At 52.6% G+C, this 69,835-nt stretch overlaps 3 protein-coding genes across 4 annotated transcripts in view; 1 reads left to right on the top strand and 2 right to left on the bottom strand.

Moving 5' to 3' along the window:
- Positions 1-2,570: 2,570 nt before the first annotated feature.
- Positions 2,571-31,444, bottom strand: HIC2 (HIC ZBTB transcriptional repressor 2). 2 transcript variants are annotated; one of them, XM_039242890.1, is made up of 3 exons: positions 31,354-31,444; positions 10,981-11,078; positions 2,571-9,256 (listed from the first exon to the last, which is right to left on the bottom strand). In XM_039242890.1, the coding sequence occupies exons 2-3, from the start codon at positions 11,004-11,006 to the stop codon at positions 7,432-7,434; spliced, it is 1,851 nt and encodes a 616-aa protein (XP_039098821.1). In that variant the 5' UTR covers positions 11,007-11,078; positions 31,354-31,444; the 3' UTR covers positions 2,571-7,431. The 2 variants fall into 2 exon arrangements, with proteins under 2 accessions (XP_039098821.1, XP_039098822.1); XM_039242891.1 differs by lacking the exon at positions 31,354-31,444 and adding an exon at positions 26,298-26,680.
- Positions 31,445-45,034: 13,590 nt separating this feature from the next.
- On the bottom strand, positions 45,035-50,473 carry LOC120238831 (RIMS-binding protein 3A-like). Its single transcript, XM_039242862.1, has one exon. It carries the CDS (start codon positions 50,398-50,400, stop codon positions 45,439-45,441), a length of 4,962 nt encoding a protein of 1,653 aa, XP_039098793.1. The 5' UTR covers positions 50,401-50,473; the 3' UTR covers positions 45,035-45,438.
- A 9,643-nt stretch (positions 50,474-60,116) lies between these two features.
- UBE2L3 (ubiquitin conjugating enzyme E2 L3) overlaps positions 60,117-69,835 on the top strand; it is a 59,068-nt gene continuing 49,349 nt past the window's right edge. The window contains exon 1 of the mRNA XM_039242863.1: positions 60,117-60,217. Coding sequence (XP_039098794.1) covers positions 60,191-60,217 — 27 coding nt within the window. The 5' untranslated portion in view covers positions 60,117-60,190. The remainder of the gene's footprint in view (positions 60,218-69,835) is intronic.

Consider the following 69,835-nt stretch of genomic DNA (forward strand, 5'->3'; position numbering starts at 1 on the left):
CAACACCAGTTCTTTTAAATGAAGTTAAATGGAACTTAGTCATGCCCACCTGCTTATGTTGTTAGTGGGAGCTTTGCAGTGACAGCAGGGTTGAGAAGTCACTGTAGAAACTATATGGCCCACAAAGCCTAAAATAGTTACTATCTGGCTGTTTTACAGAAGTTTGCCAACCCCTAGATTAAACTTAACTATCGGGGGAATTTAAGGGCAAAGGAAGAGGGTATACATGCATTAAACTGAACTAGAATCCCCATCTATAAGTCCCAACTCTGAAAAGGATGAGTTAAGACAGCAGTATAAGCCTACTATTTAGAAATGTGGAGATAAATGCATAGGCAATGCTACAAATTAAAAGTAAGGGTCTGCATACATTGCGATAGCTTAAGGGAACAAAAGACTATTTTTTGTTTGTTTTAAGCCTTTTTCTTTTTTTTTAGTAATCTCTACACCCAACATGGGGCTCAAACTCACAAGTCTAAGATCATGAGTCACATACTCTTCCAACTGAGCCAGCCCAGGCACCCGTGTTAAGCCTCTTAAAGAACCTTTTGATCATCTCAACTATGTTCAGTTATTGATTCAATAAAACAAAAAAATTATTTTATTTATGGGGCACCTGGGTGGCTCAGCTGGCTAAGCATCCTACTTCAACTCAGGTCATGATCTTACCACTCGTGAGTTCAAGTCCCAAGTGGGTTCTGTGCTGACAGCTCAGAGCCTGGAGCCTGCTTCCGATTCTATCTTCCTCTCTCTCTGTTCCTCCCCAACTCGTACTCTCTGTCTCAAAAATAGAGATTAAAAAATTTTTTTTAATGTTTTTTTAAAATTTATTTCTGAGAGAGAGAGAGAGACAGCGTGAGCAGGGGAGGGTCAGAGAGAGAGGGAGATACAAAATCTGAAACAGGCCCCAGGCTCTGAGCTAGCTGTCAGTACAGAGCCCGATGCAGGGCTTGAACCCACGAACCGTAAGATCATGACCTGAACCGAAGTCAGACGCTTAACCAACTGAGCCACCCAAGCACCCCTAAAAAAATGTTTTTAATAAAGTTTATTTATTTAGAGAGAGAGCATGCACATGCACAAGCTAGGGAGGGGCAAGAGAAGACACAGAACTCAAGCAGGCTCTATGCCATCAGAGCAGAGTCGCATGCGGGGCTTGAACCCACAAACTACGAGATCATGACCTGAGCCGAGATCAAGAGTTGGCACTTGACCAACTGAGCTACCCAGGCACCCCATGAATTTTAAGAGAATTGAACAGTTGGTGCCTGGCTGGCTCAGTCGGTAGAACATTCAACTCTTGATCTCAGGATAAAATTCGAGCCCTACATTGGGTATAAACATCAAAAACAGGGGCGCCTGGGTGGCTTAGTCAGTTAAGCATCCGACTTTTGCTTAGGTCATGATCTCACAGTTCGTGGGTTCGGGCCCCGCGTCGGGCTCTGTGCTGACTGCCAGCTCAGAGCCTGGAGCCTGCTTCGTATTCTGTGACTCCCTCTCTCTCTGACCCTCCCCTGCTCACGCTGTCTCTCTCTCTCCTAGAAATAAATAAAACATTAAAAAAAAAAAAACCATCAAAAACAAATGTAAAAAACATTTTTTAATTTTTTAACATGTTTTATTTATTTCTAGGAGACAGAGAAAGAGAGAGAAACAGCATGAGCAGGGGAGGGTCAGAGAGAGAGGGAGACACAGAATACGAAGCAGGCTCCAGGCTCTGAGCTGGCAGTCAGCACAGAGCCCGACGCGGGGCTCGAACCCACGAACCGTGAGATCATGACCTAAGCGAAAGTCGGACGCTTAACCGACTAAGCCACCCAGGTGCCCCGTAAAAAACACATTTAAAAGAATAAGTAAAAATAATTCAACGGAGCTTTCTCTGGTTTAGAGCAGCAATGTCCATATTCTTTTGGAGTTCTGGGGTCCCAGGTCATCTGCTGTTGTCCTGGAGCCCCTTGGACATCTGAAGTCCACAGCAGGGGTCTAAGCTGGTTGACCACCTTCCTGGCCCCATCCCTGATCTTCCTACTGGATCTTCACTCATCCTGGAATTCCCCTCTGGTAGCTGGGAGGGATAATCCACCAGAGAACCGGAACTACTGTCCCTGCCCCTGGAAAATTAAGATTTCCCTTCCTCCCCACTTTACCCTAAGCAGGACGCAGGAGCAGTCCTCAGTAGAGAGCGCTTGTCTGGCCCCAGCCGGACTCTGCTGCTCCAACAGGGGGTCCTGAGCCGGAGCCAGACCTCCCCTCATCCAGGCCACCAGGTCCCTGTTCCTATCTACATACCCACTGTTTCCCAAACTGCCTTAGGCTAACTGGGGCCAACACTGCCCAAAAGGGTGTTGACCCTATAGGGTGGTGGTTTCCCGGCCCACAGCCCAAGCCCGGGATGTACACATATGGCTATTAGGTTCCAGCCCCTGGGGCCTTTTCACCTGAAACCAGTCCTTAGGACAATAATGGCAGATGGTCCATCCTAGCTCCTGGAAGTGCCGGACATAGAAAGGAAAGCAGTGTGTTATTTAGCAGGAGAGGATGGCCACAAAACACAGAGGCCCCACACAAGGTAGTTTTCAATCAAGCTTTTAATGAAAAGATCATAAAATAACAGTTTCTCATCACTGTACATTAAGACTGCACGCTTCTGAATGGAGAGATCAGTCGTCGGTGAATTGCTTTTTCTATGACACTTGTGGGCTGCGTACCTGCAGCTCTGACCTGAATTTATCCAAACTCTCAAAGGAAGTGAACTCAATGTGAAGACGGACAGCGGCGGTGGCCAGTACAGGAGTGCGATCACGGTGTCCCTCCCTCTTCTGGGAAGGGAATAGAGTAGGACGTGATCCCGCTTCCGATTAAACAAAACGGCTATAACCCCATCCCTCCCCCTCCCCCTCGAGGTATTTGCGAATGGGCAGGTGCCCAACCTGGGGTCCCCCAAGGGGGGAAGGGGGAAAACAAGTGATGGGTGGGATACAGAGAGGCTCCCCTCAGCACCTGGCCCCACGGGGCCCCACCAAGTGGAGGGGGGGGAGCCCTGGGGATCCTCCCTGCCCCAAGTGAGGTCTGTTATGCAGCATTTTTGAGGTCAATAAATTACAGCAATAAATAGCAAGGTGAGGTAGGGGGAGGGGTTCCCGGTAGAAAACTTAAAGTGGGTGACTGAAGCTGGCGGGGGAGAGGGGTCCTAGGAAGAGGGGCCTGGGCAGCCTCCATTCCCACAGCGCACCTCCACCCCCTGATCTGGAATGTCACACTGAGGCTCTGAGTAGTTCCCTCTCCATCCTAGCACTCCTGGAGTCAGTTCACAGGTTCAGTAACATCTGCCCCAACGTGACTCTGGCGAAGAGCAAGGGCCTTGGTCCCTTTGAGGGGTACAGCAGGGCTGAGATCCCTGGTATGTTCTCTGGAGGCCCGGTGCCTCTTTCGTCCCCCAAGCTAAGGGGGCGGACGGATGCAGCCCCCTCTTCCCTGAGCCCTGCCCTCCTGGCTGCCCAGGCCTCCCCCACTCAGGACGGCTGTGGGGAGGGCGGTAGGGTCTGCCTGCCCAGCCAGCTCGGCCCAGATCGCACTCCTGCACGCGGCCCAGTCCAGTGAATACTGACGGGGTGGGGGTGGGGGCATGACAGGGCAGCCCAGCGCCCCCGAGTGGTGACGAACGAGAAATACACACACACGGTTGCGTGAGGTTCCAAGTCAGTCTGGGTCCAAATTGTTCATTTCACAGGCTGAGGTGTATGGCTATGCTGCGAGTCTCTGAGATTCTTATTTGCTTAAAGGTTCATCTTTTCTTTTTTTACCTTTTTTGCAATCCTGGAGGAGCCCTTGCGATGGCTCGGTCTGGCGGGAGCGAGCGGTGGCGGAGCCAGCCGCTCGCTCGCCCCAAGTCTGAGAAATAAATACATTCATCACTGCACAAACATATTGATACAAAAACAACACTGTTCAGAGTGTTTGCACCGTCTGTGTTGGTAAGGACCAGCCCAGGAAGCACACCCCCACTGCCAGGGGTGGGGGTGTCCTCTGGGGGGTGGGGACCCACTGGAGTCAACAGAGCTGTGCAAAGGTCCCGGCTTTTTGGCTTGGGAGGGACCCTCACATCAACCCACCACAAGGGTCACGGGCAGAGTGGGGGGCCCTCCATCCCGGGGCCCAAGCCCAGACTCGGGTCCTGTGGCCATAGCTGATGGCTACCCCCTGCTGTGCCAGCTGACCAGGACCTCTGAGGTCTGGCCAGGAGGCCTGGGGGCCAGTCAGCACCGGCCCAAGCTCTTTGGTGCCAGCTGGGCTTTGAGAGGCCCCAGGGCTGGGGAGGAGGGCTCAGGTGAATCCAGGGGGGGCCTCCAGGCCTGCCCCTCTGCCCGTGAGTCAACTCAGAAGGGCCTCCAGTGGAAGGTGGGGATTCACTGGGACTGGCCTTACAGCTGCTGAGGTCTGAAACTGTAAAAGTTTATGTAAACAATGAGATAAATATATTAGTATCTTTTTTTCTGAGCCCATTGAGGTTCCATACTCATTCAAAATGTGCTTTGGTTTAAAAAATAGGTTTTGTGAATTTGGGTATGAGCTTTTTTTTTCTTTTTTTTTTTTTGTTTGTTTGTTTGTTTATCCTCTCTTTCCTACATGACATCTGCTATTTTCTGTTTCCTGTTTCTCCGAAACATTCAGGAATTAAGTGACTAAAGCAGAGAACTGTAAGCCGCCCTTGGCCTCCAACGGCCTAATTTCCTTGTGAGGCTCTTAACACATTTCCACGCACACAATCGCAAGCACACACTCCACATGAAATCAAAGGAAAAAGAAAACAAAACCAAGTGTTGTGTTAGTCCCACCCCGCCCCACAAACCCTTAAAATCTTAAATAGGAAACTAGTGTTTTGCTTTCTTGTTAAAATACAGAAAAGTCTCGATACAATACTCAGGTGGGTACAATACTATGTCGCACAAACGTCGTTGAGTGAGGGGCCTTTGCGCCCAGTCCCTGAAGCTCTGCAAATGAATTACCTACTCCCACGGGTCACCTCATGGATGTGGCTGCCCACGGCCCAAGAGGCCACACACAGGCCAGGCGCGTGTACAATTCCACGTACAACTCCCGTGTGGTACAGACTTTGTGTCGTGTGGCTTAAGTGCTGACGGAGTGGGGTGGGGTCGGGAAGGCAGAGGGGCCTGGAAAGGACCCTGCCTCCTCACCTGACTTGCAGCAACACGAGACCCTGGGTCCAGTGTTCTGTTTCCCACCCATAGGGAAGAAGATCCAGCTTGGGGCTGGGGGCACCATGAGATGGGCTCAGCCAGGAGCCCTCACTTGCAAAACACGCCCTTCACCATTTGGGTCCCTGAACTCAGGCTGTTTCAGCTGGAGGGTGAGGGTAAAGGATGACTCCGGAATTTTTTGGTCTGAACTTAAAAGTAGAAAGGAAAAAAAAGAAAAGCATGAAGCAAAATGAAGATAAAGCTGCTGGCCCAGCCCTGTGGCTCCAGTCAGCTGAGGACAGTGGGGCCAACCACAGCGACCTTGGTCTGGCCTTGTGAGCCTGACTCCCAGCCCATGGAAGGGTCCTGAGACTGGCAGAGAAACCCGAAGGTGAGGGGTGAGGGGTGGGACTCCAGACAGGGCTGAGCCAATGGGTGGCAGCCAGCCTCTTGCCAGAGCAAGACGGGACTGCTCAGAGAAGGTGCCAAAGAAGGGCAGGTCCCTTCTCTCTGTTCCCCAGGGTGGGGGTATACATCACTTTGTCCAGTGCCTCCTCACGCCTCTGCACTGGCTGGGCAGGGCTGCTGCTCTCCTAAGCCCCAGCTCTTGCAGGCCCAGGGGACAGGACGGGGGGGGCTCACTTCCACCTCATCCTGGCCCTGGCAGGGAGCGGCAGGGGGTTGGTTCCAGGCCCCGATCTCCTATGGGGCTGGAGCACTCACCCCCCTCACCCAGGCCCAGATCAGAAGCACACGAAGGCTCCCTGACGCTCACAACACACTCTGAACACCTGCAGGGTGGACACAGCCAGCGGTATGCTCTCGGGGGGAAAGACACATGTGAGCTGACTGTGCAGCTGCAGGAGCTCCCCTCTAAGAGCACTGGGGTGGGGGGCCCAGGAGGGCCACCCGGGCCAGGAAGAGCCTGGCTCACTCAAACGTGTGTCTTCCTGTGCGCACTAACAGGAGGAAAACAAGTGTCACGGCCTCAACTGCCAGTCACCAACGTACTGTTCTCGTGAATTCAAGAGGTAGCAAAAGGTCAGAAGTCTCTCCACCTTGATTGGGAAGGAAGGAAGGAAAGCGCAATATCGGTCCACACGCACTGCACCGAACACGCTACACACACACATGCACACGCAGGCACACAGACACACACACACACACACACACACACACACACACACAGAAAATGAAAAAGAAGAGTACCGACGGCTCTGGCATTGAGTCCAGCCTCCCCCCTCCCCCCACAAATCCCAGACCTTCCAGTTCAAACATTCACATAAACGTTACACTGGTTTTTCTCTTAATAAAAAAGAAGTACCTCTAAACAAAGAATATTCCTCAGAAACTATAGGAAAATCACTCTCTCTCCTGAGGCAGCCGAGGCGGGGCTCGGGGCCCAGGGAAGCCTTTGGCCAAGAAGGGCTTCTGGGGCCTGGAGGGGTGGGCGCCCCTCGGCCGGGGCGGGGGGCATGAGGGGCAGCTGCCCCTGTACATTCAGTCTGCAGACCCAGGCTCAGCCCCAAGGGGCCGGGAGGAAAATAAACTCTTGTTGGTTTTGGTTTAAAAAACAAAATTCAAAAAGAAAAAAGGAACAGATCAGTAGGAATAACAACCACCTAGGCCCAGAGGGCTCTTTAGCTGTGGAGAGGTAGGCGGTGGGGGGCCCCCTGACTGTCCCAGTGCCAGTGAGCAGTGGCCCCTGGCTCCAGGAAGGAGGGCTCTGTCTCCTCCCCTCCAGCACCGCTCCCCAAAGAGCCAGACAAGCACTCGTGCACGCACACAGACACCGCCCCTGGCCTCAGGGCAGCCCTGCTCCTCTCCCAGCAGGAGGCCCCCACCCCCAGGCCCCCTGCTCTGACCTGGCTTGCTGGAAAGGGGCCAGGTCCCAGCGAGACCCCCATGACCCACTCCCACAGGCCCTGTAGTGGCCCTCTCAGGGAGCCTGAGGCCTGGGCGGAATTGGGAGGTAGACTGCACACCAGCAATGCGCATGCGGAGCTTGGGCCCATCGGCTTCCCTCCTCTCTCTTCCCTTGGTACAGACTGTCCATTAAAGCTCTGGGTGTGGGGGGGCTGGCTGGAGGCGCACCAGGAGCCACCCCTTCGGGACCTGGGGGTCCTGGCCCCTCCCGCCCGGCCTCCGTGCTTCTTTCTTCCTTCCTTCCGTTGGCTCCCGAAGGCGAGTCTGCAGAGGGCACCCTCGGGCCGGGGAGAAGGGTCTTTGGCTTCTAGGAGGGGGAAGTGTGCATGCGCAAGTGGCTGATGAGGTTGCGCTGCTGGGTGAACTTGCCCCCGCAGAGCTGGCACTCATAGGGCTTCTCGCCCGAGTGCACGCGCATGTGCTCGGTGAGGCGGTACTGGCGGGTGAAGCGCATGCCACACTCGTCGCAGGCAAAGGGCTTCAGGCCCAGGTGGCTCCGCATGTGGCGTGTCATGGTGCCGCGCTGGGTGAACATTTTGCCGCAGATGTTGCAGGGGAAGGGCCGAGTCAGCCAGTGCGTCTTCTCGTGCTGTCGCAGCGTGGCCGGGTCCTTGTAGGTCTTCTCGCAGACGGAGCACTTGAAGGGCCGGGGCTCGGTCGCATAGGCCGCGCTGGGCGCCGACAGGTCCTCAGCCTCCTCCTCAGCACCCCCACTGCCCGTCTCATAAGCACCCTCTTCCTTGATGAACAGCTCCTCTTCCGTGTGCGTCTCCACGTGGGCGTTGAGCTGCTCAGAGCTGGGGAAGCCTTTGGCGCAGGGGATGCACACGTACAGGTTGTCCCCGTAGGACACCGTCTCGTAGCCCTCCTGCCGGTACATGTAGTGGGTGCTGGTGTGACCGCTGCCCCCCTCGCTCCCACTCTGCCCACTGTCTTCACTTCCATCCTTGCCATTCTCCTCCTCCTCCTTGCAGGGGTATGGGGGCTCCACGTAGGGCCCACTGGGGCCACCCCCCCCAACGCTGCTGGCCAGGATGCCATTGGGAACCCTGTCCGCTAGCCCCTCAGCCTCTTCCCCTGGGCAGGGGCCCTTGGGCCCTGCTTCCCTCCTCTCAAAGGGGGACCCCACCATAGGCTCCTTCTTGCTCCATTCCTTCTTGCGGGCTGAGTGCCGCAGGCTCTTCCGCGGCTGCCCGCCGGGCCCTTCCAGCAGACTCAGGTGGTTGTCCTCAGACCCCTCCAGATCCATGGGCTCATTGGGGGTGCCCCCCAGCTCAGCATAAGAGGCACTGTTGGCAACAGGAGGGGCAGAGGCTGAGAGGGGTGAGCCGTGCTGACTGTCGCTCAGCTGGGCCGGGTCATCGGGGGTGAGGGGGGGACCAGGAGTGGCAGGAGGCAGGGGAGGGCTCTTCTTGGACAGGTCTAGGCCCAGCTCCTGCTCGCAGCCCCCACTGCTCCCATTGGTGCTGCAGCTGCCCAGGCCAGCCTCCCCGCTAGCGGGACAGATGGCCCGGCTCAGGCCATGCACACCCTCCTGGCTGGAGCCTCCGAGGAAGAGCTCGTCATCTGAGCCTTTGGCCTGGGGTAGCTCCTGGGGGGTGTGGGCCCCCTTGCGTCCATCCACAATCCCCGGATATCGTGCCTGGATGACAGATGCTGTGGACAGCCGCTGGCTCCGGGGAGGCCTCCCCATGCCAGTGGCACCCACTCGTCCGGAGCCAAAGGGCTTGCCGGCTCGCTTGAGTTTACGGCGGCAGAGGGCTGCCAACTCGGGCAGCTGGAGGTAGCTGGCGGCAGTGAGGAGAGTGCTGAAGTTGGGCTCGGCCGGCTGGTCGCTGGGCAGCAGCTTGCCTGTGTAGATGAAGTCCAGGATCTGCTGGAACACCGTGGAGCTGACCATGTCCGTGTCCAGGTTGATGAGGTTATCATGCAAGACCAGAGACTTGAAGTAGATGCTGCTGGCAGCCAGGACATTCTTGTGGGCCCGGAAAATGGAGTTCTCCACCATGATGATGACATCACACAGAAAGCCCTTTGTCCTCTGCTGGTTCAACTGCAGCAAGAGCTGCTTGGAGTGGCTGGGCAGCTCCATGTCGGGCCCCATGTCCCCTCGCCCTGCCCACGCGTACCACCTATGGGCAAGAACACATGTGGGCATTAGCCACCTGGGAGGCTCATCCAAGGGCTCAGAAACAGGGTGGGACTGCAGTGGTGTTCAGGGGGCCTCATCGGGTGCAGGACCTGGGCAGGGGCTCACTCTACCCATGGGGGCTCACCCTGCCTGAAAAAGGACACTGGCATTGGCCCCATTGCACTGATGAGAAAACAGAAGCAGAAGACAATGAAGATCACGTGATGCTAAAGAGAGAAAATGGAATGTGAATTTGGTTCCACAACCCAGGGTACCGTCTTCACACTCAAGTCAACCACATGTCCACAGGGGACTCAAAAATGACCAGCAGGGGACCGCAAAGTACTGGGAAGCAGTAGGGAATGAGGTGAGCAGAAGCTCCAGGACAGGCTCACTTCCCACATAGGCATGTATGTAGCTTCCCAGTTTTTAGGACAAACTAGAAATTGAGATTTTCAGGTTAAATCTCCCAATTGTCAAATAAAGGTTCTCTTTCCTATGCAGCCTCCACCTGTGACCTCTGCTCTCCCCTGAGTGCCTCTCAAACCACCCTAGTGGATTCCCAAATTTTCTGGTTTGCCAACATCACATTCCTATCTTCAGCCACTGCAGCCCAGCCACAGTCCCTTGCCAGTGCCTGCTCCCATCCCAGGAGGGCCCTGAGCATCCTAGCCTGGGTCTCTAGACGCTGAGCAGAGAGGGTGGCCTGGCCAAGCCCCTGGCACCAATGGGGCCCTGGGAAAGGCAGGCAGCTGGCCTTGCCAGTCTGGCACAGACACTGATGTCCTTAAGTAATAAACACACAGAAACCTCTGACCTCCACGGGAACCCTGCAGTTGGGCTTTGCAAGAGCATATACATAGGTCTCTGGGAGCAGGGGTGCTCCAACCAGGCACCCACCCAAATGAGCAGCAGGACCCAAGGCACAAGGTGTGGCTCCATGCTCCCTCTGGCCCCTCACACAGCCAACTCTGTGCTAGGCAGCTGACAAGTGTGCTTTCATGTATCCAAAAGTAACTGACTGCTGGGAGCCTCACCCTACCCAGGACTGGACATCCTTGTTTCTACCAGTGTACCCAACCCAGTTGTCTCCCTTAGGGCAGAGCCTGGAGGGATCACACCCATGTTGCCTTTCTGTAACAACACAAACACTTTCCACTCCCAGTTACCCCACACCTGCTCTGACAGAGGCACAGCCCAAATGCGGCCTCGGAACTTACCCCTAACATACATTGGTAGACACTGCCACAAGCTAGCACCCAGGGCCCAATAGGAGGCAGGAAGCACTGGCTCAGGCAACCCAGCCGTTTAAGACTGTTCAGCTGGGGTTCAAAGGCTAGAGCCCAGGTCCCGAGGGAATCTACCCTCTGTCACTCCCTGCTCCTCGGCCAGTCAGGCAGGGACAAAGAGCTCAAAGCACACCTTCCACACTGGCAGGGACACCCAAGCTCAGGGAAATGTGGTCAGCCCCATCAGCACCCAGGATGCCTGGAGCAAGGGGCAGGCCAGTGGTAGGAGGCCCTGTCCTCCAAGAGCCCGTGAGCCACAGCAGCCCCTCCTCTGCAGGCTGAGAGCAGTGGGCCCCAACCTCCCCTCCAAGCTACCCAGCACTGCACACACACAAAGGACCAGGCTGGGAACTGCAGGGCTGTGTGGGCAGCCCAGAAAGCCTTCCCTCACGCCTCCCCCTCCCTCCATCCTGCCAATTCCCTGTCCCCAGCCTACCGGAGTGCCAGGGGCCCAGAAACCATGTGAGCAGCAGCCAGTGGGGGTGGCCTCCTTGAGCGCGTGGCCTCCCTGGGGGTGCATCAATGCCTGGTCACCTAGGGAAGAGAAGATGGACAGGGTCACCCAGATACAAATCAGCAAGGGAGGGAAGGAGGGACAGCGAAGGAGAAGGCACGTGGTGGCCCTGGAGCCCTCACTCCCAGGAAGGTCTGGGGTCTCTCTGGGTGGGACACGAGGAGTAATCAGGCAGGGGACAGTGGCCATAGTGCCTGACTGTCAGGCCCGGTGGCAGGGAAGGTCACAGGTCTGAAGACCAGGGCTCCACCCTCCTCCCACTCAAGAGATTTAGGGTACTCCAAGAGGCCACCAAGGCCTGTCAGGGAGCTGGTGGCAGGCGCAGAATTCCATAATTCCTGGCAGGCAGGCTTGGTGGCAGAAGGTCTGGGCAAGGCCCTTCCCAGGCTGGCCACATTTACATAACAAAAGGTCAAAATTGGAGGCCCTAGTGCAATGGGCTATTTATAAGAACCAGTCTCAACCGCTTCTGGCTCTCCTGCCTCCTTCCCTTCCTGAGCTGCCCTCGCAGCCACCCCCCCTCCCTGCCCAGAGGGCCCAGCCCCCTCCTGCCCAGCCCAGCCGGACCACATGGCCTCCCCTTGCAGGAGTTTCTGCAGGCCAGGCCTTTCAATACCAGCCCGCCAAAGCAGCTGGTAGCAGCAGCCAGATGTGGAGGGGCTCCTGCTGCCCACCCCACCCCCCAGAACTGCAGGTCCCGAGGGAGGGGGAATCCTGAGATTCTAGCTTTTTGCACCCAACTCAGGCAGGTCTGGGCTCCCTTGGAATGGAGCCAGGGGTGGGGGTGGAGGCCTGCAGCAGCCCTAGGCCCATCCCTGCCTGCCCTTCCCCCACCCCCAGGGCCAGGGAGGCTCAGCAGGTCCCTCAGGAATGTGACCAGACCCGGGGTGCGGGGTGGCTGGGAGGCCTCAGCTCCAGCCTGCCAGCTGTCTCTCTCTGGCCCTTAGCACAGCTCCCCTCTCATGGGGTGGCTCAGGGGTGTGGGGGAAGTGGAGAGGGGGGAATGATTGGTCCAGGATCCCACCCATGGCCCAGAGGGCAGCAGAACCAGCTCCGTCGGTCCAGAGACCTGAGAGCATCTACATTTAATGAAGGCAGCCCAGGCCCCTTGCCTGTGTAAAGAGTTCAGGCTCCCCTGCCAGGTGTTACCAGAGATGGCCAGCACAGAGTAGAGTGCCTGGCTGTCAGGCCCTTGGGAAGGGAGCGGAGACCACCTGGGCGCTGGTGAGAGCAGGTGGGACAGGGAGCCACAGCAATGTGTTCAAGCCAACCAGACACCCACCATACAACCAGCCAGTGCCTGCTCCCCACCAGATCTCAGGGCAACCCAAGGCCTGCTGGGGCATCCACACAGTGGCCTCCGCTTCACCGTGTGCCAGGCCCTGCAACTAGAGACTACTTGCCCTTGTCGGAGATCAGTCGAACTACAGAAATCCAGGCAGAGAGCAGGCAACAGAACAGAACTTGGGGGCCTCCACAGGTACCCTCTGCTCCAGCCCTGCCAGCCACTTCACAGCCCCTAGAAGGCACAGTGACTGACCAAGGCCTCCCAGGCTGGGTCAAACAGGCCTCCTCTTGAGCCCAAACTGCCCACAGTACTGAGCAGACTTCGCTGCACCCTCCACCGGGTGGGGGCCCAGTGGAACTGCCTGCTGGGAATTCACAGCCAGCACAATGCCACCCTACCTGCCTCCCATCCCAGGCTGGGCCAAATGTGGGCCGCCACTATGTCTGTGAAGGGCGGGTCCCCCTTCTGCAGGGCCAGGACCCTCGCAAGGCATTTCTTCTTTTCTTCCCAGCAAAACAGCAACAATAGAGTTCTCTGCCCTACTGCTCAACATAGGGTGTGCAAGCAGCAAGAGCCTAAGACGGAGAAAACACAGCCCGGGGTGGGGGGGGAAGGGGTTGCCAAGTAACTAGAAATGTGGCTGTGGGGCTGGCCCAGCAAGCTGGCAGTGCAACACCCCACTGGGTACAGGGGCTGGTGCTCAGCCCTGGCAGAAGCCTGCAGGCTGGGATGAGGATACTGCCTGGCACCAGCTCCTGGCACCCAGCAGCCCCCTGGCAGCAGGCCCAGGCAGCGTGCCTATCAGCCCCAAGGATCCACGCCCAGCTCAAACCGTTGCCTGCCAGAGCAGTGGCCATAGAAAGCCCAGGATCTGGGGCAGTGGGATAGTCAGGGACTCTGAGGCTGAGATCTGGACCTGGTGAGGGTTGGGGGTATGGGGTATGGGGTGGAGAGTCCCCGGCTAGGCTGACCCCAGCAGGGAAGGGCAGGAGAAACACAGTCCCTGGGGGAAGGCCAGCTCTGCCTCCTTCCTTCTTATGAACACAAAAGCTGGGGGTGGGGTGGGGGTGGTAATGTACGGACAGACCTGGCTGTTAACACCTGGATTACCTTTCCCAGGTCCTTGTTTACAAAATGGTCAACACCCACCTACCTACTTGGGCTGTAACATTTTCTTTCCTTCCCCTCCAAGTCCCTGCCACAGAAAAGCCAACAGCAATCCACACGTACACACAGTGAAGGCAAGGCCAGAGCCCAGATATCCTAGACTTTTAAAACACACATCCAACTAAGGGAAGGTCAGGCCAATAGAGCTGAGCCACAGGGAGCTCCCTTGCACCTGTCTGCTGCTCTTTACTGTCCACCCTCCTCAGCCAAGGCATGAAAGGCCCAACCAGGCAATGCCATCCAGTGGAAAGAAACATCTTGGGGGGCATAAACACCCAATCAATAAACAAGATTATCTCAGGGAGGTGGGGGGGGGGGGTGGAAGTACAGGGAAACTATAGTTTCTGTATATTCATTTCTGTAATATTCAAAATTTGAAATAAGTATACTACTTTTAAAATCCCCCAAAAAAGAAAAAAGCAGAATTGATGTATGAATACACATAAATCTCAAAATCATGATGTTGAGTGAAGGAAACCTTACATAAAAAAAAGTACAGACTGCAAAATCCCATTTAAATCAAGTCGTAGAACAGGCAGAACTAATCCATGGTAGAAACAAAATCACAAGAGCCTGTAGATAGACGGTGAGGTGAGCACTGTTTGGGAAGGGGCATGAGAAACTTTCTGGGCCTAGGGTGGCTCTTTATTTTGATAGGAGTTTGGGTTAAGGTTAATGAACTCACTGGTCAAAACTCAAGGGATCACCAGAAATTTGGGCACTGTTATATGTAAAGTTTACCTCATATTGAAAAAAAAATTCCAACAAAGAGGGAAAGATGTTTCTAAAATTATGCCCTTCTGAGCAGCCCACTACCAGCTAACATTCACTCATCCTGGGTGCATAAGCAGCAGCTCATGAGGGCAGAGTGAGTGAATAGTCAAAGCCCTAGGTCAAGGATACTGACCTGAAATTTCCCACCCTGTTCCCCGCTCCCCCCAGCCCACCAAACACACACCAGCCAAAAAGCCAATGAGGATGGCAGGAGGCAGGGCCCATGGCCTCCTGACCGCTGGAGTAGCACCCCATTAGGAGCCCCACTTGCCCATGACCCCAGGCAGTCTACAGGGCCTCAAGGGCTCATGGAGAAGCTAGGATAGGGCCACTTCCAGGCCTCCTTTCCTAGCACTCTATAAAAAGCAGGAGAGCATGCTCTAGCCTAGCGTTTCAGAGGCCATGAGAGGTTTTAAAATGAAACTGATCTTTGGTTAAGCAGAGAGCACAGGAGAACAATTCCAACCACCTATCTGATTGGAACTGTCCCAACTCAGCCTGGACACTCATCGTGTCCAAAGCCTGAGCTCCAGGAGACCTGGATATTCAGAACTGCTCTGGTCTGGGATGCCTGCCTGGCTCAGGTGGAAGAGCATACAACTCTTGATCTTGGGGTCATGAATTCAAGTCCCACACTGGGTGTAGAGATCATGTAAAATTCAAGAAGGGGGCACGGGGGGAAGAACTGTCCTGGTCATTCAACCTCCAGTGGTGTGGTGCCCTCTGGAGACCGGTCAGGCAGCCTCACCTCCCTGGGGCCTGGCCCCAGGTGCTGCGTCCCTCCTAGAGAAAGAGGAGCACATCCACACCCATCTCCAGCCCCCAGATAGGGGTCAAACCCAGGGAGTGTTTCACAGCTGGCACTCCTGACCCCTGTGAGCAGTATGCCCCAGAAAAATGCTGTCTGTTCTACTCAATGCCCGACCTCCTGGAGGCAGGAACAAGCCCCCTGTCTGCACTCCAGATACCACTGTGGGCACCTTGACTGAAGGCCTCCCAATTTCAGAAAACTTCTCCACCTCCCCTTCCAACCAGAAGGGTGGACCCTAGAGAGAAAGGCGAAGGACAGGGAAAGGGGGACCACCTGCTTTCTCCCCCTGTGCCAGCCTCTTTGCCCAGATCTCCTGGAAACTTTGTCACCCCACCTCCCTCACTGATGGCCCTCCTTCACTTCCTCAACTGGGACTTCTCACAAGAGTCCTGGAGCTATGCTGGAGGACAGGAGGAGCTCTGTCCAGCCCACCCCAAAGCACCTAACAGGAGACCATCTTTTCTCCTTAACCACACCTGGCCAGAAGTAACAGGGATACAGGAATCTTTCAGCCGCCCATCGCTCAGAGTTCCACTGCCAGATAGGAGGTACAAAGGGTGCCAAGCAGAGGGGCACTGCTGGGCAAAGTACAGCCAGCAACAAGGCAGCTTCCATACCCACAGGGGTTTAGCTCTTCTGTGTCAGAGAGGGCATCAAACATACTGGCTACTGTTCCCAAGCCTGAATCTGAGGTCAGCACTGGCCTTAATCACAGCAGACCGGCACTGGTCACCTGGTGCTCCAGGTATGGTACTAACAAGTGCCTCTTCCCTGAAGGCCTGGCCCCGCCCAAGCTGCAAGAGAGCAGCTTGAGGGCATGGTGGAGACAACCTGGAAGGTACAAGCAGCCCAGGATCCAGAAGAACGAAGGCCCCGCCCCCAACCCACAGGCCAGCTCAGCAGACCAGAAGCCCAGGACTGCATTCTCCTGTCCCCATGGCCTGGAATCCTCCTCCATACCCCTCTTCTCTGTATTTGTCCATGAAGTCTCTTCCATCCCCTTCACTGGCAGCCTCTCGCCCCTTCACCACCCACCCAGAGAGCACCTCAACCTACCTCAGTCCAGGAGACAGCAGCCTGCCTGTGGGGAAGACTAAGGAGTTATCTATCTCTATCTCCAGGGACAGATAAGACGACAAGGTTCTGGGGGTTAAGGAACTTGTTCAGAGTCACAAGAGCAAGCAGGTGGCAGGATGAGGGCTCAAAGCCTGATCCAGAGCCGCTGTCAAACTGTCCTTACCCCCACGAACGGATAGCATGCACCTCCCATTGCCAGGCAGAGTGCCACATATGGAACACCGCCCTCCATGCAGAGCTAGGAGGAGGGATTTTGGTCTGCACCTCCACCCTCACCTTCCCCTGCCACCACCATCCACGTCCTCATCATAGCAGGGCCTCAGCTGGGCTGCATTCTCTTGACCTCAGTGTATAAGGTCAGCCCAGCTCCTTTACTGCCTCAGGCCAGTGAGAAGCTTCTGGCTAGAAGCGACAAGGTGGGGCCCCCATCACACAGCCTGCTTTGGTGCCCAGGCTGCGAATGCTGCTCTCTGGGAACACCCGTGGCCTCCATGACCTCTCTGGCCTGCTCCTCCAGGCATGGGCTGCTGATGGGTGGGACTCAGTGCTCTGGGCAAGCCCAGCCGTGTAATCTAGCCCAGACTTGGATGCCAGCCAGCAGCTCCTGGCTCTTCTCCCAGACCATCCTCCTGGAAAGCAACAGGCTCTGCGAATGCCAGGAGCCCAGCACTCCCTCCAACACGGCTTCTACGAAATAAACGTTTGGGTTCCACTGAGTGCATCAGTAGCACGATGATCCGGGACCCAGTGTTGGCATCCTTCTCTGCCCCTCAGGCTGGCCCTGTTGCCCGCCCACCAGCTCACCCTGAACAGCAAGGCAAGCGGCACCCACCTCAGCGGGACTGAGTCTGTCCTGAAATCCCTTTGGGCCTTACTGAGGACCCCATGCTGCTTGTAAAGGCCAAGTCCTGCCTGGGCCCTGCCCACCTTCGTCTCCGTACACTCCCATCTAAGAGGTGGGCCAGCTCCTGGGTTAACAACACGTTGAGGAAAAGGCTAGTAAGTGCTAGTGTGAGGAGAGGCCTGGCAGGAAGCTCCACACTGCACAGGCCCTATGGCCTGCAAACGTGGCTTCTCCAGGGCAGCCTTGGGTCCTCTCCCTCCTTCCCCCAGGCCTACAACCCTCCCATCGCTCCTGGCTTTGAAGCCAACCAGAAGCAAGGCCAGGATGGTCTTGGGAGCCTGCAACTGGATTTCCTCTGGGGCTCGGACACGACTGGCTACCTGGCACCAAAAAAGGCACAGGACAGCTTCCCAGTGGAGGGTCAGGTCTGGCAGTGTACCAAGCCAGGCCAAGACCTTAAGTGCCACCTGGGCGAGGCAGGTGAGCACTGCTCAAAGAAAGGAAAGAGCAATTTAAGATTATGATTATTAGTACAAAAGCTACACTCACCTCCAGGCTCTCTGTCCCTACTGCATTCCCTTCGGGAAGGACCTGAGCTATTGGGGAGAAGCTCACTGGCAGCGACGGAGGAGCCTGAAGGCATGGAGCACCCATGGGGTGGACTGGCCAACAGGACACCAGAGCAGGGGGACATCTGTCATCCCCACCAGGCAAGGAGCAAGCAGCAACCACCAGGGGCTCACAAGAAATGCTGCTGCTCAGCCTTCAAAACCAGAACTTGCATTTGAACCTCATGGGACTCACATGCACATTCAAGTCTGGGAAGTGCTGAGGTGGGTTCTAAGCTTTCTACTGCCAAGAAAGCCCAATGCTCTCCAAGTAGTAAACGCTAAGCCTAAGCCGATGGGTGTCAAGAGGAAGGCGATAGCTCCCAATGGGAAGACGTTATTTCCTAGATAAACAAGCCCAGAGAGTGATTAATAAAAACGGTGGACCCGGAACATGAGGCAGCAAGGAGGAGCCTGGTCACCAGGCATCTATGGAGGCAGGACACAGCTGAGGGCAAGGGCTGCTGGGCCTGGCTGGTAGGCAGAGGCCTCAAGGGAGGAGAGGAGCTAGGACAGCACAGTGGTAAACAGGCAGAAACTAAAGAGCTAAAGGTCACCCGGAAAGCCTGGGCAGCCCCCCTGGAAGAGACTATCACCATCATCTCACCTGGCCCAGGGACACCCTTCAGATGAGGTAATTGAGCCCCAGAGCAAGACACAGCTGAGTCACATAGCAGCAGCTGCCAACCCCATTGCTCACTCCACAATTTCAAAACCAATCCTAGTAGGCATAATAACAAGTCTTATAACAACTAAGGACTCTGAAAGAATTAAAGCCAAACAAAACAAACCCAAACTCCTACATCTTCTACTGCACATCAGACAAGAAAATATTTCATGATCAAAAAGGAGGAAGAACCACCTCTCAACCTAGAGGAGTCCTTCCCAAGAAAGGGTGGTTGATAACGACCCAATGGTCACTGTGGGCTAGTCAGAACTCTTGAGGCAAGTTGGCATTGAGGCAGTGCTGCCCTGCTTCATGACATGGCAGGCCAGGATGACACCAGAAATGGCACCCTAAAGAATTAGGAAAAAACAAAAACAAAAACAAAGTCAGACAGTAATGATGGGGCTTTAATTGGCCGGGCAAAACTAAAGAATTATTCCCTGAGGAGAAAGAGAAAGGTATTATTTTAGAAATAAAACCAAGATGAAAACATGCAAGCCCTGTGTTCCAAGGCATACACCAACAGAACTCTACTACGTGCTCAGCACATCCCAGGCAAGAGCGTGCACGGCAGCTCTGTTCACAGGAGCCTGACACCGACAAGACGGGTAGCCAAAGGTAGAGGGCCAGTTGCCTAGCCATGCACAGGACTGAACATTCATATGTACAAATGTACCTTTCATGGGTTAAAAATATTGACTGTTGGCGATGTCACATGGTTTGATTTACATGCACATACATGAGTCTCTTGAGCACTCTGCTGACCAAAAGAGACTAGGTGGTGTGATTCCATTCACGTAAATTGGAAAGCAGGCAGCACAGATCCAGGTATGAGGGGAGAGTGGGGAGGAGAGGGGGTGACTCAAAGGACTCAACAAGGGGCTTCTGGGGTTGTGTTTCTCATTCTGGATGCTGGTTACACAAGTAAGTCCATCTGTGAAGAACCCTCGGAGCTGTCATTCACAACTGCACGTATTTCCTACGAACAATATACTTGAGCACAATACAGTGCACAAACACCTTCAGGATGGGAAGCAGGGCCCAGTCTTGTTCCTGATTAGCAAGTAGATGCAAGCCAGGAAATAACCTCCCTGAACCACAAATAACAACAATCACAAGACAAGGAGCTGAGAACTGACAGGACAGAGTGGCCACATCCAGGACAGAATATCCTTCTTGGATGAGAGAACTCTATACAGACCTGCCAGGAAGCTACAAGAAATCTAGAAACCAGCGTAAACTCGTTGTCTGCCATCCAAAGTAACAAGAACCTGATGACGTTTTTTAATCCTCACATCTAGCTGATACTTCAACAGACAGGAGGAAGTCCACTCAGGCAAGCCCAAAAGAAGAGGAAATTCAGAACTGCAGGTGAGGTACAAACAGGATACCTTCCACCAAGGCCCAAGCAGGTCCCGGAGTGGCTAGCTGGGTGCATCAAAGGGAGGAAGCCAAGAAGAAAGTAGTTGCAGCCCTTGGGAATGGGGGGGCGGGGGGTCAAAGGGAGCCGCTAAGCAAAAGTAAAGGCCCCTTGGGTCCTATGTGATCAAACCCCCAAACTCTCAGAGCCTTAAACAAATGACGAAAGGAGTTTCAGCCAAAGATCAAAGATCAGGTTGTTTTAATCCAAAAAGAAAAAAAAAAAAAAATCAAGTGGAGACACCATGGATACCCACTAGAGCTTTTTTTTTCTTAAAGCATTTTTTTAATGTTTGTTTATTTTTGAGAGAGAGAGAGAGAGAGACAGAGTGCAATCAGGGGAGGAAAGAGGGAGACACAGAATCTGAATCAGGTTCTGAGCTGTTAGCACAGAGCCCAAAACGGGGCTCGAACTCATGAACCATGAGTTCATGACCTGAGCTGAAGCCGGCCGCTTAACTGACTGAGCCACCCCGGTGCCCTCCCCACTAGTTTTTAAAAAGGCATTTTTAAGGGTAAAACTGGTGAACTTCTATAGAGAAGCTCACACTCTTTGGCCCTATGCCAAAGGCTTATTTTTAAAGCCTCCAGGTGTGGTACTTTACAGAAGAGATCTCACCCGTCCAGCAGGTGTCTTGACGGGTCTGACACAGGAGAGGCCAAGAGCTCAGAAAGGGAATCGGACAGAGAGATCTACTCAGACTTGAAATAAATGCACAGAATGTCACTCTACTTTTAAAATGGAGTCTTGGTGGTGCTGGAAGGATTGTTTAGCATTAAGAAACTGGGTTTAGAGACAAAAGAAAAAAAAAGGAAACAAGTATTTATCTGCCTGGAGAAGTAGAGCCGAGGGTGAGGTGAAAACAGGGCTACTTAAGAGGAAACAAAAACTTGCCCTGAAAACACCGAACCCCCACTGGCAGAAGGAAGGATGAAATGTAGGACAGCGCCACCTTGGAACACTCCAAGTGGGGACAGGAACACAGAAACCACAGCTACACGCAGCACTTCAGTGAATCTCGAAATAGAAATTAGTGCTTGGCTCTGAGCGCACAAAGAGCAAACCCAGGCAACCGCTGTTCAAGAATCCAGACAAGTCCAGGGAGGCTACAAAGAAAATCTAGGGAATGGTTAACCCACAACCGGAAGAGTGGTGATTTCTGGAGGGAGGCAGGGATAAACTGGGGAGCAACACAAGTGGGCGTCCAGGGGCTACTTCTTACATGGGTGGAGGAAACAAGGGTGTGTATTGCTCACTAAACCTATATGTGTGCATGTGTAATGTACACCCTCCCATTAACACTTTTGTAAATAACCTAGAGCATAATCTTCAACTCCACTGAGGAAGCTGGCCTGCTCTGTGCAGAAGTCCCAAAAGAATGGGTAGCAGGAAGAGACCTTCTAGAATTTTCTTTCCTTCCTTCCTTTCGAACTCACAACCCTGAGGGTCAAGACCTGAGCTGAGATCAAGACTCAGACCCTCAACCAACTGAGCCACCCAGGCACCCCTGGACAAGACCATCTAGATTCACGGAGAAGCCAGAAACTACAGCTGTGTGATACCCGCTGAGCACTGCTCACATCACTTGACCCAGGACCCCATATTCAATAACCACACACTGGGCAAATATGGCAACAATGTGCCAGCAAGGGCTTCAGAGGGTTCCATCCCACTGGAGATGCCCAGAAAGTACCCCTCTGTCCTAAACAGAAAGCAACATAAAGTAGGGCCTCCATACCCGGGAGGCTAGGTGTGCCTCACCCAACAGGATGGAAATCCCAGGAACCCTCCCAAGGACTAGAGGGGAAGAGGGCAGTTAACTCTGAGTGAAAATATCAAAGTCTAGCACACATCTCCCTTCTGTAGCCTCTGCCCCCTCCAATTCGGAGTCCAATCAACCCTGAGTTATCTTTCTCAAACACCGATCTCATCCAGTCACTCCCCTGCTTAAAGCTTTCAATGCATTCCCGATGCCTGGATAAAGTCCACACTCCAGCCCAGGCTGCAGGGTGCTTCCCAGAGCAGACCTGGCCCACCTCTCAGCTTGGCTGGTCCACAGTCATGCCTGAGTGCCCCTCCTCTGCGAAGCCAGCCCTGCATTTCTCCAGGCACCCGATGTCAGCACTAGCTGCCCAGCTGCTACCCTCTGTGCACCCCCTCTGCACCCATGCCCTACTCCCAGGCTCCCCCACCCCACCCCAAGCAGGTTCCCAAGGTGAGGGACCCGATGGCCCACTAGCCCAGCAGCCACAGCCGCACTGTGCATGGCACAGGCCCACATAAAGGTTTATTGGGTGAGCAAATACCGGTCAGGAAGGTGCAGTGTTGAGAAGAGTGAAATAATAATGTGAGAGAAGATGAGGCGGCAGGAAGAGGGGGCAACAAGAAAGGAGAGAGGCTGCCCAGCGCCCTCCCTTGTCAGCAGTTCCAAAACTGTGGTCTACGTTCTTCAAAATGAGGGCTCCCAAAGAACCAAAAAAACTTTCATGTGGTTTACACATTAGTGTAGTCAGTGTTACTGTTCTTAATTTACTGTATTTAAAAAAAAACTGGTAATTAAACCAAATAATTGATTCAGAATATCAATAAAAAACACCTGTTAACATAAATGCCATGACATTAACATAAATGCATTAAAAATGTTTTTATGAAAAAAAATTCCAAAATTTAAAAAAAAATTAGTGAGAAGAGTAGTACTGCTTTATATTTGGCATTTGTTTTACGTTTTAAATCTCTTTAACGTCTGGCTTAATAGAAGTAGCTAGATTCTCATATCTGTTTCTACACATAGTCTATTAGGGTATGTGGTTTTGATTAAAGTCTATCAAGAAATGTGACTTCACACAGATAGAAGAGAGGAGTATTTTAATAATCCTTTCAGCTAACTACAGCTATTCTTCACTGGCATTACACTAAAACTCGACAGGCAGTGGTTTCTTAAAAGTTGCGATGGAGACTTGGGAATCGTATCTGTGACTATCTCGCACTCAGTTACGCAAAAATCCATTGGCCTACAATGCACTCACATCCACGCAGGATTTTGCAACACCAAGCACTAGTCATTTGGTTCACTGAGTTAATCAGATCTTCCAAATGTCACATTTCATTATACAACACCAAAAAAATCCATGTGTTAATATCACCGCTGATCTTATCAGTGAAGTCTAAGTCAGGCTCACCATGATGGATAGTTTTCCAAAACTCTCATTCTCCCTTAAGGGTTCTAGCACTGGCAACAAATATCATCAGTTGTTTTCCTTAAAGTGGTAAAGTTCACTTTGTTCATTTGAGAAAACATCTGCACAAATTCTCCAAGTCTGAGTAACCACCCCTTGTCTGTCAGTCCTTCTCTCAAGTAAAAAAACAGTATTATTCCATGAGAAAAAGCAGCTAGTTCAGAGCTCAGCCCAAGCAAATGCAAAGTGTGTTTCTGGAGACAGCGGCTGTACTCCACGGTAGTCACATGGAATACACCTCATTTCATCACATGTAATATTAAAAAGACATGTGTGTACTCCAGGGTCTAGATCTACCACTCAGTCATCGGTACTGCCTCCCCAGGACACTCATTAGACTGCGAGTCTCAGTCTAGAGCACCAATAGTGGAGAACACAGCTCTGGGTGCTGCATACACCCACCACAGCTGTGCACAGGACAAAGGCCAGTAACTTCTAAGAATTATGAAAAGGGTCTTGGGGGAACCACGGGGTCTGCAAATCACTCTGAGAACAGCTGACATGCATTAGCTCAAATATATCTAACAACCCATTTTACAGGCAAGGAAAATGAGGCACAGAGAGGCACTCTTCCCAAAACCACACTTGTTCACCAAACACTCCAAAAGGCAGGTCTGACAAACTCCAAACAGACCTCCAGAGGCCTGCTTGCTAAGAGCTGGCAATGCTTCAGGAGCAAGCTGGGCCTTTGCACGCTGTGGGCCCTCCAGAGGCAGAGGTGGTCACAGGTGGTGGGGTGGGGGGGAGGGGTGCTACAGGAAGCAGGATGTGCAAGCTCGCTGCCTGCTGGGGGCATGAAGTCAAAGTCCCCTCCTGCCCAAAGCAGCTAAGCCAGCCCTGCTGCCCTTATCAGCGTCAACACATGCATGGAATGTGGGACTTTGGAAAAAGTCCTCTCCCCTCTGCCTGCACCCCTCTGGCGCTCAGGTTCACCTACCACAGCCAAAGAACAACCCAAGCCCAGCATTCAACCCACCTGCACCTGGAGCCTAGTGGCAGGTAGAAAGGCACCTGCTGGAGGTGGCCCAGGGCACCTGAAGAGGCTATGGCTTGGCCCCTCCCCTTACCCCCAAGATCACCCCATCTACCAAGAAAGAGCCTAACACTGCTAAGAGACAGGCCACCCTGTCCAGTGTCATACAACACAGCACCACTGGCCCAAGCACCTCTCATTCACTGACAGAGTGAGAATACCAAGAGAAGGAAAGGAGCCCAGCTCTGAGTTCTCAGGACCCCCCAGAGCCTCTCCCTCAAGGCTGTTCTGGAAGTGGTTCGCAAAAGCCAAAGTTTCACGTGCCAATAGGGAAGGCGTTGAGGCTTGAAGAATAAGGATGACCCACAGAGTCCTGGAGGGAGGTGGGGATGGACCTGCTCGCCAGGCTTGTAGTGGCCCCTCCCCAGTTTACAAGGGTCTACCAGCCAGCTCCAGCTCCAGGCTTTGTCCCAGACAGCCATCCTGCCACCCCACTCAAAATGAAAATCTCCGGTTCCAAGCACTGCTCAGAGGAAGAAGCCCACACATACGTGTGCAAGGCTGTCACCGGTGTGTGATTTTGCTTACCTTACTCTTAGAACTTCTCTACCCACCTCCTAGCTATGTGACTTAAGAATAATTGCTTACCGGGGCGCCTGGGTGGCTTAGTCAGTTAAGCGTCCGACTTTCGCTTAGGTCATGATCTCGCGGTTCGTGGGTTCGAGCCCCGCGTCAGGCTCTGTGCTGACTGCCAGCTCAGAGCCTGGAGCCTGTTTCAGTCTGTGACTCCCTCTCTCTCTGACCCTCCCCTGCTCACGCTGTCTCTCTCTTTCTCTCCTAAGAAATAAATAAAACATTTAAAAAAAAAATTAAAAAAAAAAAAAGAATAATTGCTTACCCTCTCTGAGCCACTTGTACAGCGAAGATTGATAAAAATGATTGGCACTGCACAGGTTATGTTCCAAGGATTAAATTCGGAGCACCTCCCACAAGGGCTAGCATAGGGTAACAGCCCAAAAGTGAGTGCCCAACCATCTTCTGCCACACTTTCCTAGCATTCGGTCAGGAATTCTCCCAGTTTTCAGGCAAAGCTGAAGTAGCATCTGACAGACAGAAACCATCAGCCACCTTCTAGAGGGAAGTCCTGTGGCATGATGGGATGAAGAGGAAAAAGAGCTGAGGCAGGAACCCACCCCCAGGACCACTTGCTCTCAAGACAGAACCTCAGAGTCCACCTACCAAGATGTGTACAGGTGGAAAAGAACAGAGAGGGAGGACACCTTGCCTGTGCTCCCAACACCACCCGCTGCTTCCTCAACTACCAGCCATGACTTAATCCTCCCTCCTTCACTGCCGCAGCCCAGACTGGTCTTCTTCCCTAAAAAAACAGCACTTCCTACGCAAGACACCAACCAGAACCACACCAGACTCAGTGGACTTGCTCACCTCATTCTCTAAGCTGCCCAGAGCAGGCAGGGTTTTCTTATGTTCCATCTGCCCACAGACATGCACTAAGCCCCAGGACAGTTCATTGTTCTGTTCCGGCAAAGGGAGCTGGGCCAGGCTAGCCAGATCTTACCTGAAGCTCTGCCTCCAACACCCCTTCACAGCCACCCCACACACTCTGTTTCCTGGCCCCTTATACACCTTACTCAGATAACAATCCAGAAAAGCAACCTCAGGGACCAATCTCTCCCAGGGACCTTGAGGTCAGAAAGAAAAACAAGAGCTCAGGTCTCGGCAATCCCCCACTATGGGCCACAGTGGGCTCATGTGGGAGCCACAAGGATCCCAAATGTCACTATGTCAGGCCCTGCCAGGGCACAGAGAGACCAACCAGGGCCCAAGAATGCAACCACAAGACCAGAACAGGTGAACTCTGAAAGTCAAGCAGGACCAAGAGTCCTGGGCAAGGAACCTCTGAGGAGCTGCCCCCTTAGTGTATATGGGTCTGTGGTCCCTCCCATGCCACCAAGTAAGAGGGACCATGAAAAGAGTGAGTCTCAGTGGCGCCTGGGTGACTCAGTCGGTTAAGCGTCCGACTTTGGCTCATGATCTCACAGCTCGTGAGCTGGAGCCCCATGTCAGGCTCTGTGCTGACAGCTCAGAGCCTGAGCCTGCTTCTGATTGTGTCTCCCTCTCTCTCTCTGCCCCTCCCCCCTCCTGTTCTGTCTGTCTCTCTCTCTCTCTCTCAAATAAACAATAAAAAAAAAAAAAAAAAAGTGAGCCCTTTCTGTGTCTGGTGCTTCTCCAAGACCCTAGTAACTAAGAGAATCAACCTAACTAGTTTTGTAAACCCAATCTCACTGGGCCATTAGAGTAAAGCAGTTCATGACCACCCCAGGTCCTAACACACTGGTTGATTTGGACTTACCACTTGCTGGATTCTATTACCAACAAAGATTCTTCACCTGCTAAAGCAGTCGTTCTCAATCCTGGCTGTGCATCAAATTCATTTCCAAGTCTCAGGAACCATGGACATTAGAAATAGTCTGGGCTGGACCAGCCTCTACCAGCAAACAGGTGATCCTGATGTCCGGAGCTGAGAAACAGGGCACTAGCAGGCAGGCCTCTTCCAGGAAGCAAGGAAAACAGCATGCACTCATCACAAGGAAAGTTCCATGGTGTCCATAGAGGGTCAGGCCACTGAGGCCCCAAGACCCACTTTCCCAGCAATCAACTCTACTCTCGCTTCTCATTCATTTCAGATACAAGAATTCACCAAGATCTGATAAGCTTCCAAAGCAGCACAGGTGAGGAAACTGCAAAGGCCATGGAGCAGTTTTCCTCCTTACAGGACCTATAACCAGGCTGATGGAAAAGACTAAAGGAGTGCACACTCCAGTGTGTGGTGGGAGCAGCCCTCTACTCCGTGGGGGTGGTGGAATTTCTGTTCGCAAGGCACTGGAGTGGCCCCTCCCCACACTCACCTGAGAGAACCCACCCGCCCACAGGTGCTGCTGGGAAAGAAGCCTGAGGCTGCAGCAGCAACCAGGAACGCATGGGACAAGTCTGCACAGCAGCCACACCCGTGCCAGAGCCAACAGCCAGCCCTCCCATCTCCACAAGAGGCCAACTCCCCACCTGAAAGCGCCCCCCCCCCCAGCCCAGCCCAAGCACTGCTTTTCCTTAGTGGCCCTTGGAAATGCCATGGAACGGATGGAGAGAGCTTGCAGTACACCACTGGATGACTGGGCCATCTGCCTTTCTATACCCCACTCTCCCCCCTCATTCATACCCCCACGTGCTCACAGAGGTGAATTACCCTCAAACAGGAAACAGGCACCCACTATGCACTGTGTATCTCAGAAGCAGCAGCAACAGTAGATGGCTGCCCTGTCCCCTCTCACCCACAGAAGGACCTGCTCTAACCCTGAGGCCACACTCCCTCTCCCCGCCACCTATATGGGACATTAACATGAAAATGGAGCAGTCTGAAGGAGGGGCTCTGAACCCCTTCCCCACTGTCCCAGGCAGGCTCTTAGGGTCACTCACTCCACTCAATCCAGCCACACTCTCCCTCAGCAGAGGCACCCCAGCCCAGGCCCTTCCCTCCTGGACTGTGGCGGGGGGCCTGGAGTCACCTCCTGGCTTTCCCTTATCAAGCTCACTGGGGGCCCACACAACCCCAACCCCCAAGGCTTCTCTTGCTTTGCCACTCCTGGCTACAGCTCTGAGACCTCCCCCAGCCCAGGTCCTTATCCCTCAGGGCAAGGCCCCTCCCAGCAGGAAGCATAGACTGGCCGTGCCAGGCAGAGTCAAACTGCCCTGGCTTGTTTGGAAGCCCCTAAACCGGAGCCAATATCCTCTTGGGGAGGGGGGGTGTCTGGCGGCCTCTCCCTGCTTGCAGCTCAGACCTCTCCAGACTCCACACTACATGGGCCACAAAGCCCTGGAGTTAAAGGCATTTACCCTCCAGTCCCAGCCTGACCAGTTGCTTACTTGCAGCCCCAGCAAGTTATGTAACCTCCCCGTTGAGTCTCATTTACCAGTCTGTAAGAGGAGGCTACCCTGCGTGCTGGCCTGGAAGGATTCCGAGAAAACTTAAGTGTGCCCCTATCTCCCGGGGCCGACCACTTGTTGGCAAGGCTGTGAGTGCCAGAGGGCAGAGACCAGCATGATCCAGCCTAGCCGCAGGGGCTGGGTGCTGTGCCCTTGTGCTGTTCTCGGAGAATCTTGTCAAAAGAATAAAAAGCTTGTGAAAGAGCCTCCCAGGTGCCTGGCAGGGAGTGGGTGCTCCTGAGCTAGGTTCTCTACCACACAGCATCTGCAGGCTCACGCTCTTGCCTCCATGCTCTCCAGCCTCCCCTGCCACACTCCACACCGCTGCCGTCTTCCTGTGCACTCCCCCGTGAAAACCCTTCTACAACCAACTTGAACTCTGCACAGCATCCGTGGATCTCCGCCACCCCAGAGCTGTCCCCTTCCTCTGTGCCTTGAAGCTACAGCCACCATCCCCATGGTGCCCTCTGTACTCCATACAGCATGGAGCCAGACCTTAGTGCCCCATCTTACAATCGTTTGTTTGCCTGTCTTCCCCAGGCTGAGCTCTGGAGGGCAGGGATATGTGAATGTAAACTCAAGTTCTGCTCCCATTTTAGACACAGGGACACAGAGAGTCAGAGAGTCAATTACTGTCCAAGGTCACAGGGAGAGTAACCGGCAGAGCCCGCATCGCACTCCAGACTTTTAACTAAGCCCAGTTCTCTCTCACTCCCCTCCAGGAGTCCCTCCTCAGCCAGGATCCATGAGCCAGGAGGATAAGAACCTGATTTGTTGTTTCTTCTCAATGGTGAAAGCTGCCTTCCAGGTGGCAGAAAGAGAAGAGCCCCCACCCTCTTAGTAATCAGGTCCTGGGGGCAGTGGCTCTCAGCCCCAGTGGGCAAAGCGAGCAAGCTTTTGGGTGGGGCTGACAGCTTGAGGCCAACAGGCCAGCAAAAGGGCAACACCACAGGTCCCCTGGGTAAACTGAACTTTATTCCTTCCTCACTCCTCCGACTCTCCAGAACTGCCCAGCCAGCCCTTCTCTGGGGGCTGGCTGCTGATTAAAAGGCACTGCCCCCACTCTCCACCCCCAGATCTGACCCTGACAGACAATAAGGACTCCGAGAAGGCAGCAGGCCTGTCAGCTCAATAATGCAAAACCCTGTTGCTCCGAGTCCACGACAGCTGACTTCAAGTGGATCGGAGGCTGTGCTTATTAACAAAATGAGAAATCTGATCTATGGAAAGAAAACACTACGTGAGGATTAATCCAGGACCGCAGCTTGTGGAGAAGGCTGGGCTGCTGGCCAAGACCAGGGAATGAGGACGGGATCGTGCCTACCTGTCCCCAGAGCAGGTACTGCGCAGCAGGACAGGACGCATCGCCTCTGCCCCACCTGCGCCTCTTCTTCTCCTTCCAGCAATTGAAGCAATCATTTCAGTTTTGCTTTAATTAAAGACCTAGCTCCCTCGGGCTGCTTCTTCCTCTAAGCAGAGCCAGCGACCAGAGGGAGATTTTTCTTTTCAGGAATCGCTTGTAAAAGCTGAGTGACTAATCTACAAGTCCTAACAACTGGCAGGAAAACACTGCAGGGAGAAATTCTGGGCACACACCAGCACTCTGAGTCAAACGGCCAGAGAAGCTGGGCAAGAGGCACTCAGCAACTCCCCAAAACTGGTCTGCAGAAAGCCCGAAGCAAAAGGCAGACCAACCTGAGAGTTCTGACCCCTAAGGCAGGCAGGCAGGCAGGTGGGGAGTCCCCTCCCAGCCTCTGAGTCTACTGCCTGCCCATGGGACCCAGAGATTTTCATAAGCCCAACTGTACAGGACCAAACGTTCCCTGGAACACAGGGTGACCTACTCCTAGGCCAAAAGACTCAGTTCAACCCCCAAGTATCAGCTTCCCATCCCCCCCCCCCCCTGGTGCTAAGAGCCCGCTAAACCAGCAATCTCACCACACAGCTTTGTCTCTAGAGGCCAGCCTGAGGCCGGCCCATCTGCTTTTTTTCAGACCACTCCAGCAACCCTGCTCTGCTAAGTGTACAGTCTCTCCTTGAGCCAGGGCTACAGACCAGCCACATGGCCTGTGCTCCTGAAAATGTCTGCGGAAAGGGCCAAGGACTCCAGAGTTGGCAGATGGAAATGGAAGGGAAGAAGTAAAGCCAGGAGCCAGGAAGCAATAAATGCTATAGCCCCAGAAAGGTCCTGGGTTTGAGTGACCTAGCTCCATCCCTCCAGCCAAAGTCCCCAGAGAACAGGCCCAAGTTCAGCCTAGAAGCTCTGGAGGCCCCTCCACTACCTGCCAGTTCTCCTCCCCACCCCACCCCACCCCACCCCCAGCGAAAGAGGCACAGCAATCCCCACATCAGTCAACAATCCACCGCCACAGGATTCCTATGGGCAAGGCTCTGCCCCTCCCCCCCACCACATATGTCAGAGGGGTGGCCTCCCGGGTTACATCCCTCCTTGCTGTTTGGGGGGCCAGGAACCTAGCTTTCCAGATGTGCTTCGCAACTCTGACTAGAAAAGACACTGGGGGTGGAGGGGATAGGAAAAGACATGGATAAATAACTTCAAAACCGTTCCAACCCATCCGGATCAGCACTGGGTTCCCTTCTCCAGGCAGTCCCACGCTGTTCTGGGTGGGGCCGCTGGGCGCATTATCTGACCTCGTTCCCTCCTCTCCAGAAGTCACTGCCCCCCACGGAGAGGCATCCCTGCCTCCCCCCCAACCCCCACCAACTAGGCCTATGTGAATATGAACCATCTCAGTAGATAAACAGAGAGTGACAAGCTGGGGCCCTTCAGCCCCCTTCCTCTGCCAGCCGGTCCCCTCCCCCTGCCAGCCGACCCCCTCCCCCAAGCCCATCTCTCTTCCTGCCAAGTGGCTGCCTACGGGAGAGGTCTGGGGGCAGGGCAGCGAGCCCACCAGCCGCAGGGCCTGGCCCTCTGGGAGCGGCCCCTCCAAGGCCAACCCTGCCCCTGCCCAGGCCGGTCTTCCCGCAAGGAGGGGGCAAGGAAAGGGGACCGCAGGCAGAGGAGCGCCGCAGTTCTGGAAATAGCAAAATCCCCCTACAAGGGGCGGCCGCGGGCGCTGGGCCGTTTGCATAATGGAAGCCCGCCCGCCTGTCAGGCAGCGCAGCTCGCCCGACGCTGTTCGGATTAGATTGCTAATGAAAAGGCACAAAGAGCCGGCGCCCGCTCGCCTGCCGACCCCCGCTCCGCAGACCCGCGCCCGGCCTGGCGCGGCCCCGGGGCTTTGTGCCCGGGGTCCCCGCCGCCCGCGCCCTGCCGGGCACCCGGACCACAAAGCCCGGGCGGCCTGGGTCCGGCCAGGGGTCCCGCGTGCGCCCCCGCCCAGACCTGGCGGGTGCGCGCCCGCCCACGCCCCTCTCCCCGGGGGCGCGCCCGCCCGCGCCCCCCGTTGCCCCTGACCGACTCTCACCTCGTGTGCGTCGGCGGCGGCGCTCCGCCCGCCGGCCGGCTGGCCCTGCCCGCAGTCCCTCGTCCTCGGCGCCCGGCTTGCGCCGCCTGCGCCCGCCCCGTCCGCCCGCCGCCGGCCCGGCTCGGCTCCCCGCCCAGCGCGCCCCGAGCGCCGCTCACAGCCGCCCGCCCGGCGCCATCTTGGAAGCTTGTGACGTCGGCGCCGCCCGCTCACCCCTGACCCACATCTGAATGGGCGAGCGGCGGGGCGGGGCCGGGGCGGCTCGGGGCGGGGTCTTTCGGGGGCGGGGCAAGAGGGGGCGGGGCGGAGCTGGCTAGGGGTCCGAACACTGGGCAGGGCGGGGCGGCGGGCCCGCTGGACGGCGCCGTGGGGGAGGGGCGCGCAGGAGGAGCCCGGGACCCTGACGGTGGGCGCCCCGCCCAACCCAGACCCCAGGTGCACGAGTGGGACCGCGACCGCACCCCGAAACAACCGGACCCAACCCCCTAGGAAGGGGACATTGGACCCCCACAGGCCCACGCTCAGCCCGCACACGCCGAGCTGACACCCTTTGAGCCTGACCCTGACCCCTCCGAGGTCCCCAGTAGGAACCCCTAGCGACCTGCACCCCACTTCCAGGATACTTTCGCACCCCAGCTACGTGGCCGCCGCAGGGACCTCGCCGTCAAAGGCGCAGTCCCAGGGGACTGCAGGTGGCGTGATCTGGGCTCCTGAGGAGGCCCAAGCTATCCCAAGCTATTTGTGTCCTGTAGAGAAGAGGACCCCCCCCCCGACCCCTGACCCCAGCGACCCCTCGGGTCCCCGCTGCGAGTCGCAGCCCCGCTAGCTAGCTGGCCCTACCTGCTCGGAGGGCGCTGAGGTCCCGAGCACGCGGTGTTCAGCCAGCCCCTTCCGGTGACCGCAACCCCTCACAGGCCCCTGAGGTCAAGCAACGAGCCTAAGCTGGCCTGCCTAGACCCAAGCTGGTGGCCCGATGGCCTGCTGAGGGACTGGAGGTGGCCCTGAACGAGGCCGCTTCTCTAGGGAGTTATTTAATGGACCTCTCTCTACTTTGAACACCAAACAAAAGAACACACCACTGTCAACTTCTGAGAGAGGAACCCAGAATTGCCATGCAGGGAAGTTGTGCCCTAGCACTAGCCAAGACCCCCTCAGGAAGGCTGGTTATGGGACCATTCTTTCTAGATTAATGCATAAAGTTAAAGTATATTAAATGTAAATGTATATTTAATGTAATATTTAAAATTAATGTAATCCTAACAGGAATTGACAAAATTCTAAGTTCACCTGAAACTAAAAAACCAAAACCAGCTCTCATTTCCCACAAATGAGGGTGAGCTTGCTTTAACAGATACTTAAATTATAAAGCTACCACAGTCAATTCAGTGTGGTACAAAGCGAGAAAGAAAAAGAGGGAAAAGCCTAGAAACAGATCCTAGAAATGCTAGGAGCATAAGAAATGAGAAGAGAAATATCGAACATCGGTAAGGAAGAAAAAGCATATTCTATGAATAGAGTACAGTAGAGTACTCACTATTTGAAGAAACTACTGGGAAAATGTCAATACTCTACTAACCAAAGGTGTGCAAGTTAAAACTACAACATACTGAGGGGCTTGGGGTGGGAGGAGGGTTTGATTTTATTTTCAGCTATCAGTTTCAAATTAAAATCTTCAAACAGAGGCAGGGGTCTGGTGGGTAATCATTCATATATTGTTGGAAGTATATACATTGCCTCAAAATTTCTGAACGTGAATTAGGCAGGATCAGCCAAATATAAAATCTTTTAAAATGATTAATACCCCCTTGGAGCAGTAGTAATCCATCTTCTGAGATTCTGTTTCAAAGAAATTAACCACATTTGCAGACCATATATTTGATGATATTTTTAACCAGATCATAAGCTTGGAACCCCAATGCCAAGAGCATACCTGAGACTTAACAGGCACTCAATAGTCACTTGCTTTATTTGCACTTGAAAAATTAATGTACAAATTTTTTCAAGTGTCATTTATAATGATGAAAAAGATCATACACAAAGTAAATGCCTTACAATAGGGGATTGGTCAAATAGCCCACATGAGAAAACGTTAAGGGAGCCACTATAAATGGTGTTTACCAAGATGTTTTATGATCTAGAAATGTGCAAACGATATTAAGAAAAAATGCACAAGTATAGGTGCGTGCAAAATATTGAAGAAAATACACCAAAATATTTACAGAGGTTCTCTCTAGGCGTTGGGATTTTTTTTCACGCACATATATATTTTAGTGTTTTATTACAAAAGGAACGTTTTTAATAGGAACAGTTCTAGCTACATTTTTAAAAGTTCCTCATTCTCCTTCCTCCTCACTCCCATCTGTCTTCTGAAGTAACGTTAGCAGTTTGACATGTACATCTGACATCAACACATATCTGTGCACATGTTACGCAACAATCTTACTTTTTCGAAACTATAAAATAATATACCATACAAACGGTAAGTCACTGTAGAACTTACAGGACGTTTGTTCTTTGTCCTTAACAAGCTATCACAGACGTCTTTCTAGTTCATATCACATAATTCACTTTTTGATAGCTGACAGATTCTAGAGTATGAAGATTCCATAAACACTTCCCTTAATCATAGCTTTTCAGGCTACTTACAATTTAGTGCTTTTATATATTTAAGATTTTTTTAAAAAAACTTTTTTTAATGTTTTTATTTATTTCTGAGAAAGAGAGAGACAGCAGGAGCAGGGGAGAGTCAGAGAGAGAGGGAGACACAGAATCTGAAACAGGCTCCAGGCTCTGAGCTACCTGTCAGCACAAAGCCCGATGTGGGGCTTGAACCCACAAACTATGAGATCATGACCTGAGCTAAAGTCAGACACTTAACTGACTGAGCCACCCCGGCGCCCCAAGATTTTTTTTTTGAGAGAGAGTATGTGTGCAAACCAGAGAGAGGGACAGAGGGGGAGAGAGAGACAGAGAAAGAGAGAGAGAGAGAGAGAGAGAGAGAGAGAGAATCTTAAGCAGGTTCCATGCTCAGCACAGACCCCAAAGCGCAGAGCTTGATCCCACCACCCTGGGATCACGACCTGAGCCAAAACCAAGAGTCAAACAATCGACTGAGCCACAGGCATCCCTGAAGATTTTATTTTTATGTAATCTCTATACACAATGTAGGGCTCAGACTTGTGACCCCAAGACCAAAAGTCTCATGCTCTTCCGACTGAGCCAGCCAGGTGCCCCAGTTTGGTGATTGTAAAAAAAAAAAAAAACAAAACACAAATTGTTTTAAGTCATTGAATAGATGTTTTTACATTCTCTTACCTTCACTTGTGCAGAATAAGTATACTAGAAATAGACTCTATGGGTTAAATGATATGTGAACATTTTCAGTTTGAATAGGTCTTACCAGGCATACTTCCCAAATGGTGTAGCAATTCATATCAAGCTGGTTAAGGTTTGTTATTCCCGCTTCCTTAACTTTTCTGAACATTACAAGTTTTCCGTACTCAGTACATAGTCCCTTTAAAATCAGAAAGACGAGGGGCACTTGTGTGTCTCCATCAGTTAAGCACCCGACTTTGGCTCAAGTCATGATCTCACAGTTCCTGGGTTTGAGCCCAGTATCGGGCTTTGTGCTGACAGCTAAGAGCCTGGAACCTGCTTTGGATTGTCTCCTTCTCTCTCTCTGCCCCTCCCCCACTCATGCTGTCTCTCAAAAATGAATAAACATTATTAAAAAAAAAACACTCAGAAAAACAGTTGAGACGATTGACTGGCTGGCTCAGTCGGTGGAGAATGGGACTCTCGACCTCAGGGCTGTGAATTCAAGCCCATGTTGGGTATAGAGATTACTTAAAAATAAAATCTTTAAAATAAGTAAATAAAATCAGAAGGATAAAAGAAAAGTCCAAGGAGGGAATAAGGGATTTCTAAATCATATTGACCTAGGGGCGCCTGGGTGGCTTAGTCGGTTAAGCGTCCGACTTTCGCTTGGGTCATGATCTCGCGGTTCGTGGGTTCGAGCCCCATGTCGGGCTCTGTGCTGACTGCCAGCTCAGAGCCTGGAGCCTATTTCAGAGTCCCTGACTCCCTCTCTCTCTGACCCTCCCCTGCTCACGCTGTCTCTCTCTCTCTCTCTCTCTCTCTCCTAGAAATAAATAAAAATATATTAAAAAAATATAAATAAATCATATTGACCTAGACTCCTGCCATCTCTGTTCTGAGAAGGCTTGCATCACCTCCTCACATCCAGTGTTCACCCCCGAGCCCATTTCCTGCCAAGCGCTTTATAAAATCCAAGTATGCTTCTAGTGCAATAGTACATAAGCACTTAAACTTTAAAATCTGGGAGAAAGTTTTTGATATAGTAAATGAAGATAGCAGATTTCAAGATTTTGTTCTCACTGAAAGCTATCCTGTAAAACTCTATTCGGGCGGAAGGTAATATGGAAATATAAAAACCACACAGTAACGGGGATAGGAGAACCATTGAGAATTGGATTTATTTTGCACTCCAGCTCCCTCTGGGTGTCCAGTATGGGACCTAACTTCTCTGATTATCTTTCCTCATCAGTCATTTGAGAATAATAATGGCACCTGCCCATGGGGCTCTTGTGAGGACTGATTAAGATGAAACTGTCAGATAGACTACAGAATCAGGCTCTGGCAAGCCCTGGCTAAAGTAGCTCTATGATTGCTATGTCATGTAGTATGGATCAAGTAAGGACAGTAGACTGATTTGTCACTTTTACCATCATCTTTTCTCAATTAAAAAGCAAATAAAAGGAAAACAAATGATACAAAATATCCCCAAAGGGTAAATCACAGTCCCTTAACGTGATAGCCAGGTTTAACAAATATAAAAAATACAGGATGCTGGGGCGCCTGGGTGGCTCAGTCGGTTAAGCATCCAGACTCCTGATTTCGGCTCAAGTCATGATCTCATGATCACGAGATCTAGCCCCGAGTCAGACTCTGTGCTGGGTGTGGAGCCTGCTTAAGATTCTGTCTCTCCCTCTCTCTACCCCCTCCCTGGCGCTGGCTCTGTCTCTCAATAAAATAAAATAAAATAAAATAAAATAAAATAAAATAAAATAAAATAAAAATACAAGATGTCTAGGGGTGCTTGAGTGGCTCAGTTGGTTAAGTGTCTGACTCTTGGTTTCAGCTCAGGTCATGATCTCATGGCTTGGTGGGTTTGAGCCCCACATCCGGCTCTGGGCTGACAGTACAGAGATTGCTTGGGATTCTCTCTCTCACCCTCTCTCTTTGCCCCTCCCCCACTTGCACTGTCTCTGTCTCTCTCAAAATAAATAAACTTAAAAAAAGTTTTTTAAAATACAAGATGCCTAGTTAAATTTGAATTTCAGATAAACAAACCCCATGTAAAATCACGTCTCACTTCCCCCCATCCCAAGCTCAAACCACACTGACGAACTCTCTGCTCCTGTACCTGCCATGAGTTTTCCTCTCACCTCTGGGCATTAGCACCCAGGGCTCATCCTGCCTGCGTCACCCTTCCTCCTTCTCCCCACCTCTGCCTGGCCATCTCCTACTCGCTCAGACATAAACTCCTTCAGGAAGTTTCCTCTGACCCCAGCCTGCTCGCCCTGATGCAGTCCTGATGCCTCTGATGGGCAGTTGCTATGACAGCAGGAAGTCTTTGTCTTGTTCATTCTTGTAGACCCAGTGCCCAGCTCATGCCTGCCACCAAATAGGCAGGCTCCACTAAAAAGTCAAATGAATGAATGAATGAATGAATTTCCTCCCAACTCCCATGTCGTTCCTTCCTACCACAGTGCACCCCACCTACTGCTTCCCAAGCCACGTAGCCTTCATTCATTCCTCGCCATAAAGGATGTAACGTGAGTGGTACACACAGGAGATAGTGTGGCACTGCCGAAACCTGGCATTCAGGTTACTCAAGAGGGAAGCAGAATCTCTCTTGCAAGAACAACAGCCTCACTAATTCCTGGTTGCTGTGATGGGATCCCAACATTGAGTCCTTAATCCACATGTGAGCAAAGCACTGTACACACATGGGCTTGCTGTTTCTCATCACCACCTGTGAGAAGGATGCTGTGTTATGATCCCATTTTATAGACTGGAAAACTGAGGCTCAAAGAGGTTAAGGTCACCTGCTCAAGGTCACACAGCTAAGCTCAAACCCAAGCCCCTCTGACAGCCTCTTAGAACAGTACCCCATCTGAAGAAAAGTCCCCCAACATATTCCCTAGAGTGAAGGCCATGTCTTGCTGGGGGGAGGCTTCCTCACTAGCCACCTCCTCTCATTTTGCTAGTCACAGCTCCAGGCAGAGCCAGGCACCCTGAGCCCAAGAGAGGCCGCACACTCCATTGTCCTTCAATCGACAGTTGCTGATAACATCGATGATGAGGTGGGCACCATGCTAGTAAACAGCACAGTGGTGGTCCCTGGCCCTGGAAGACCATGGTCAAGGGAGGAGATGAGAGGATATTATTCAGAGGAGGGTTGGATCTGGACAAGGAGATGTGCAGGCTGCTCTGTAAGGTCATAACAGAGGAACTGACTGCCCTGGTTTGTGGGGCCAAGGAAGAGGTTTTGCCTATGCTGTGCCCTCTGCCTGGCAAACCATATTTCAGCGTCAGCTGCAATGTTGCTGCTGGTACAACTTCATCTGATTGCTCTTTCTAAAACAGCTGCCCTTCATTGTCCATCCTCACTCCCTATGTGCTTCCCAGGTCTGGCACCACCTCCGAAGACCTTACTGATGTATGCACTTCTTTGCTCACATTTCTTGCCCTCCCTACAATGGAAACTCTGCCCAAGCCACGATCATCTACTCTTCACCACTGCAGAAAGTGCCTTAGGATGGTGGCAGGCACCTACACAGTCAATACATACGATTTGATGCAGTCTTTGTCAGCCCAGGCCAGCAGCAGGGGGCTTGAACATACTTGCATTGGAAGTGTGTAGAGGAGTCCGCTCCATCTGCATCCCAGGGAAGGCTGCAGGGAAAGCAACACAGCCCCAGAACCCAGCTGAACACAGTGACACTGTCACCAGGCAGACTGGCCAAGGAGGGTGAAAAGTTCAGTGTTGGCCAAGACATTCCCCTAAGTGGAAGAAGCAAGATGTAGAATATGTAAAATGTAATCACATTGGTGGTTTTTAGAAATCCTGTGTGTTTCCGTTTCTATCTATGCTCATAAATCCCTAAAGAAAGCTTGGGCAGGAGCCTCAGGGGAAGAGGGGAAAATAGGGAAGGTGAGGATGAAGCCTTCACGTTTAACTCCACATTTAATCTCCTATATTGTTGGAATTATTATGTCACTTAAGTGTATTACTTTTTTAAAGTTTATTTATTTATGTTGAGGGGAGAGGGTAAGGGGGGCGGGGAGAGACTCCCAAGCAGGCTCTGCTGTTAGCACAGAGCCTGACGTGGGGCTCGAACCCACAAACTGTGAGATCATGACCTGAGTCAAAATCAAGAATCAAATGCTTAACTGACTGAGCCAACCAAGTGCCCCCTCTATGTATTACTTTTGTTTTTGCTGTTTTTTTGGAAAAACCATTATGAAATAAAGAAAAAGATTTCATCAAGGCTTACCATTCTTGGAAAACTGCCTGTCTCCTACTTGATTGCAAGCCCACCCAGGTCCTGAGCCTCCCCCTTCCAATCAACCTTCCATTAAGTCCTTTGGTTTCTTGGTTGCTTCTACCATTAGACTGGCAGAGTCTGTTCTGGGGGCTCTTTCTACAGGATGCTGAGACCCCTGTGCCTGAATAGCCACTGGCTCCACTAACAAATGGATAAAGGAGGAGGCCAAGTCCTGGCTCTGTGAAGAGCAAGGCAGAGATGAAGGTTGGCGGGACTGTGCTTCTGAGGGAAGCTCACAGAGAGGAGGTTGGACCTGGATCCAAATCTTGGCTGTAATGGTGACCAGCCAGCTGCCCTAGGACTGACCTCTTTTGGCCTTGTTTTACCCACCCGTAAAATGGGGCTGATAGCCATATCTGCTTCATTGGCTTGTATGGGCAGGCAGAAGCCCACCAGAGCCTTAGCAGATGAGGGGCGGGGGGGGGGCGGGGAGAAGTGGACAAAGTACCCCAGGGCAAAAGGTGGGGCCAAGGTGAGGCAATGCTCATTTCCCTTGTGAGGTTCCTCTCCAGAAGTTGAGTGGGGCCAGAGTTGAGAGGGCAGTCTCCTCTGGAATCTTAGCAGGGAACAGAGTTGTGGAACAGTGAGAAGTATCCGGGAGCCTCAGTTCATGTGGCCATGGAGGTAGGAGTGGACCAAGGCTGCATAGTGGGAAGGGCTTGGAATTTCCAAATTCTAACTCTGCAGTTTAAAAAATTTTTTTAATGTTTATTTTCGAGAGAGGGAGACAGAGTGTGAGTGGGGGAGGGGCAGAGAGAGAGGGAGACACAGAATCCAAAGCAGGCTCCAGGCTCTGAGCTGTCAGCGCAGAGCCCCACTTGGGGCTCAAACTCACAAACCCTGAGACGGTGACCTGAGCTGAAGTTGGACGTTTAAGTAACTGAACTACTCAGGCGCCCCTCAACTTTGCAGGTTTCTTTCTGGGAGGCTTCCCTCATCACCAGGGTTCATGTGGTAGTGGGGGAGGGGGCCAGCTCCATCATGGCCAGTACACGGAAGCCCCTGGGCTGGGACAGTAGCCTCTGGTCACAGTCACGAGGGAGGCTGGGCCCAGTGACTCTTATCTTGCCTGACCTTGTGCAGGCTGACCACTCCCTCCTTCTAGAAAATGTGGCCCCCTGCCTTCTCCGAGGCCTCTTTCTCCTTAAATCTCCATGGTCCTGGGGTGGGGCCTCAGTGCCCAACTCTACTTGGCCCACCACCCAGAGGTGCTTTGCTGGCCTCAGCTCACAGTCACCTTCCCGATACCTTCCCATGGAGACCCTTGGGCATTTCTGGTCCAGCAGGTCTGTGCCTGCCCCACTGTCCCCTCCCTCCCCGAAGCTCTGCAGAGCACCCTGTTGCCCAAGCCTTAACTACTGGCCACTCCCTAGCACCTCCTGCCCTCCCCCCAACCAACTCTACCAATTTGAATTCCTGACTATCCCTCCCTCTGCTCTCCTCCCTAAACCCAGGCCCTGCCCCCAGGCTGGGGGAGGAAACCTCCAGATAAGGGCAAGGGGCAAAGGGACACACCTGGGTTCAGACACTGGCTCTGCTACCAACCGAATGACCTTCACGAATGACCTCCCCTCTCTGAGCCTGAGTTTCTCCATCTGTAAAAGGGAGAAATAATTACACCATCTGGATAGGGTTGCCTGTGAGCAGGACGTGAGCTAAGGCACATGGTGAGGGCTCATAAAGGTCAGTTCTCATTTGGAAGCACCCAACGATAGCCCCAGGCCAATACTTTCTTGGGACTGTCTTACAGCCAGTTGGTGCCCCTGTCCTAAATTAGGAACGCGCCGGCCCAGCTGGCCCATAAACCCCAATGCCAGGTATTGAGGATGAAACATGGAGTTAGATCCAGTACGGTGGGAGAGCAATGGAATGAATGGGTAATTTACTCCTTTACAAGGATATGCCTGGGGGCTGTTCATACTCATGGGAGGGGCAGCTAAACCCAGTACGGGTGGGGCCAGCTGCCCAGAGACTGGATGGAGGGCACTTTTGAAGGACACCTTGGAGTGAGCGGGCTTCAGGGGCAGAGCAGCCCAGCTGGAAAGCCAATTTTAGGGAAGAGGAAAGTGAAGCTGAGAATCAAAAAACTGCCTGAGGTGCCCCCAAGAGGGCACCCTCTAGCCCAAGCACTCTGATCAAGGGGTATGGCCAGCGGGGTCTCCCAAGCTGAGGTCAATGTCCTAGGGTTTCAGGCAGGCAGGTACCAGCCTGCCAGGTGGTCAGTTACCAGAGGATTTGAAGAGAGCTCACCTGGGGCTTCAGGTACATAGGCCTATATGCCAGGGCCTCTGAGACGGGGGAACCTGCACATATAAGGCATTGCAGCCCATTACAGACCCACCCACCTCCTGGGACAGAGATAGCTGGGGCTGAACCCAGAGGCTACCTGCACCTGTGGGGCCAGATGAGGCGTCACTAATGCCACCATGGCCCCAGGAACCCTCCGTGCCCTGGTTCCTGGAGCCAGCTCCACCTGGTTTCACAAGACTTTAGGTGGAACATCTGATCTCCCATGTGCTCCCACCCATCCAACTTCCACCTGGGTGAGATAGACAGAGGCGGGTGTGACCAAAAGGTGGAATGAGCTTAAAATGGGCCTCAGAAGTATCTCTGAGGTTGGTGTTTTTTTTAAATTTGTGTCCTGATATTTTGAAAATTCTCAGTGACAAAGGGCTGGGGGGGCAGGTCACTAAGAGGTAAAGGGGGAGGGATGGACTAGTCCCGGGGGCTCCAGCAGGACAGTGGTCCCTGTGGCTGGTGGGCCTTGGAAAAGGCTGGAAGGAGTCCCTTGGGTATCCTCATGCTGTTTTCATGGCAGTTGCTTTTCTCTCATCACTGGGTCTCTCTTTTCATATGTGAAATAGGATAACCCATAACCATGTTGTGGGGAGCGAGCAAGAAACAAGGTCCCTGATGAGAAATAACTGAGAGCCTTTCCTCCATTGGGGGAGGGCTGGTGAGGTGCTGAGACTTGCCCTGACCAGAGGCCCCTGGGCAGAAGTGGACAGCACCAGGACAGGCTTGGTGACCCTTGCTCCAGAACGTTCCAGGCTCTCTGGATGCTGCCCCTTTGCCCACTCCTTAGGATCCTCTGCCCTCTGGCCAGCTGGGATCCCCATCCCCCACCCCCTCCTGAGCAGGCCTGGACAGGCCTTGGGCCTCCAGGTGGTCTGGTCTTGGCGAGGGGCCCCAGTGCAGGCCACATCCAGGCACCTGCTCCTTCCTAGCCTACCTACCTCGTTAGACCTGTGTGGTCTCCCTGTGCCTCTGTTCCAAGTCTTTAGGTTCTCAGGGCCCTTGTAGGAAGCAAGCTGGACCCAGCCCCATCTGCCCCTGCCACCTGTCCTTACCAGCTTTCTTGGTCTTCCTTTGGGTCCTGACCCTGGGCTGAGAGCCGTATACACATGATCAGCTCAAAACAACCACTTGCCCTCCCTCACAGGCCTGCCAAAAATGAAGAAGCTGGGGCACCTGGGTGGCTCGGTCAGTCAAGCGTCTGACTCGATTTCGGCTCAGGTCATGATCTCGAGGTTTGTGAGTTTGAGCTCCGCATCAGGCTCTGTGCTGACAGTGAGGAGCCTGCTTAGGATTCGCTCTCTCCCGTTCTCTGCCTCTCCCCTGCTTGCTGTCTCTTTCTCAAAATGAATAAACATTAAACAAAAATCTTTAATAAAAAAAAGTTGTGGGGCGCCTGGGTGGCTTAGTCGGTTAAGCGTCCGACTTTTGCTTGGGTCATGATCTCGCGGTTCATGGGTTCGAGCCCCACGTCAGGCTCTGTGCTGACTGCCAGCTCAGAGCCTGGAGCCTGTTTCAGTCTGTGACTCCCTCTCTCTCTGACCCTCCCCTGCTCACGCTGTCTCTCTCTCTCTCTCTCTCTCTCCTAGAAATAAATAAAACATTTAAAAAAAAAGTTGAAAAAAATTGAAGCTCAGAGAAGCTTCCCAGCTGTCTGCTGGCAGGCCAGGGTTTGGACCTAGCTGGCTGGGCTTCCGAGCCCAGCTGCTCCACCACTCCCTGGCCCTGCCCCCTCCAGCCCACCAGGGCTTGAGCTGCTTTATTCATTCACTAAAACTTCCTGTGGCTTCCAAGGGAACTAGGGTTTATAAGAACAGGACTGTGAAAAGAGTTCCGAAGAGCAAGGCTCTCCTATGGCAGAGTGTCAGACCTGCCAAGCCTGCTATTGATCCAGGGTTCCCAGAAGGACAACCATTGGAGGTAGGGAGGAGGGGCTCCTCAAGGTGCACTGGGGAGAGGGGAGGGAGAGAACAGAGATAGGTGGGGTCTGAATCCCAGGCCTTCGGGTTCAAAGAGACATCTCTGCTTACCCTGACACCAGGGCTCAGGGCCTGAGAAGGCAGGTGCAGGCCCAGGCAGGCTGCGGAAGGTGTACAGTCCCTGGGGAAGAACCCTTGGTGCACCCAGGCTGCCCCCTGGTGGAGGAAGCAGGAAGTTCCCAGGAACTTTGAAGCCCTTTCAAGAGAGGAGGCCCTCACCTCTTGTGAGGATAGGTACTGTCCCCAGACTTTCCCCTGCCTGTGCCACTGCTCCCTGAGTTTCCCCAAATATTCAATCACTCATTATTCTCATGCCTCCAGGCCTTTTCTTCTGCTGTCACCACTGACCGCTCAAGCTGGGGAGGGGCAGAGGGAGAGAGAGAATCCCAAGCAGGCTCCACACTGCCAGCACGGAGCCTGATGTGGGGCTTGATCTCATGATCTCATGAGATCATGACCTGAGCAGAAATTTAGAGTTGGAAGCTTAACCAACTGAGCTACCCAGGTGCCCGCAAATAAATAAACTTCTAAGAAATTAATAAAAATAAAAAATGGTCGAGATGGTAACTTTGGTTATGTATATTTTATCACAATTAAAAACAAGAAATTGTGAGTTGGCCTGTGTTGCCTCCACAGGCTAGCTGCAGGACCTTCTGATCATGACTTCTCACTGTAAAAATGGGTGGATATAAACACGAGAAGGGATGATTTAGCTTCCTGTGGATGGGGAATAAGGAACAGTTTCCTTTCCGGGCTGAGACCCGGAGCGGAGCCTTCCACTCACAAGTGGTGTGTGTACACACCACAGCTGCCACATTCCTGTGTTTTCTGAGGATAAGGCAGCTGTGTGTTAGGTTGAGACAACCCCTGGGCCCGCTCTTTTCCCAATTCCTGCTTTCAGCCCCTAGGACAGTCCCTCCGGACCTAATCTGCCCACTCCCCAAGGAAACTGCTGGTCGGCTCCAATCCTTCTGCCTGCCAGGAATGCTTCTGGGCATTTCCTCCTGCACCCAGGATGGCGGTGCCCTTCCTTTGACATCATTGCTGTACTCAGGGAAACAAAAAAGTATCAAACAGAAGCAGAGAAGGATGGGGACACCTGGGTGGCTCAGTCAGAAGAACATGCAACTCTTCATCTTGGGGTCATGAGTTCCAGCCCCATGTTGGGTATAGAGATTACTTAAATAAAACTTAAAACAGAATTCTCACTCTCCTAGAGGGAGACCCAGGAAGACTGTGGGAGGAAGCAGCTTTTCCGCTGTGTCACCTGACAAGAGGGGGTCCCCTGAGCCTCAGAGGCTCTTTTATAAGATGGGGTAAATAGAGAAACATCCTCCTATGGAGAAGCTCTAGGGAAAGGGGGCAATTACTAACACTAGGCAGAGTGGGATTCCCAGCCGGGAGACACTGATCCCACTTTCCACAAAGGCTGACACCCAGGGACACAGGCCATATGCAGGGAAGCCTGTGGGAAATGCTAGCCTTGCTGAGCCTTTAGGGGCCTGCTTCTCAGTCCTGGATCTTGGCTGACTCTTGGTAGCTCTGCCAGAAGACCCTAAGCTAAGCCCCCTCCAGAGAATAAGGAAGTGCCCTCCCCAGCTGGGAACACACGTTTGCAGCCATTGCAGGATCCCTGGACAGAAGGGAGAGGAAGGAGAGGTATGTTCGTGTTTCTGTTGGTTGTGCTTTTAGTTCTAAAGTATTATTTTTCTTTTTTCTATGAACATTTTAATGAGGGGTTGAACATAAGATAGAACAAAACATTCTGGTCACTTTTTTTTTTTTTTTTTTGAGAGCCAGGCTTTTCTTGAGATTTTCATACAAGGCAATGGATGAGATACTCCTAAAGAAACTCCTAGAGAAAATGCACACTGAGCACAGAAAAAGGTCCTTCTCCAAATACCGGTCATGGTCACTGACAACTCCAAAACAGTCTGTCAGACTCTTGCGGGCTGCTTGTTCTGTTTTCTTCTGGGAACAGCTCAGTTCAGACCTAAGCCCTGCTCCTCTCAAAGGCAGGTGACACCTGGGGACCGGTGTCACTTTTGCACAGTGACACTTGGAGCAAGTGCTGCTCACAGAGTCGAGGAGGGATGCTGGAGTTAGGGTCCCAGTGCTTGCTTCTCCTCTGGCTGGGTGTGGGTGGCCAGAGGCCACTACCCCGGCAGGAGCCTTGCTCACTCACCATGAAGGGAAAGGTGATCCAGCAAGTGGGCTGGGACCAGGCCCCTGTGACCACCTGACTCCCCATAATAGAATCCCTTGTCATCCACAGGCCCATAGACCGTGACCACATCCCCTGCCCTCAGTGACAGCTTGTCCTTCACCTGGCCCTCTTCTCGCCCATCACTGGGGTCATAGTCCAAAGCTGCCATCATGGTTGTTGGAGTCCACAGTGGTGACCTCCTGGGGTTTCCTTGGGGCATAGGAAAGGAGCCCTGGGGGCTGGTGAGCACCCCAAAGTCATTGAGGTGGGCCACCGAGGACAGGTGCCCTTGCGCTGGCAAATGCCACCTCCCATCAGTCTGTTCCATGCCCACCTTCACCTCGGCCACCAGGTGCCCAGGTATGTTGCCCACTTGTCCATTGCATTCACCACGGTAGAAGCCACAAGTGTCCTGAGAGCCCCATACTCTTAGCAGCTGCCCTTTCTGGAAGGCCAGCTCCTCCTCTGCAACATTGGGGTTGACAGACATCACCAGGGGGTCATAATCAAAGAGGGCCACAAAGACCCTGGCTAGAGTGTCCACCCCTGTCCCCAGTGGTGAGGGGCCACCCCTGGACATCTTAATGACTTTGCTTGATGGAGCTGGACAAGGTGCTGGGCTGGGCTCTGGGAGCTGGCACTCCCTCTTGCCCCCCAGAGCCTGACCTTTCCCATTCTGGGTCCTAAACTCCTTTCTCTGCTCTTGCCTCTCTGGGCCCCACAGACTGAAGTGCACTGCCTCCTCCTCCTGCAACACGTCGTTGTGGAAGTCAGACACATACGGTTGGCTGGTGTCCAGCTGGGGAGGGGCAAACACATCAGTATCTTGCTTTTGCCTAAGGACCTTTTCAAGAGCAGTCTTTTCTGGATGCGGTTGTTTCTCGAGCCCACACTCTGGGAACAGATGGATGACTCCTGAAGTAGGGCTTTTTCTGGCGCCCATGTGCCAGTAGCAGTCTTTTTCTCCCTTAGACTGTCCATTGAGCAGAAGTGGTCTGTGGTTTGGGGGACTCTTCTGAAAGAGCGGGTCCTTTCTGCAGACCTCCTGGGTCCCTATTGGCCCCTGGGCTTGGCTGTCAGACCCCACATTTGCACATTCTCCCTCCGAATTCAGGTTGTGCATTGGGGGCCGCCTCCTTGAAGGTTCTTCAGGAAATGTTTCTAGAAACTCAGCCTGGGGCTCCCCGCAGCTTCCAGGAGTGTGGGAGCTGGCTTTGGCACTCGAGGGATCCAGTGCCAGCCTCTGAGAACAGATGGGGACTGTGCATCTGCAGGCAGACAGGTCACCACAGGGGTAGCTAAAGGAATAAGTGTCTGGCAATTGGTGACAGGTGAGACAGTCATGAGGGATCTGGGCTGGCACCGAATCCAGGGACTCACCACAAAGTGACATGGTTCTCACAGAGACATTCTGGCACATCAGGGGCAGCTGGAGCTGGGAAAATTTCAACAGGGTGCTCCCAGCAGTGGCATCAGCAACCTCTGTGACCTTGAGCCCATCAGCGTACACAGCATAGCCAGTGACCTGGACTCCATTGGATGACCCAGCAGAGTCGATGGTTACAGGGAGCCAGCTGACCACCAGGAGGCCCGGTGAGGCATGGCGCTCCACCAGCACGTCCAGCGGAGGGTCAGGAGGTCCTGCCAGGGGTGTGTCAAAGGTGATGGTGGAGGACATTGTTTCCCAGTGCACCCGCAGCAAGTCCCACGGCAGCTGCACTTCCACTCGTGCCTGGTACCGCGTGCCAGGATGCAGGCTGCGGAAGGTGTAGCATCTCACACCTGCTGGGGTCAGGGCATGCTCCTGGCCATTGAGGTATACCACGTAGGGGTGAGTGCTGCTGCCGTAGACCCAAGTAATCTTGGCTGAGGTGGCTGCAACACTCTGCAGGTGCAGTTGAATGGGAGCCATGCAAAAAACCCTTGTGGCCCCCAGAAGGGGTCTAGAGAAGCCCTTCTCCTCCCCACACTGCAGCGAGCCCAGCCAGCTGTCTTCTGTCTTGGCATCTGAGATCCCTATTGCCACCTCTGTCTTGGAGCCTGCCCTTACCATCTGGCATGGTCCCTTGTCCATAGCTTCCTGGGCTTTCCCAGGCAACGAGCTGTGACTAGTGTCTTCCTTCAAAACCTTGCTGTTTCTACCTAGGAGTTGAGTAGGGCCGAAGTCAGGAGACTTGGGGGGCGGGCAGCCCAGGATGTCACTGTCTGGAATCTGCTCCACCAGGTTGGAGGGCACCAGTCCCCGCCGGCCGTCCTTAAGCTCCCCTTCATAAAAGCCATCTTCATCCATGTCCCCCAAAATATATACATAATCCCCAGCTGTGAGGAGCAGCTCACTCTCAGGGTGCTCATTAGGTCCCTTAAAAGGATTGTAGCTATACCGAGCCAGGAAGATCTTGCGTTTAGGGGTCAGGGGGGCCTCTGAGCCCCTTGCTTCCAAGGTAGAGGACACACTGTCAGGCTCCAGATCCTCCACCTCACTGGCTGTGTCCATATCCAGAGTCGGGCAAGATGGCACTGTGGCCCATATGGACTCCACCTCAGAGGAAGAATTCGAAGGGGAGCTAGTTTTCCAGGCCTGGGACTTGGAGTCCAGAGGTCGGCTGTCTGGCACTCTGTCTGGCACTTGAGGGTCACTGGCTGGCTCCCTGATAGCAGCTGGACTTTCCAGCTGAGAAGCTTCCTGATTCACTTGTTTGTCTGTACTGGGCTGTGAAGATGCTTGGTCTTCAGGCATGGGCTGGAACTTGGTCCTTCCACTCTCTCTGACTTGAGCCTCCGGGCCTTGGGGGGCCTCCCGGAGTTTCTGGGGAAGGTGACCAGTCTGACACTGCAGCGCCAGCATCTCCTCCCTAGCAGCCTGGAGATCGCGCAGGGCCTTCTGCAGGTCGTGCTGCAGCTGTTGCTGCCTGTCCTGCCCGCGCGCCGCCTGCTGCAGCAGCTGCTCCGCCAGCATGCCGGCGGCGTCGCGCTCCTGGCACGCGCGCCCCAGCTGCCCGAGCACATCGTCGTTTTCCGCCGCCACTTGCCGCGTCCAGTCGGCCTGGGCCTGCAACCGCGCGTTCTCCTGCGCCAGCCAGGCCCCTTCGCGTAGCGCCACCTGCAGCCGCGCCTCAGCCTCCTCGCCGCGCCGCCTCGCCGCTACCGCCTGGGCGCCCAGCTCCTCACATTCGCGCCGCCGCGCGCCCAGCTCCAGCTCCAGTGCCTGCACCTGGCGCCGCGCCTCCTCGAAGGGTGAGCTCTGGCCGTCCGTCTCAGCTCGGGCGCAGCCGGTGGACTGCTGCATCGTCAACTGTCTCTGCAGGCGGAGCACCTCCCGCTGCGACTCGCGCTGCAGTCGGTCCAACTCGCTGATGTCGAGCCACTGGGCTTGGGCTTGGGCAGCACCTCCGCCAGGGTGCGGCACACTGCCCATGCCTGAGGCGAAGCGCGCTTGCAGCAAGTGGCACTCCTGCCGCAGCTCTTCGATCTGCTTGTCCTTGGCCAGCAGCGCGCTCGCCTGCTCCGACATATCCCGGGCGCGCTGGCGGGCAAAGGCCTGGCACAGCTCCAGGCCAGTGCTGCTCTCGCCCGGCACAGGCGCGCTCACAGCCCGCCGACTGGTTTCTTGCAGCTTTCGGGCCCGGTCCTCTAGGCGCCTCGCGAGGCCTGCAAGCTCCGCGTGCTTCACCTTGAGCCGCTTCACCTTCTCGTCTGACTTGTCCTGGAAACCTGCGCGCCGCAGCTGCATGTTCTCTTCCCGCAGTCCCGAGCAGCGGCGTGCCAGCACCTGCAACGCCTCTGACAGTTCCGAGTTCTGCTTCACCAGCTCCTGACAGTCCAGATCCGGCGGCAGGGGAACCAGGGCCTGGCAGGGCTGGCTCGAGGAGTCCTCTCCCGGAGGGTCACTAGGTCTCCTGTGCTCCGATGGCGGCGGCGGCGGCGGCGGCGGCGGCGGCGGGGGACTCGAGGAGCCTAAGATGGAGGCGTCTGGCGAGGAGTCCCGCTCCTTCGATTCGGGGGCCTTGGGGCAACTGAGGGTGCTGTCAAGAGAGCGGGAACGCGCTGGTGCCAAGGAGTCAAGAGAGCAGGCGCGCGGTGTGTGGAGCAGGCTGTCTGGGGAGTTGGAGCTCCTGGTTGGCACCACATCTAGGGAGCGGGAGCGCAGGCGGACGCCATCGCTTAGGCTGTCAGCATTCAGGGATTCGAGTCTACAGACGGACTTTGGGGGCCCAGGGGTGTCGCCGGCGGTTTGGGGGGACGGCTCTTCCGAAGAATGCACAGCTTGGGGGTCGGGGGACCCCGGCAAAGTGGGATGCCAGCGGAAATGCTCTAGGATGTACTTGAGGAAGAGCTGGCGCTCCACGTCGAGCGCCGCCTGCAGGTGTCGGATGCGCGAGGCCTGCTCGCCGTCGGTGTCCCAGCGAAGCTGTCCCAGCACTTCCTGCAGGCGACAGCGGCACTGAGCGGCAGCAACGTCGGGCGCCCCCGCGCGGCCACAGTGGCCACGGTTCATCAACTCCTCTGCCAGCTGGCGCTGCAGCTCCCGGGCCTGGCGCATGACGCCGTCGCGCTCGCGGTGCAGCAGCTGCCGCAGCTGCCGCATCTCGGCCTCCTTCCAGCGCAGCAGCTGCCGAATCTCGGCCTCACGCTCCCGCAGCATGTCCTCCTGCAGCTGCCGCAACTCCCGGTCGCGCTGAGCCTCCCACTTGGAGCGCAGATGGTCAACCAGCTGCTGCCTCTCCCGCTCGGCCGCTTCCCGCAGCTGGCGCGCCTTGGACGCGAAGCGCTGCCTCTCCGCCCGTCCGCGCGCCCGCTCCGCCTCCAGCTCCGCCCGCAGCTTCTCCAGCTCCCGCCTTTGCTCCTCCAGCACCGCCGCCGACGGACCCGGACTACCTGGCTTCTTGGGTGTCGCGCGGCCGCTGCCCGAAGGGCAGGGCGAGTCCTTGGTCATGGTGGCCCCGGCCGGGCCAGACGCCTGACTTCGCCTGGCCCAGGCCGCTGCTCTCCAACGGCCGCCGCCCCCGCTGCGGCCAACCGCCCCGCGCTCCCCTTCCGGTGCCCCATGGGGGTCTCCGCGTGCCCCTTCCGCCTCTGAGCGCGTTCCCCCACCCTCCTGCGCGGGTGCACTGGCCCTAGCTCCTCTCTTGGTTGCCTATCCCGCGACTGGGCTACAGACACCCCTGCTCAACGCAGCCCATGACCTTTCTGGGATGCCCAGGGGTCTCTGATTCCAGGTCTTTCCCTGTTCCTGGTGCCATGTCCTTTGGAACCCACCGGCGATACTCTCCCAGACACTGTTCAATCTCTTTCGGGCCAACTGGCACTGTGGGGAGCCTGGGCTACTGCTCTGGCCTCCATGTATGGGTCATGGTCAGGATGGGGTGTGAGTAGATTCTGCCTGGCATGGGTTCAGGGGGCCTGTTTGGCCTAAGTGGCTGGGAACCATAAAAGAAACCCCCCAAACTTGGGGGTGAGCACTGAACCCCTACTGGGGAGTGCATCTGGTGTCTGCATTCCCAAGGCACCTACCCTTCCGAGGACCTCTGGAAGTGTTGGGCATTTGCATGCATTATCTATTTAAACTTCCTATGCCCGTTTTACAGCTGAAAAGCCTTGAGCCCATAGTCTGAGCATGGTGCCGGCTGAGATAGGGGAGAAGGCTTCCTTGGAGAACCAAAGCCCTGGCCTATGTTTTCTTGGTTCATTTTTACAATCATCTTGCAAAGACTCTCTGAGAGATAAGGACTTCTCCATGGGTATGCTGCCCAGAAGTAGCTAAATAGGGAGTGAAACCTAGAAAATTCTGCCTCCAGAGTCCATGGGCACTCTTACTCCATCTGCCCAACCTCAGAGTTACAGCTACAAAGACCACTCCCCAGTCTTTCTTCCAGGGCAGGGTGTCACACTTTGCATATGCAAAAGGAGAGCGGGTCAAGTAGAACCCAGAGTTGGGGGCCAGCTAGGGAGGAAGGTGAGAGAATGGGGATGCTATGGGGGCGCCACCTACCTTTTATCTGGTCCAGGAATGCCCAGGGCTTCCTGCTTCTCCAAAAGGTGAAGTCACAGATCCTTATGGGCTCAGCTCACTCCCTATACCTCCTCTTTGGATGCAGCAAGCCAGAGAATTTTCCATAGCTCTCCAAGGGGCAAAATGGTCAGATGGTTAGGATTGGCACACCTTTGGAGTCAAACAGTCCTACAGCTTCTTGTGCCACTTTCATGCCCTCATCTGTAAAATTGGCTAATAATGCAGCCCTTTTCTGTGTTGTGTGACCTCCCAGAGTTCCCTGATCTCTCTGAGCATCCATTTCTTCTGTTTGTGAGGATTCAATGAGACGAGAGCACACAATGCCTAGAACAGAGCAAGGCTCTGTTTGGTAGCTCACTGATTTTAATCCCAGTCCCTTTTTTGCAGCTAGAGAAACTGAAGCCTGCAAGCAAAGATTTGGCTGAAGCCAGTCAGGGCTGCCACGATAGAGGCAGCACACATACTCTTTGTGCTCCCTAGGACTCACTCCAGATGGCTCATGGCAGATGGGAAGCCTCAGAGACATGGGTGTGCATCTAGGCTCTGCCACTTTTTGACTATGGCTGACTACTTCACCTCTCCTGGCCTCTACACAGGATGTATTGATAACACCAATCTTCCCTGATTAGAGAGACACCAGGACTCTGTCGGCTGATGGCCAGGTCTGCAGGGAGCTGCGTCGAGTCTACGTAAGTTCCCATTGTCTCATCCATGGTTTGGCCCTGACCCTCACAAGCTTCTTCCAGGAATCTAAAGAATCCCTCTGCCTCAAAGGCCTCTGGGCCTTTGCATGTGTTGTTCCCTCCACCTGGGATGCCTACATTGCCCGACACAAAAATAACAGCAATGCCCATTCCAGGCGAAGAACCTACTGTGGGCCATGCTCAGTGCTAAATGCTTGCTACTCATTATTTAAACCACCCATTTTACAGATGAGAAGTCTCAAGCTCCAGTGGATTGAGAGGGTTTTTTTTCTGTCCACTTACCTACTGGTAACCTTGTTTTGTCCTGTAGCCTCAGCTTAGCAGTTCCTCCTCCAGGAAGGCTTCCCTGACTCTCTGGGATGGGCCTGGACTCCCTAAAACTCTACAGCTCTGATCACCCTACTTGGTACCTCTCCATTTGGAGTAGGGATGTATCTGATATATATTAGTGTCCTTGCCCAGAGTGGTTTCAGAGAAGGAATAAGTGAAAAGTCCCTCCCCAGAAAAGAGGGATAGGGACCTAGGAATAAGCAGGCAGGAAGGGCACAAAGGGTACTGGCCAACCTGGCCACATAACTTGACTACCTCTCACATGCAGGTACCACCTGGCATCAAGGGTTGAATCCCCAGGCTCTGGGCTGCCTATCGGGGCTCTGGGCAGATGTCTTCGGCTGGAGTGAGGATCAGGCCTCATTAGAGATGCTGATGGGGTCCAAAGGGGTGGGACACACATACTACACACGTTCATAGCCTCCTAGGCTGGGCCACCTGTGTGGCTTGGGAACTCAGGAACCCTGCTTAAATCTAGCTCCTCCATCCCTGTTCTTCCTGTCCCAGCACCAAGTGGCTCTGTCTATGCTGTCTGTGGCTTCTCTGTGTTTCAGACCCTCTCACTCATACAGTCATGTCCCCAGGTAGGTGGGCAGGTGATCTTAGCTCCATCTCACAGGTGGGAAGACAGAGGCTCAAAGAAGCACATGTTGTGTTCATGTGGTTCTGTGGCCTCCACTCTTTTTGCTGTACTCAGGTTTTCCTTTTTCTTTTTTTTTGTTTTTTGTTTTTTAATTTTTTTAAATGTTTTTTTTATTTATTTCTAGGAGAGAGAGAGAGACAGCGTGAGCAGGGGAGGGTCAGAGAGAGAGGGAGTCACAGACTGAAACAGGCTCCAGGCTCTGAGCTGGCAGTCAGCACAGAGCCCGACGCGGGGCTCGAACCCACGAACCGCGAGATCATGACCTAAGCGAAAGTCGGACGCTTAACCGACTAAGCCACCCATGCGCCCCTCCTTTTTCTTTTTTAAATGTTTATTTACTTTGAGAGAGAGTGGGAGAGGGAGAAAGAATCCCAAGCAGGCTCCATGTTCAGTGAGAAGCCTGACACAGGGCTCAGTCTCACAACCACGAGATCATGACCTGAACCAGATTGGTTGCTTAACTGACTGAGCCCTCAGGCGCCTCCATACTCATGTTTTCTTTCTTTCTTTCTTTTTTTTTTAATGTTTTATTTATTTCTAGGAGAGAGAGAGACAGCGTGAGCAGGGGAGTGTCAGAGAGAGAGGGAGACACAGAATCCGAAGCAGGGTCCAGGCCCTGAGCTGGCAGTCAGCACAGAGCCCGACGCGGGGCTCGAACCCACGAACCTCGAGATCATGACCTAAGTGAAAGTCGGACGCTTAACCGACTAAGCCACCCAGGCGCCCCCATACTCATGTTTTCAAACATGGTTCCTCTGAACCACTGAGGTGCTGTGGGAGATAGATACCTTTGGACAATGATATGTAGCAAGAACACTGAGAACAGAGATTCCAAATGTTCTCTTTGAGAAGCAAGGTGGATATAGGGTGTCAAGTGGGTAAGCAAGATGGAGGGACAGCCTTCCCCTTCAATTGGTGCTGGGCCTCTGGATGTGGTAGCCATAGGCAGAGTATCTTCATGGAATCGCCACTACAGTTCTGTTTGACAGAGGAGAATCTGAGGTTTGGTGGGAGCAGGTGGCTAGCCAGGGCACATGGGCAGCTGAGGCAGAGCTGGATTGTCACTTCGGGGCAATGGGTGGGGCTTCATAGCCTGGATCTGATGCACCCTTGAGTGGGACCATCAGGTCAGGAAGGCAGTCTGCTGCCAAGGAGGAGGACCCTTGGGTGAGTCTCTGGGAACTCTACAGTCACCATCCAACTGCTGCCTGGGCTGGCACTACCTATGGTGCGTCAGAGGCATTCTGGAATGTGGTGGAGTGTTTGAGCAAACCAGGGCTTCCCCAGTGCCGGGCTTCTGCCATCCCCACACCCATCACATTGTTCAGTGATTGTCCAGTGACCTGCCTGTCACCCCCATCAACTCTGAGCTCAGGGAGAGCATGGACATGTAGCTGCATGCTCTGGGTCTTGGCTTTCTTGCCTATAATATAAAAGAGATGGATTACATGGGTGGTTTCCAAACTGGGTTCCTTAGGTCCCCAAGGTTCCTGAGAAATACTGTAGGATTGTTAGTGCTGGGGGAATGTGCCCAGAGCTGAAGGGGAAACACTGCCCCTAGCTGTTTCAACAGAGCACATCCAACTGTTAGTATCATTCTTTAGGTTCTAAGGAAGAGTTTGGCTTAATAAAGAGGTACGCTGCTAGAAGCAAGTTTGAAAACTTCTGGGTTAGAGCCCCTCCTATCTATTAACTGCACACACGTTGCTCTGACACCCAGTGATTTCACTGATCCAGAGAGAAGATACCTGTCCCCTCACTTTGGTTTGCCCTACATCACCAGCCTTGTGCTCCATGCTGCCTCTCCTCCCAGCACCAATCTGTGACCTTTGGACCATGTAGTCATGGTGTATGGGATCCTGGGCAATCTGGTTCACATCCCTCCTCTGCCAGCCTGGCCTGGCCCCGTTTCAGCTCTGCCACCCATGCCCAGAGTTTTGCAGAGCTTGCCTGGCCTTTGTGAGTGGCGAGGGCTCCATCTAGAGAGCTCACTGGAAGGTTTTAAGCTTCCAGACCACTGTAGCCCCAGCTTCCACTTCACGTCCCTTATTTTTGGGTCAGTAGGTTTTCTTTTTCCTTCCTTCCTTCCTTTTATTTTTTATTATGTTTTTATTTTATTTATTTTGAGAGAGAGAGAGCAAGAGATAGAGAGCAGGGAGAGCAGCAGAAAGAGGGGGAGAGAGAATCCCAAGCAGGCTCTGCCCTATCAGCACAGAGCCTGATGCAGGGCTTGATCTCATGAACTGCGAGATCATGACCTGAGCCAAAATCAAGAGTCGATGCTTAACCAACTGAACCACTCAGGTGCCCCATCTTATTTTTTTAATGTTTGTTTGTTTGTTTATTTTGAGAGAGAGAGTGAGTGAGCAAGATGGTGGGAAGCAGAGAGAGTGGGAGAGAGAGAAAATCTCAAGCAAGGTCCATGCTGAGCTTGGTGCTCCACATGTGGCTTGGTCCCACAACCCTGAGATCATGACCTGAGCTGAAATCAGGACTTAGACGCTTAACCAATTGAGCCACCCAGATGCTCCTTTCTCTCTCTTTTTTTTTTCAATAAAGAGTTTTCTTTACTTTTTCTTAAAGTTTATTTATTTAAATACTCTCTACATCCAACATAGGGCTTTAACTCATGACCTCGAGATCAAGTCACATGCTCTTCCAAATGAGCCAGCCAGGCACCCCTGGTGAAAGTGTTTTCTATCTGTTCTCTGATGTCTCCTTAGTGTCTAGAACAGTGCTAGTACATAGTAGGTACTCAATAAGTACATGACTGAAGAAGACAGAGGCATATAGGCCAGGTGTGCTCTCTGTCCTCATGGAATTTATAGTCTAAGAGAGGACATTTAAGGTTAAACAGATATAGGGAAGGAGTAGTAAACTCTGATTGTGGGCAGGGACTGGGAGTGAGGGCTATGGTGCTAGTGGGGTGGAGAACTCTGCCAGAGCAGGCTTCCCTAAGAGCCCAGGTAGGCAGCCTAGAGATCAGATTTCCAGCAGCAGGACCTTGCAAAGCAAAGCCCCCAGCCCTCTGTGGTCTGGCTGCCTTCACCTGCTCTCTCCCATGCCCACCCTGCCCAGGGTATGCCTATACCCTTTCTGGCATTGATCCTTGGCAATTGTGTCCCAGTCCTCAGTTACCTAGAGAGAAACTGGAGCCCAGAGAAGAAGGGTCACTTGGCAGAGGCCCAATCAGGTCTTCTTACTCTAAGTTGTGGGAAGGCCTGGAACCCCCAGGACTGCCCCTTCCTGGATGGGGCTGTGTATCTGGAGAGGGCCCATGCTGTTGTCTGCCTCCACTTCCCAGGCCATGAAGCCCATCTCTGGCCTGCTCCATGCCCTCCTGGGCGGGGAAGGACAAGTGTGTGCCAGCTTTTGGCTCTCTGGTTAGGGCTCCCTGGCATGCTGGGCTGGCCTTTCACCCTGGCAGCCCTGGTCCAGCTGCTTGGGCATGCCTCAGTGGGTGGCCAGCCTGCTCCTACCTACATGTTGCAGGCCTTGGCCCTGAGTCCTCACTAGCCACGGAGGCTGACCCCATCCTCTCCAGAGCAGGGTCACACAGGACTTGGACCTAGGCCTGTGTGACCCAAGTCTGGGCTCTGAACTGGTGCCAGTATAGCCTGGCCCATAAGCTCTGGCAGTCTGAACGTAATTGTAATCCCAAGTCTTCGGACAAATGGCTGCTCCTTCCCGAGGACCCTGTTACTGTTGGCAGCATCACTGTTTCCAGCCATCCACAGTTTCCAGGATAGATCTATCTTCTGCCTTCTGCTGTTTCCACTTCTCTCCCCTCTGGACCTATTCCATCTGCCCTCCCTCCTCTGCAGCCTGAAGCACAAGGCCTGATCTACTTCTTACTGACACCAGTGGCAAGACCCTTTGTCCAGTCATTTGGCCATTGCTCTAGGTCAGGGACAGTCCTTCAAATGTTTGCTGAGCCCCCAATATGGTCAGGACAGGGTGGGTGGGCACCATGTGAATTTCCTCATTCACTAAGCACAGAGTATCCCCAATAGGATTTACTGAAGGAAGGATGGAAAGAAAGATGCTGGGAGGGAGGGTAGAAGGGAAAGGAGGAGACTTTTAGGTCAGCTGAGTCTCCCAGACCTTGGTTTCTCTCTCACAGTCCAAGAGCAGATTTGGACTTGACCCTCTGACCAGCCAGGTGGCTGAAAAGCTGACTGACCCCTTGAGACTCAGTTTCTTCATTTGTAAATGGGGCTTATAACAGCTCTGCCCTTGGAGGGCCATTGAGGGAGTCAATAGAACACTTGTGGGGTGCTTGGGTGGTTCATTTGTTTGTGTGTCCAACTTCAGCTCAGGTCATGATCTCGTGGTTTGTGAGTTCGAGCCTCATGTTGGGCTCTGTGTTGACAGTTCAGAGCCTGGAGCCTACTTTGGATTATGTGTCCCCTCTCTCTGCTTTCCCCTGCTCATGGTCTGTCTGCCTCTCTCTCAAAAATAAATAAACATAAAAAAAAAAAGAACACTTGTATATTTGCACTTTTGAGAGCCCAGCACACAGCAGGCTGTCAGGTCACCCAAGTAAGCCACCATGGTAAGCTGAATCCTTAAGAATAATCAGCACTTGCCAGATAGATAAGGCAGTATTGTGGGGAGGGAATGACAAAGGCATTACAGAAAAAGGGAGCAGCAAGGGCAGAGGCAGGGAGTGTAGTGTGGCAGGACGTAGGAAGGGAGAAATGTAGGACATGAAGCCTTGGGCCAGCAGAAGGAGGTCAAGGCAAAGCCTCACCAGCATGAACCAGATCAGGCCCCCTCTTCCTCTGGGTGATGAAGGGCAAGCTACTACTCTCAGGGCTTCAGTTTCCTCACCTGTGAAATAGAACATTTTAGAGCTGCTCTGTGGTGTCAGTGAACTCAATGGTGGGTATAAATGTTCAGGGCCCAGTGCTGGGCATACAGTCAGCCTACCCAGGAGCTGCTTCCATCCCTGGCCCCTCCCCTGGCCACTGTCAGCCCTCTCCTCTGGGCTCCCACACTTCACCAAACCATCACCACATTCTGTTGTTTTCCTCGGTGCAAGCTGGATGAGGGAAGGATGCTGCAAGCTGCTTGAGGGCAAGTGCCACCTTGGTATCTACCTCTCTGAACCCAGCAGGTGAGCATCCAGGACCCTGTGCTAATTGGGAGAAGAAGCAGCATGTGGTAAGTTCTATCTGAAAGTCCCAGGGTCCAGGAGGAGGAGGAGGAGGAGTGGAAGAAGAGGAGGAAGAGGCTACTTTTAATGGAAGGCTCAGGGAAGTGGAACACTAAGGCCAGGTCTGAACAAACACCAGTTAGCTCAGTGGAATGGAGCTGGCATGACCAAATTCCAGGCCTGCCATGGGGCACAATAAAGGTTTTAAAGCAGGAAAGGGGCCCCGAAGACCTGGTATCTTTTCCACTGGGACTAGGTAGATTTTTCTGTCTGTTTGTTTAACAGTGGTCCTCTGCTGCTTAGAGCCTTCATTCCTCCCCTACAATGGGGTCATCTTGGGAGGTGATGGTGAGGGAATAGGAAGATGCCATAGCAAAGGCTAGTTTTTGTCACTTGCCCTCACTGAACCGTCCCCTTCTATTCCCAGCCTCACGTGTCCAGGTTGAGGGAATGCACTGTGTGTCTTTAACCACCTCGGAATTCTTCAGGGCAGAGCTCACAATAAAGCTGTGTTCTTTCTTTGACCTGGGGCAATGTATCACCAGGTTCAGTGTCCACAGTAAGATCATGGAGTCAGTCTCCAGGCCAGACTTCCAAGTCCCCCATGCCTCCAGGGAGCTAGCTAGTGGAGTCCCTCACATATTTGTTGAATGTTTATTGAACACCCACTGCGTGCCAGCCCTGGGGGGTGGGGGAGATAAAAGGCAAACAGAACCTTGATGGCATGAGGCTTGTCATCTAGTCCCTCCTAACCCATGTCAGACCTGGGCTCCCAGGACATTGTGAGGAAGGCTGGCTCTATCCAGGCTACATAATCCCCAGTTCTTTCTTCTTCTCCCCTTTCATGGGAAGCTCATTGCTCTTAGGATGAAGAAAAATACCTTCACAAGGCTAAATGTGTACCTTTCTCTTTGTCTACACTGCCACCCTAGGTCCCAACGACCATCACTTTTGCCTGATTGGCTACAACGGGCTTCCAAATGGTCCCTACTCATTTGCTTAACCCCCTCCATTCTCCATTCTCCAATCATAGTACTTTCCTTAAACATGTATATCTCACTATGTGGCTGCTACACACATCCATCAAAGGTCTCTCACAGAGCATAGAAGAAAAAGTCAAATCCCTACTGTCCCAGTTTGTCACCTGCCTCCCTTGCTCCCTCTAATACTTCTCACTCCATTCTGGCCATCCAGACAACCTCATGGGCTTTGCCAGCGCCTTTTCTCCTGCTTGAAATCATTTCCTCCCAGCCTCTCAACTGCACTATGCCATCTTTCAGTTTCCAGCATTGGCCCTGGAGCCAGAAGCTCAGCCTCTGCTCCTAGCTGGCTGCATCACCTGGGGCAAATCATTGGCCTTCTCTTGCTTCCGTTTACGGTGAATGGACTGTTAGTGGGGTAACCATATCACAGGGTGATTTCAAAGATTAAGGAAAATAAAGCACTGGAGGGGAGAGCAGCACTCTGTAGGTTCCAGCGTTAGCTGTTATTAATACTATTTCCTCAGTGAGGCTTTCATTGGAAAAGTAGGTCTCCACAGTCATTTTCTCATCACCTAGTTTCCTTCACAGCACTTATCAGTGTCCGAAATAATCTTTGTTATTCAATTATCTTATTTTATGCAGCCATTATTTGTTGTGCACCTACTATGTGCCAAGCTCCCTTTGTAATTGCCATCGGATTGGACGTCGGTAAAGGCAGGGTCTCCGCTAGACCCGTTCAACCTGTGTTCGCCCAGTACCGTGTCCAGCACACAGTAGGCACTTCGCACGTCGGGGCGTGCCCCGCCCGCCCCTCCCCCGGTCCAGGAAGTGCGGGGGCTCCAGTCGCCGGGCCGGCCGCGATGCATTCTGGGAAAGCAGCAGCACCAGATCCAAGATGGCGGCCAGCAGGAGGCTGATGAAGGTAAAAGCCATTCTCCGGCGCCGGCCGGGCAGGGGGGTGCGGCGTCCCGGGTGCAGGGTCCCCGCGGCGGGCCTGGGCTCCTCGGGGCGCCGCCGCTCGGTCTTCCGCTCCTACGTGGTCCCATTGCCCCCCCGGGCCGCGCGCGAGCTTAGGGAGCTAACGGGGCCGCCTAGGCCGCAGCCTGGGCGGGAGCGCCAGGCCGCGCTGGGAGCTGCCGCTGGCCCCTCCGCCCGGCCCGGGGCGTCCACGCCGCCCTCCGCCCGGAACCGGGCAGGGTCCTCCTCGCGGCGATAGTCTCCCGGACCCGGGGCGGCGTTGATCTGGGGGTCTGGCCCGGAGGTCCCGAACCGGGAGTCCGCGGGAAAGGCCCGAGCGCCGGAGCTCCGGCCGGGAGCCCGCGCCGCGGAGCCGCCCCGCCCTGGGCCGCAGCGCGCTGGGTTTGGTACCCCTCTCAGCGGGGACGCAGCTCCGGAGGCCGGGAGGCTCGGGCTGGGGCAGGAAAGAGGAGGTCGGGCGACAAAAGTTAGGTCAGTTTGTTCGTGGGTCGTTTGAAATTGCTTTGGGTCCTAGCAAACCGTCGCCTTGTGACTGCAGAGTCACACAGCGGGCAAGTTCCAACTCCAGGAAGGCGTGGGGTCGGCCGCATTTGCGGCGCGGTTCTCCTTCCCCGTCTCCTTTCAACCTACCACTTCTAGTTATCCGGATCTCCTTTATTTGCTGAAGCTAAAGTGCCATTTTTGCGGGGTGGGGGGTTGGCTTCAATCGTTCGAACTCAAACCGGCCAAAGTTTATAAAAATAACTTGGTACTTTGTATCTTGAATGCAGCGGGTGCCTCCTTGTTAAGTGGCTCCTTTGGTGAGGATTACCGATGCTAAACTGGTTCAGTTCTTTCCCGAGTATGTTTGCCGGCGCCCTCCGGACCCGACCTCGCCAAGATTTGTGAGCCCGCGCCCGGGTAGTGCTGCCGGGTTGCACCCGGCCGGAAATAAAAAGGCCCAGGAGCTGATTTCCTGAGAGGAGATAACGAGATGGGGTTCCTCTTGGGCAGAGCGGTGCTTGGTGGAACTAGACGTTGAACTTGGAGTTACAGTCTCTGGGCCCTCCCTCCCTGGGAACGTTTCCTTTCTTTTGTTCACTAAGGGCTGGAGACGACGTTTAACTTCATAAAACTGAATTGGAAGTGGGCAGAAAAGAACAGTCAGCAGATTCCAAACTTCTCATCACTTTTCTGCCGGTGACACCACCATTCACCCAGTCATCCAGATGAGAGGACTGTTATTCACTTATTTCTTTGCTCCCCAAATGCAGTCACCCATTAAGCCTTGTGGATTTTACTTTAGAGAGAATTCTTGAGGGTATGCCTTCCTTCGTAATCTTACCGAAATTACCTGAATCCATACCGTCATCTCTCAGATGCCTTTCCAAGTACGTACTGACCTTTTCTGACTCTCCTTCTTGGACACCAAAGTTTTTCTTCTAAAGCAAATATTTAATCCTTTCACTCTTATTGAAAACCTCTCTGATCTTATTGTTCTCAGCAGTTAATCCTGACTTCTTATTTGGCATGCAAGACCCTTCCTAGGCTAGCTGAAAGTAATCTATTTAACCTCACCTCCTGCCCCTTGTTTTCCCACTACCCTTGCAAATCACAAGAGCTACCCCCCCTTTTTTTTTTTTTTTAAACCTTTTACTTTGTGCTGCCCTGTAATTCACGTTCATGATCATGGTTAATTCTCACTGAAAAGTAGACATTATTATTCCCGTTTTGTAGGTGAGGAAATGGAATGCTGAGGGATTCCTTGGGTTGCCCCAGTTTTCCTAGCTAGGGAGGGTGAGCTGTGAACTCACTCAAGTTGTGACTCCAGAGCCCCCTGTTCTTACTTACGAACTATGTGGTGTTCCTTTACATATGCAGTTTGATCTCCCTGAGAAAGGCTACCTTCCCCTTGCCTCTTCTCTCTTCCACTGAAGTCCTAGGCCCAATTCCAATGCCAGTTACTCTTTGAGGCCTTCTCCCCCATCCCCCTTCAGAACAAGTTGTTTCCTCCTTTATGTGACCACAGCACTTTGTTTTTCTTTGAGCACTTGTGCCAATCTCATTTGTGTTAGTTTTGCCTTTCCTACAGAGTTCTGAGTTCTTCAAGGACAGGAATCTTGACCTAATTCATCCTGGTATCCCCTACTCTGCCCAAGTTGACCCTACTCTACCCAAGTTGACCTAGTTTGGGGTTCCTAGACTTCCAGGGGTCTGAGAGGGGAGTTCCTATGGTTTGTAAATTATGTTTGTGTTTCCAAAAATTGGGGCTTAGAAAGAACATGTATGGGGCACCTGGGTGGCTCAGTTGGTTAAGCATCCGACTTCAGCTCAGGTCATGATCTCACAGTTTGAGGGTTCAAGCCCCGCATCAGGCTCAGTGCTGATAGCTCAGAGCCTGGAGCCTGCTTCAGATTCTGTGTCTCCCTCTCTGCCTCTCGCCTACTTGTGCTCTGTCTCTCTCTCTCTCTCAAAATATAAACATTTAAAAAAATTAAAGAACATGTAATATTAAGTACTTTATTAAAATATTTTTTTTTTAGTGTTTATTTTTGAGAGAGGGAGCAAGAGAGAGAGAGAGAGGGCAGAGGCAGAGAAAGAAGGAGAGAAATCCCAAGCAGGCTCTGCACTCAGCACACAGCTGGATGTGGGGCTTGAACTCACAAACTGCAAGATCATGACCTGAGCAAAAATCAAGAGTTAAACGCTTAGCCCAGGTGCCCCTAAGTACTTTTAAGTGCTAGGTTATTTACATAAAATCTTTTCCATAACACTTCAAGTTAGCGTATTATCAGCTATATTTTACAAATGAGAGAATTATGAGGCTTATATAGGTTGATTGTTACCAAAGGTGAAGTAGCAAGCAGACCAGGGTGGGGAGAGAGAGGATGTTAAATCTCCTTAGCATCAAATCCTAAGGTCTATGCCTCTTTCTTACTCCAAGGATGCATGGAGGACTGTGTAGTTTCTTGAGTTGTGGATGGAAATTCTTTCAATTCAGTAGAGGAATGCTGGCTACATGACTGAGATCACTGGCTCTGGGAGTCAGTGTTTAAGCTGATTAGTTAAAAACAACTACAACAACAAATTAATTGATGCATGTTGATCTGTACTTGGGGTGGAAATAAAGGGGGTTTTGATGATGAAAGAAACATGTTGAATAATCAAATGAATTACATCTTAGAGAACTTTAGATTTCCTCAAAAACTATTTTCCAGGACACTCAAGACTCAAAGATTTCTTTGTAACAATGGACTGTCTGCTGATAGTATAAAATATATTATTGAAAATAGAGGGATTTGCATATATCGGCTAAGAAGTTATTTTAGGCAAAGTGAGTATGATAAAGTTTTTAATTTAAAAAGCATTTGCCAGGGGCGCCTGGGTGGCTTAGTCGGTTAAGCGTCCGAGTTTTGCTTAGGTCATGATCTCACGGTTCGTGGGTTCGAGCCCCGCGTCCGGCTCTGTGCTGACTGCCAGCTCAGAGCCTGGAGCCTGTTTCAGTCTGTGACTCCCTCTCTCTCTGACCCTCCCCTGCTCACACTCTCTCTCTCTCTCTCTCTCCTAGAAATAAAAAAAAAAAAAAAAAATAAATAAATAAAAAGCATTTGCCAAAAGAACTAGCCTTTTTTCAGAACCCTTTTTAGGAATTACAATGTTAATAAGACATTAAATACATTTTAATTTGCAAGCAGCAAATCCAGCATTGATGGCAAAGACCAGATTGTAACCACTGCTTCTATCTGGAAGGGAAATAGCTACAAAAGTGAAACCTGTAGGTGTGGCTAAGGAAATTGATTGCAGTCTGATCATTTCTTTTCAGCCTCTCAATTGCACACATCTCTCCTAGGGGCCCTCCAGCTGAGTATCTTCCCAGAAGGGCTTTTCTCAGTGGGGAAAGTTGTGGATTTAAGAAGGGGGTGTGTGACATTTTACTTGTTATTATGGTGTAACTGTTGAGATGAGGAATTGAGATTTGTAGCAACCTTTTGATGCTACTTAAATGATGTTCAGTCAGAACTCCTTAATGGTATGCTCTCTCTCAGACCATAACTACAGGTGAATAAGGAGGAGTCACTAATAACTGTTCTTTCCTTGGAAAGAATAAGCAATGAACTGGTTTGCTTTTGAATACAAGTTTATGTTCTCTGAAGTTGGGTAATTAACATGAAAGAGCAGTGAATGTGTCTGGTATGTGTGTGTCAGAAAGTGAGGGGGGTTTTTCAGATGATGTTATACTGATATAAATGTCCTGAATCCATGGGGTTTTAGGGAATTGAGAAAAACATTGTATTTTTTTTAATCCTAAATGTAAAATCTCAGTATGTTGGGACTATTTCAGCTTCCCTTAATGGTTTTCATTGTAAATGTTTCCCTATTAAAAGAAAATTGGGACAGGCCCTGGGAAAGAGAATGGACTTGGTTGTTGTAACATCTGGGACCTTTTCTTAGGGTATATACTAGAACAAAAACATTCGTCTCAGGGTACTTGGTGGCCCTATTCTGTCTTTGTTATAACTGTAAAGAGTTTGTCAAATTAGCATCGTATGGTACCAAGTCACTTGGAAATATTCTCATTCCATTGAAAAGCATCACTAAATGTTAAAGAGTGATTTCTGTTTTCTTTACTGCAACAGTAAGTCAGGGATTAAAGCTTACAGGACCCCAAGATATCTCTCCTGAGCCCAGACTTTGTATCTAACAGCTTGGAGAGGTTCCCTTTGAATGGCACATAGACCTGTAGTCGTCTAAGCTTGTGCCCCCACCAGCCCTCATGCTTCTCCTGTCTTGCCATCTTCAGTTATGATCCACTTGTCTACTCAGCCACCCAGGGAAGAACCAGGGGAAGCCCACTTAGCCTCTTCCTTCCACACCTAGCCACTTGCCAGATTCTGCTGAACTAGGCCTTTATCTCTGGCCTCTGCCCATCTTTTCTCCACCCTCTCTACCATCCCCTTAGTTCAAGCCATCCATCTGTGGTGGGCCACCTGCACTGCACACCTTGGTAGTTTCTTCTTATTCCTCACCAGTCTATCCTCAGTCCCACATGATTCTTAAGTGCGTCCAAGAGAGGTGCACTCAGGCCATGCTCTCAGAGATTGGAGCTAAATTCAGGAGGTCAGAGCTCTGTATTTTAAAACCTATATTCCTTAGCATGCTCTTTCAAAGTCTGATCTCACCAGTCTTTTCTCTCTGCACTTGCCCGTGGGATCCCCTGCACATGCTCTGCACCCCCGGGTCTCTTGATGGGTATCCCTGTCCCTTCTCTACATCAGGGTAATTTCTTGTCCTTTAAGACTCAACTCACAGGCACCTCCTCTTAGCCTTGAACTCAAGGAGCTCAGTGAGGGAGGAAAAATGGCATGCGCCTAGAACAAAAGAATCCTGGTCTGTCCACTGTGTGCTGGATGTCTGCCAGCTGAATAATGGAGTACCGGGGGAAAGATCCTCTGACATTGAGAAGAAGGTGGAACTTGGTTTGGGCCTTGAAGAATAGGCAAGGGTTTGGGCTGTTGAAGAGAGGAGGGGCCTGGCAGCCAGTGAAGTTGAGTAGCTCTCATCCCTCAGTGGATGTGGTCAGTGGCTAGGAGAGATGCCCTGGGGAACAGGAGTGACAGTTCACCTCCCCCAGTCCAGCTGCCTGCTTCTGACCTTGTGCAATCCCTTCCTTTGGTTTCAGTTAGGCCAATCCCGAGGCGGTTTCCAGAAGCACTGGGTAAGTGGCCTGGTTTTACCCTTGGTTGGTATATCCAGTGCACCTGACCCTCCAGAATTATGAGCTTTCCCTCTCCCTCTTCCCTGTAGTGCTACATTCTCTGGCCAGCCACTGGAAGACTTGTCTCTCTATGAAGGGGTATTGTGGAGGGTGACGCTGGTGAGTGTAAGGACAGGTGGCAAAGAGATGTCTGGGGCTTTCAGTTGAGGGGGTCAGATGTATCCTCAGCTGTAGCATCCAGGAGAAGCAGCAGGCTGCTCACATGGGAGAGCCTTTGCCACTGGGTTTCCTCTAGCCAGTCTCGTCCTGCCTCTTCTTGAGGGCATAGGAGGAAAGGGTGTTTCCTTCAGGGCAAAGCTCTCTACTGGTTGAGAGCTCAGGTTCTGGAGTTTGTGTGCTGGGCCTGCCACATCTTAGTTGGAGGAACTTGGGCAAGTTACTTAATCTCTGTGCCTTAGTTACTTCATCTGTGTGTGAAAGTGAAATGAGTTAATATATGTCACATGCTCCAGAGAGGGCCTAGCATATCCTAAGTGTTAGATACACATAGATTGTTATTATCAAGAGTGATCAAGACGTATCCCAGGGCAGTGACGAGAGCAGCCTGGCAGGAGGGTAGGGGCTTAGAGATGGTGCTGAAAAGGTGGGTTGGGCCGTGCCTGGACATGACCTCACTACCCAGGCAGAGCCCATTCTTTTTCCCACCCTGCTTTCTTGCCTCCTGTTTCATAGGGTTAGCAAGAAGTTTCTTGAGGAAGCTGTGTGAGTGTATGTGTCTTTGTTCAAAAATGTGTGCTTTCTCCAACAAAATTAAAAAGCTCTTCAAAATTTTGTCTTTCTGGTATCTCTGAATCTCACGCTTATATTATCTCTTTGTGTCCTGCATGTATGCGCAGTGCAGTGACCATCACTGTGTCCAAAGATGAGCCCAGGTGCTGTGGAAGACACGACACAGAAATTTGCTGAGCTGGCAGGAAGGGGTGGGAGTTTGCAGGAAATACTTTGAAGAAGTAGTTGCAGTCCCAGAAATAAACTGTTGTTTTATTCTCTTCTCTTTCAGCCCTGAAGCAGAAAGTTAAGAAAGGTTGCTTCTGGTGGCTGATCCGTTTTTTCTGCTGGCCCTCGCCACAGTCTCTTTAGATTTCCAGAGCTGAGAGGAGCCCTCTTGACAGACAAGAGGCTGAGGCTTGCAGGGGAGGGGTACCACCCACAGGCTCGCAGTGGAGCCAGGCACACTCACTGCCCAGGCCTCCCTGTTCTCAGGGTCTTGCTCCTGCTCACATGGCTGCTTTTGGTTTTTAAGGAGACAGGGTGGAGAGCAGAGGAATTCATTTCAGGTCAGGTGATGGTTTGGGTTTTTTGTTCAGTTTGTAACAATTCCAGGTCTGTATCGATTATAGTTTTCTTTTACTTCATAATCTTGTCAGATTTTGCCTCTGTTTTTTGCCAACATAGTTCCGCAGCAGGGGGAAATGCTGTTTTGACTGCCCCTGAGCCCAGTAGGCACATTTGCAAGCAAAGCAGTCAATAATGTCAAATGCAGTGCTCATGGTGGTTCTCTGTCTTTCTGAGTGGTGACGGTGCCTGACTCTATCACAGGATCAGGGAGTGGGATACGCCTCAGAAGTCGAACAGCCTCTGAGTGCTTTCCAACATGGTGTGTAAAATATCTGCTTTGCAGCAGTGTGCGCCTTGTTAAGAAAGCTCAGCGCAGGAAAGGTAACCTTACAGAAGGAGATCTGCCACGTGTTTGACACACGCAGTCCCCATTCTGGTCACTCGTGCTAAGATGCTGGACTCACGAATGCCATGCACAACCATGTTTAGATGGAGACAGAAACATATTCCAGGACCCAGGCTGACATCCGAAGCTGACCGTGTGTGGAGCTGGCATCAGAGCCTACTCAGCTGGGGCTTGGGCCACGCTTGCCTGGAAGTGTGTGAGTAGTGCATTCTTATAAGCTTGTGCTGAGGGTTCTCTTCAGCCATGCCCTCTTAGAATGACCTCTTGATAAGTGGCCCACCATACTGGATCAGTGTGTGGTGTTTGAGTTCAGATCTTAACTTCTGCTGTGGACTCATATGTGTCGTCACCTTGAGCCTCAGTGTCCTGATTTCTGGAGTGGGATGATGAAACGACTTCATAGAGTTATGATAGTAGTCAAACGTATTAGTTGTGTTAATAACTAAGGGTAAAATGGTATACTGCCGACCCATGGAAGGGGTGATGTGCTGTTCTGGGTCCTGCCTCCTTTGCTAACTATTAATTGAAATAGAATCATGTTTGCAGGACTCTGAAACCTTCTCTTTAGATTTACAGTATTTTGATAAAAATTTTTTAACTTTTATTCATTTTTGAGAGAGAGAGAGAGAGAGAGAGAGAGAGAACTGTGAGCAGGGGAGGGGCAGAGAGAGAGGGAGACACAGAATCCAAAGCAGGCTCCAGGCTCCGAGTGGTCAGCACAAAGCCCGACATGGGCCTCAAATCCACAAGCCCCTAGATCATGACCTGAGCTGAAGTTGGATGTTCAACCAACTTAGTCACCCTGTCACCCCTACAGTATTTTGAATTAAAGTCATGATGTAATGTCCTTGCCCCTGATTGCTTTGTGCGAGCATGGAAAGCACATTTCTGTCAAAATTAGTTACTTGGCTACCATCACAACAAAAAAGCAGGAAGAGGCTTTTTCAAAGAACTAATGTCCTCCTAGTTATGTAGCTGATATTTGAGAGTGATACTGCATTTAGATTTTTTTTCTTAAAAGAGCTTATTTATTTGTTTTGAGAGACAGTGTATGTGTGAGCAGTAGGAGGGGTAGAGAAAGAGAGGGAAGGAGAGAATCCCAGGCAGGCTCTACACTTAGCTCGGTGCATGACTTGGGACTTGATCTCACGATCAAGCCAATATCAAGAGTTGGACACTTGGGGCGCCTGGGTGACTCGGTTGAGTGTCCGACTTTGGCTCAGGTCATGATCTCACCTTTGGTGAGTTTGAGCCCCATGTCGGGCTCTGTGCTGACAGCTCAGAGCCTGGAGCCTGCTTCAGATTCTGTGTCTTCCTCTTTCTCGGGCCCTCCCCCGTTGATGTTCTTTCTCTGTTTCTCTGTCTCTGTCTCTCTTTCTCTCTCAAGTAAATTAAAAAAACATTAGGGGCACCTGGGTGGCTTAGTCGGTTAAGCGTCCAACTTTGGCTCAGGTCATGATCTCATGGTTCGTGGGTTCAAGCCCCCCATCAGGTTCTTTGCTGGCAGCTCAGAGCCTGGAGCCTGTTTCAGATTCTGTGTCTCCTTCTCTCTCTGCCCCTCCTCCACTCATGCTCTGTCTCTCTCTGTCTCAAAAATAAGTAAACTATAAAAAATTTTTTTTAAAACATTAACAATTTTAAAAAAGACGGGGCGCCTGGGTGGCTTAGTCGGTTGAGCGTCTGACTTTCGCTTGGGTCATGATCTCGCGGTTCGTGGGTTCGAGCCCCGCGTCAGGCTCTGTGCTGGCTGCCAGCTCAGAGCCTGGAGCCTGTTTCAGTCTGTGACTCCCTCTCTCTCTGACCCTACCCTGCTCACGCTGTCTCTCTCTCTCTCCTAGAAATAAATAAAAATATTAAAAAAAAAAAATTTAAAAAGAATGGTTCACATTAAAAAAAAAAAGAGTTGGACACTTAACCAACTCAGCCACCCAGGCACCCTTTACTTATATAAAAAAATTTTTTTTAAATCTATTTTTATTTCATTTTTGAGAGAGAGAGAGCACAATCTTGTACTTAGATTTAAGGCAGGTTTGGGTAACTTCTTAGACATACAGCTCCATCTACCAGGTTTTATTTTGCCTAGACAAACCTAGAAACGTTCCTTGCACAGCATAAACAACTTA

This window comes from Hyaena hyaena, unplaced genomic scaffold, assembly GCF_003009895.1.
Source record: "Hyaena hyaena isolate Hyena2069 unplaced genomic scaffold, ASM300989v1 scaffold_219, whole genome shotgun sequence".
NCBI lineage: Eukaryota > Metazoa > Chordata > Mammalia > Carnivora > Hyaenidae > Hyaena > Hyaena hyaena.

What these genes read in the sequence shown, in the direction of transcription:
- LOC120238831 (XM_039242862.1), bottom strand. Translation starts at nt 50,400, where the DNA reads ATGACCAAGGACTCGCCCTGCCCTTCGGGCAGCGGCCGCGCGACACCC.
- HIC2 (XM_039242890.1), bottom strand. Translation starts at nt 11,006, where the DNA reads ATGGTTTCTGGGCCCCTGGCACTCCG. An exon ending in TCTGGGCCCCTGGCACTCCG is followed by an intron (nt 9,257 to 10,980) that starts GTAGGCTGGGGA and finishes TCTTGCCCATAG; the next exon opens with GTGGTACGCGTGGGCAGGGC.